This window comes from Sus scrofa, chromosome 9 (genome assembly GCF_054392235.1).
Source record: "Sus scrofa isolate SSC_HxYL_T2T_F1_AM1 chromosome 9, Sscrofa_HxYL_maternal_Yorkshire_Landrace_v2.0, whole genome shotgun sequence".
Classification (NCBI taxonomy): Eukaryota; Metazoa; Chordata; class Mammalia; order Artiodactyla; family Suidae; genus Sus; species Sus scrofa.
In genome coordinates, this window is record NC_139391.1 from 96,918,786 (window position 1) to 96,979,733 (window position 60,948).

General features: G+C 42.0%; 1 protein-coding gene across 6 annotated transcripts; it reads left to right on the forward strand.

Moving 5' to 3' along the window:
- Positions 1-25,776: 25,776 nt before the first annotated feature.
- On the forward strand, positions 25,777-59,567 carry GPNMB (glycoprotein nmb). Of its 6 annotated transcripts, none has more exon segments than NM_001444309.1 (12): positions 25,777-25,933; positions 31,594-31,785; positions 35,446-35,598; positions 37,168-37,311; positions 40,215-40,379; positions 43,468-43,626; positions 44,237-44,548; positions 45,975-46,073; positions 47,235-47,337; positions 49,277-49,491; positions 53,548-53,641; positions 58,496-59,567. In NM_001444309.1, coding segments are annotated over 11 exon segments (1,626 nt in total). In that variant the 5' UTR covers positions 25,777-25,933; positions 31,594-31,742; the 3' UTR covers positions 58,635-59,567.
- Positions 59,568-60,948: the final 1,381 nt, after the last annotated feature.

Consider the following 60,948-nt stretch of genomic DNA (forward strand, 5'->3'; position numbering starts at 1 on the left):
GAGGTTGTGGGTTCAATCCCTGGCATCGCTCAGTGGGTTAAAACTGGCACCGCCATGAGCTGTGGTGTAGGTTGCAGATGCAGCTTAGATCCTGCATTGCTGTGGCTGTGTTGTAGGCTGGCAGCTGTAGCTCCAATTTGACTCCCAGCCTGGGAACCTTCACATGCCGCTAGTGAGGGGCCCTAAAAAGCAAAAAAAAAAAAAAAAAAAAAAAAATCAAAACCAGAGATCCAGAGAGAAAGGATTCCCAACTGCTCTGATGATAATCTGCCTTGCAGACCAGTTTTTATATTTGACCAGAGAGCTGAATCGCATGAAACAAAGAAAAAAAAATGTATTAGAAGAAGGTACCACTTTAGGCAGTTCAGCAGTTAGAGCAGAAATAGACAGAGGTGGCTCTAATAAACAACTCCAGCTTTCTAACTGGCCAATCCTAAGACAGAAATGGGAAAACCTGCCAAAGGGAGAGGAAGATGAAACTCTATAAGGGAGGAGAGATCTATCCCCAAATGATTGAGGCACATCCCGGCCTCACATGCATCCTTATCCAGCTTAGTTCACATGGCCCATCAGTCAACCACTCTTGAGGATGCTAAACTTCAAGTCCTCTGTACCACTTTCCTCCAGGTGCTTGCTTGGTCAATCTGAAACCCTGGGAGACTGTCTCCTGTGACCAGCACACCTGCACGGCAGAATGCTGCTAAGAAAACTGCTCTGTGAAGTCACAGCGTGCTGTCTCAGTGACACTACCCAGAAATCCACATGGTTCTTCCAGGGGACGTGGCACCCGTTCCCACCTAAGGTATTCTTCACTGTTGCCTAATCTGTCTTCTCTCTTTAGAGGAATGACCCCTCCTCATACTTCACAGAGAACTCAAAGCCATCCAAGAGGACATTGGTCATTCTCTTCTGCACTCCAAGTCCAGCCTTTACATGTACTATGTGACACCACTACTCAAACTGTCCTTGCTGAGATCTCACTGCTTATTAGGTTTCTTTTCAGGCTCCCTTTTCATCTGACAACATTCCTGCCACAGTTCCAGACCCTATGTCTTTTCTGAGTCAGTGAACAGAAAAGATTCCCAGAATTCCTAACATGTTCTCACAGCCTCTCTGGCTGTGATCAGGGATATGCACTCTTCCTGGATGAGTTATGGAATACACAGAGGCTCTTCTGATGTCCTGACCAAACTCTAATACAGAGGTCTGCTCCTTTTTAACAGCTGCATAGCATTCCATTGCATGAATGCATCATTGTTTAACCTCTCCTTTGCTGATGGACATTTGGGTTTTTCTAGCAATTTACTAGCACAAAAAATTCCAGGATACACTTTCTTGGACCTTGCCCACGCACATGCACACTCATGCTTACACAGTTCTTCCTTCACTGAACTCATCAAACTCATGACTGCTGATTTTGCTTTTTGTGCTTTTAAGGAACTTGCCATCACACCAGCAGCATGTCACATTGCTTGTTCCTGCGACCACTTTGAGGAAGAGAAGTGAGGAGGGCCCTCAGGAGGCTGCAAGGTCTATATTTTGTCTTCATTGTCTTCAGTTCACCAAATGTGGTACAGATGTCAGGATAGGGGCTCCACGAAGTTTACCCTAAAATTGGAAGAAAAACTTCAAATGGTTATGGATGCCCGACTGGTTTTTTGATATCTCTGGGTCACTTGGGGGTGTGGGGAGATGCACTTTCTCCTAATCTGTTCTGCCCTGTAGCCTCTATTTCCACCATAACAGTTCATAAGAACTGTTAAAAACCTTGAAATTTCTAATTTCCCTTCTTTTGCCATTGACTAAGAGCTGCTATGACTCAAGTTACAGAGAAAGCCACTGCCACAACCCTCCAATCTCCATCCTCAAAAAGGTGACATCCCACCCAGATCAATGCCTGACTCCTTAGCCCTTGACTTGGTCTCTGGCTTTGTGCTAATGGCCTTGCCTGTCCAGCAATGCCCTGATCCTGCCAACCTATCCCCCTAAAGCCATAAATCAGTACTATTGGCTAAATAAATGCAGCATCTCTCAGAAGAATGCCATGTACCATGTATTCTTTCTGCTTCTGATGCCTGATTTTTTAAAAAATAATGTCTTTACAAACCTCTCTGAGCTAGCTTCAGGTTTGTTTTTTGTTTGTTTGTTTGTTTTGTCTTTTTAGGGCCACACTCTCGGCATATGGAGGTTCAACCCAGGCTAGGGGTCGAATCCAAGCTGTGGCTGCCAGCCTACACCACAGTCACAGCCACGCCAGATCCTAGCTGCATCTGCAACCTACACCACAGCTCACAGCAGTGCCAAATCCTTGACCCACTGAGTGAGGCCAGGGATCAAACCCGCAACCTCATGGTTCCTAGTTCGGATTCATTTCCGCTGGGCCACAATGGGAACTCCTGAGCTAGCTTCAGTTTTGAAGTCCTAGAACTCAGCTCTAACACTGTCTGAATCTCCAGCTAATAGTTGATTATACTTCCTGTCCTTCTTTTATGGTGGATAAATAAAGCTTTCAATTTTTTTTGAAATTTTGAAAAATTTCCACTGAAAAAAAAATTTTTTCCCCATGTTTTTCTCTTGTTCCTTCACATCCTCCGTGGTGCCATGGCTAAACACCACCGATCACATTTTCCTGTCCTTATAGCATGAGTCTTCCTCCTCTTCCTTCACCCCCCATGCCCAGTGCAGTGTGAAAACGCAGACTGAAAATATTCTCTCTCCTGCCCCTTTCTGATGGGATCTCTGCCCCTCTTTGTTGACGTTCTCACCTCTGCAGGGAAATTCCCAGCCCACTTTGGATGACAGTCTGCCCTTGGGTCACAACGTTGGCTGATATTTTTATAAACAAGTCTTTTTTTTTTGTACTGGCACTTGGTAAACCGAATGAACAAGTACTACTCATAAACTGTATAGAGAACTTATAACTGCCAGCATATTTTCTAAAGGGAATTACAAACACCACACTTGGCTCTAGTAAACAGATTTGTTTTAAAGACTCAATTTTATCAGAAGCTTCAAAACAGAAACAGGAATGGTATACAAGCTTTTGTCCCTACTTTGTGATTGTTTTGGTTTTCCAAAGCCTAATTGTTTTTCTAGGTCTGCATATATGAGTGACCCTTTATCCTGCAGCACGCTGCCTCTGCAAAGCTCCCTCATTCCCATTGATTTGTGAGATTTAGAAGAGAGGTGCTCAAAAGAAAAGTTATTCAACTTGAAGCAGAATTTCTACTAAGACAATACTGGAAGCAGAAGAAAGCCCAGCTGGCCTAAGTTCATTACCTAATTAAGAAAGTGAATAAATGTGCAAGTGTTTCCTGATTACCTGGGGTTGGGTGTCAATTACATTTATGGTATTTAATGTATCGGTTTATAAAAATGCATGTACCTATGTGTGTTGCTTTTAAAAGAACAGATTCTCTAATCCCACTACAGGCAGCACATTTCTGTGACCCTGTGACATCCAGGATTTTTTTCGTCTCTAGTGTGTTCCAGAGTATGGTACATCTGCCACCGGAGGTCCCTGAGATGACTCTGGAAGGTATGTGAACACGTTTTGAAATTTTTATAGATTCACTCTATTCATTTTAAGACAGATTACTTTTCTATAGCTACAGCTGATTATTTTCCTTTTTTCTCTTTTTTTTTGGGGGGGGGAGGGGAGCAAAGTAGAGAAGAAATAGCTTTATTGCTTTGCCAGGCAAAGGGGGCCACAGCAGGCTAGTGCCCTCAAAACTGTGTCCCCAGTTATTTTTCTACAGATAGAAACATAACTAGCACATCAAACCTCTGAATTAGGTACTATTGCTTAGGATGAGATTAAGTTAGCACTAGTAGATTCAAAGATAAATAGTAAATTAAAAAAAAACAGTGAAAGTACATGGATATGACAATAACCATGAAGGTGCTACAAGAGGGACTGCTCTCTCTCACGCTGCCTAAGACGTCATGATACTTCTTCAGAATTGGATAATATGATACCTGGCCCTCATCCATCCTTCTTCCTGCAGTATTTCAAATAATCCACCACAGGCAAGGAAGGTAACTTAGCGACTAGCTTTCTGGGCTCCCCTTTCCTGCATAGCTGGTGCAGCAAAGCAGAGCCCATCTGCTGGACTACCTGCGCTGTGTTTGGGTAACAGAGAAGATGGTGGGCATTTTTCTGTTCAGTGGCCACTGAGTTCACTGGATTTGTTTTATTTTTGAGAAAGAAGAAGAGGAAGGTAATGATCTCCTTCCCAGGACCCCTGGGCAGCTGACTTGGAGTCACAGGACTTGCTATCCTGGAGGCATTTCAACACCAGGCACAGGCCCTTGGAGAGCAAATCCCATGACTCCACGGAACTGCCCCTACTCCCTATTGTGCCAGAATGCTCCTGCCAATAATACTGCTCAAGTCCATGGGTCCTAAAAAAAAAAAAATCTTATTTTATAGGAATTTTATGGCATGAAGGCACTTGATCTTGTAGAATTTAATATTGTTTAACAATTGTCATTTATTGAGTTAAAACCTTTTTTTTCTAGAAAGGATGTGAGATGGCTTACAAAAATACACACAATAAGTTAAAACTTTAAACAAGTAGATGTGGAAACTGGGACAAAAGTGTGGGCAGGAAAAATAAAATGAAGCCAAGAATGGGGCCTGTCACCAATATGTATGCAGCACAGGCCCTGCACTTGCTAGCAGAGGCAGAACTGCCTCTTGGCTTCCTAACAGTGAGACAGGTGAAGGCAACAATGAGTGATATGGCCCACAGTGACACTGACTTTTTTCCTAAAAAGAGAACACAAACAGCTGCTCAGGACCAGGCTAACCATTCTGTGTGCTGAGATCAGAGTACTCGTGACATTAGATTTAATAGACGTCAATAGAATCCTTAGTAACATCCCTAGGAGGCACCGCAGTGGCTTCACAGGGCTGTTTGATACCTGCTGCTTAAGCAAGGGTGGCTTCCGGCCAAAGCACATATCAGAAATCACTTGGGGAACCAAGACTACGCCCTTTGTGGACCCAACGTAGTTGGTTGGCTTAGCCTCTGGGTGTGTTTTGGGCGGCCTGGCAGGGGTGTCAGCCCTCACCTCCATAGTGGTTACCTCTAAGCCAGCTCTGCCAACTCCTCAGTATCAGCAAGTTCAGAGGAGCCCCGTTGACACATCTTGGGATGTGGCTGTTCCAGGCTTTGCACTTTAAGGGGCTGAGCTGGAGGCAGGATCAGGACTGGCTACACAATCTGTGGGCCAAGTACAAAATGAATATGCAAGGCCCCTGGTTCATCGATTAAGAATTTCACCAGTTCCCATAGTGGTTCAGCAGTAATGAGCCCGACTAGTATCCATGAGGATGCGGGTTTGATCCCTGGCCTTGCTCAGTGTGTCAAGGATCCGATGTTGCCATGAGCTGTGGTGTAGATTGTAGATGCAGCTTGGATCCCACATTGCTGTGGCTGTGGTATAGACCAGCAGCTGCAGCTCTGATTTGACCCCTGGCCTGGAAATTTCCATATGCTGTGGGTGTGGCCCTCAAAAGTGAAAAAAAAAAAAAAAAAAAAAGAATTTCAAGATGGTGACAACAGAGCATTAACACAACCACAGAACCCTTGTAATGGGGGCCCCATAGGGCTGCACAGGTCACACACCCATGGACCCTGGCCCTAAGCAGGATAAATCTCTTTGCGAAAAACTGAAGGATTTGGTGAGGACACAAGCCTGCAGAGAAGGCCACCTGTACCTGCTTATGCTGCCAACCCCAGATGGGAGGTATGGATAATTCCTCCACATTCTACAAAGCATGTGAATCTCAGAACACAAACACAGATACTTGATTTTTCAGAATAAGTTAATTTTTGAGTCTACATGTCACATTACAAGGCTGACAGATAAATAAAGAGACAAACAAATAACCATCACCACCAAAAGCACCCTTAGCCCTTCCTGGAGTTTTTAGATAGAAAGTTTTTTATCTGAGATTTTCAGATGAGTCCCCACAGGAATTTCCTACAAGAAATTTTAGTAGGTAGAGAGGTTCAGTGGCATGTATTCCCGTACAGCCTAACATGCTCTCTTATTTTATTTTATTTTTGTCTTTTTAGGGCCTCACCCACAGCATATGGAAGTTCTCAGGCTAAGGGTCTAATTAGAGCTGAAGCTGCTGACCTATGCCACAGCCACAGCAACACAGGACTGAGCTGCATCTGTGCTCTACACCACAGCTCACGACAATGCTGGATCCTTGACCCACTGTCAAGGCTAGGGATCAAACCCACATCCTCATGGATACTAGTCATTTTCATTACCGCTGAGCCACAACAGAAACTCCTAATAGACTCTTTTAAAGCAAGCTGGAGTAGGAAGATAGGTCTTTGGGTGAAAGGTCAGAGCTGGTGGGGGCACCTGCCCCTGGACCTGGGTCACCACCCAGGCCATGCAGTAGGTCCAGCTCTGCCTCCTTAACTAGATGTTATCCCACCCCAGAGCACTAGACACTTACAAGACACCTACAACAAGATCCACAAAAAGAATCTGATCTATTCATTCACTAAATGCATGTTTATTGAACGCTTACTATGTCTGGAACTGTTTGGGGGCTAGGACTATATTTCTGAACAAAACAAGCCCAAATCCCTGCTTTTTTTTGGAGCTGATGGGAGGATACCATTTTCTTTAACTGAGTAAATTATATTTTCTTAAAATGAGTAAATTATATATGAATATATAGGCAAATGATAAATACTATATAAAAAATAAGCAAGGAAGGGAATAGGTTGCACTGAGGGGTGGGGATATTGCTATTCTAAATAAGATGGTCAAGTAAGATCTCATTGAAAAAGGGAAATTTGGGCAAATTTCCTTGGAGAAATATCTGACTCCTGTGCTGGGACAGGGAAAATACCAGATAAGCCTAGAATACCTTATTATGCCAAAAAAAGTAATAAATTAAATAAATTATTATATGAGTTAATTAATTATAAGGACATTTCAAAAGAATGAAAGAACTACTTCAAAGGGGCTCCCACCAGCCAAATGGAACAATTTGAGCACTAAAATTAATAATTATAGTAGTGGATTTAAATCCATTTAATAAGAATCTATCAGTCTAGAAAAGAAGGACAAAGAAGACTAACACTATCTGATGATTTTTTAAAAAAAATTTTTTGGAGTAGTGTTGACTCACAATGCTGTGTTGGCTTCAGGTGTTCATAGAATACCTATAGATATATATACATACATTTCCATTCTTTTTCAGATCGTTTTCCCATATAGGCCATCACAGAGTATTGGGTAGATTTCCCTGCACTAAACAGTAAGTGCCTTTTACTTATCAAAATTTTATTTAGTAATGTATATATCCAATCCCAACATCCCAATTTATTCCTCTCCCCAGTATTTCCCCTTTGGTAACCATAAGTTTGGCTTTGAAATCTTTGATATGCCTCTGTTTTGTGAATAAATTTCTTTGTATTATTTTTAAAAATTAGATTCCACATATTAGTGACCACATATGATATTTGTCTTTCTTTGTCTGACTTACTTCACTTGGCATGATAATTTCTAGATCCATCCATGTTGCTGCAAAAAGGATTGTTTCATTCTTTTTATGGCTGAGTAATATTTCACTATATACGTGTACCACATCTTCTTTATCCAGTCCTCTGTTGATGCACATTTAGATTGCCTCCATGTCTTGGCTATTGTAAATAGAGCTGCAGTGAGCATTGGGGTGCATTTATCTTTTCAAATTATGGTTTTCTCCAGATAGATGCCCAGGAGTGGGATTGCTGGATTATATGGTAGTTCTATTTTTGATTTTTTAAGGGACCTCCATCCTGTTCTTCATAATAGTTGCATCAATTCATATTCCCACCAACAGTATAGGAGGGTTCCCTTTTCTTTATACCTTCTTCAGCATTTATTGTTTGTAGAAATTTTGATGATGGACATTCTGACTTGTGTGAGGTGATACCTCATTGTAGTTTTGATTTGCATTTCTCTGATAATTAGTGCTGTTGAGCATCTTTTCATGTGCTTTTTGGTTATCTGTCTTCTTCAGAAGGTACCATACTGTTTTGATGAATGTAGTTTTGTAATATAGCCAGGGAGCCTTCAAGGATTCTTCCAGCTCCATTTTCTCTCTCAAAATTGCTTTGGCTATTCAGGGTCTTTCGTGTTTAAATACAAATTTAAAAAAATTTTTGTTCTAGTTCTGTGAAAAATGATGTTGGGTAATTTGATAGGGAGTTCATTGAATCTGTAGATTGCCTTAGGTAGTATAGTCATTTTGACAATATTGATTCTTCTAATCCAATAGCATGGTATATCTTTCCAGCTGTTGGTGTCATCTTTGATTTCCTTCATTGGTGTCTTATAGTTTTCAAAGTACATGTAGTTTGCATCTTTGGGTAGGTTTATTCCTAGGTATTTTATTCTCTTTAATGTAATTCATTTTAGGATGTATTATAAAGCTACAGTAATCAAGACAGTGTGGGGTTGCCAAAGGACAAATAGATCAATGGAACAGAAGAGTCTAGAAATAGATCCACCTATATAGGACAGCTGACTGTTGACAAATATCTGAAGGCAATTCAGTGAAGAAAGGGTAGTCTTTGGACAAATTGTGCTGGAGCAATTGGATAGTCACATGCAAAAGATGAGCTTTGCACCATACCTCACATCATAGATAAAAATTAACTTGGACCATATTTTAAACAGCTGTATTGAGGAGTAATGCATAATATATTGCTTATATTTACAATGTATAGTTTAATAACTTTGACATAGACACACACCCAGGAAGAGTGGGATTGCTGCTATGGGAAGGCAGGCTACATCACCAGTCAACTTCCAGTTGTGGAAAACAGAATCTACTCTAGTAATTTAAGCAGAAAATGACTTTTCAGGGTATAAAATGACTTACAGGATTATTACAAGGGTAGACAATATGGTTCTAGACTGAGTTTCTAGGAACAACTCTCAAAGTCTTATGACCAAGCTTGCTATAGTCAGAGAGCCTCTTCTGCTAAGCTAGGAAGCCACCCTGGCCTCAAAGCTGTACCAGTTGTATTGGGATTCTCACTAGTAAACAGCTGCTTATGTCCTGCCTCTCTTCATAAAATCATTTCGAAATTTAGGTCTTGCATCTAACTGTCAAAACCTAATTGACATCTAGAACTCTAGCTTCAAGAAAGTCTGGGGAATGAAGTTTTTAGCTTTCCAGCCTCTACAATATTGGCAGGTACTTTAGAAGAAGCTTGGGACAGATGTTGAGCAGGCCAATCCACAATACCCATCACAGGAGTTGGTTCAAGGGAGAAAATCAGGAGTTCAGTTTTAAACATGGTAACTTCAAGGTATCTTTTAGATAGACTAGTGGAGATGTATAGTAGGCAGGGTAATAAAATGCAGCATAGTGTAGTGATACAAAGCACAGATTCTAGAACTAGTCTGCTTGAGTTCATATCTACACATCATTTGCTGGCTGTTTGACACTGAGCAACTTACTTAACCTCTCCGTGCCTCAATTGTTATCATCTGTAAAATTGGAATAGTAATAGAATTTGCTCAAGTAAGGTTGTTACGAGGGCTTAAATGAGTTAAGATTTATAAAGTGTTTAAAACAATATATGTCACAAAATAAGTATATGTGCTTGTTATTATAATAATTACTAATATTCTAACTAAGAATTATTGTTTTAATTAATCATACAGCAGCCCCTCATATCCATAGGTTCTGGGAGAGAATTAATTTGTGCTATTTTAAGCCACTGAGTTTGTGTTGTTACACAGTAACAGATAATTAATACAATGGATTAAGTATAAAGTGGTATTAAGGAATTAGTAACTTATAATTGTTACAATTTGGAGTTACAAAAATTCTATTTTAATTTTTTAGCGATGCATAGCTGAAATATTCTGGAAGTGTCTGAAATTCATTTTTAAATAACGGTAAAGAAATATATAAAAATATAAGAAGAAATGATAGGGAGTTTCCATCGTGGCACAGTGGAAACAAATCCGGCTAGGAACCGTGAGGTGGTGGTTGCCTGGCCTCATTCAGTGGGTTAAGGATCCGGTGTTGCCGTGAGCTGTGGTATGGGTCTCAGACAAGGCTCAGATCCTGCCTTGCTGTGCCTGTGGTGTAGGCTGGTGGTTACAGCTCCGATTAGACCCCTAACCTGGGAACCTCCATAGGCAGTGGCTGCAGCCCTAAAAAGACAAAAAAAAAAAAAAAAAAAAAAGAAAGAAAGAAATGGTGGGAAAATGCTAGTAATTATTAGATCCTGGTGATGGATATACAGAGAATTATTGTACTATTCTGCTTTTAGGTACCTCTCAAATTTTTCATAACAAAATGTAAATATCTACACATATAGATGAGTATGTATAGAGCAAGTTACATCCTCTTTCTTCCCCCCTGCCCCTTCTTTGCATTGATGTTTCCTGATTGTCCTTTTTGTTTGTCTCACAAGGTTATCCCCTTTGGGTGGGCTCTATTTCTGGAAAATATACCTATTAAAGCATGTTTTTTCTAATCTTCCCATCTTTCACGTTGGAGTAAGCCTTCAAGCTCCAGCTCTGTGTGTCCTGGAGTCCAGCGTGAGCCACCCCAGGGGGACAGCCCCCTCCTCTCAGCAGGTCTGGTTGAGCCCCTGGGGGCTGATATGTCCTTGAACAATGGCCCTTATTCGCTGCCTTTCAGGGGGCCTGGTGTTCTCTCCTGGTGCCAACCCCAGCTGTCTTTTTCACCATTCTGAGCTCTCCTCCACCACCTCGGCCGAGCCTTAATTCTTCCTCAGAAACCCAATTCCTTAGACAGGAGCCACGTGTTCTGCTCAGGCCCCATCTGACAGCTGTGGCCCCTGGCCTGGCCCCACAGACGTTCAATGTTCCCTTTCACAGACTGTGGGGTGCTCCTGCCAGAAAAGTCCACTTCCTTTACGGGTCTCTCTTTCATGGTGTCACTTTTTCTGGCCTTGAGTGTTATGCCAATTCCTTACACACTTGATGAAAGGATTGGGGGGCAGAAAATGCGAATCAATGGGGTCTTTTTATTTTTGAACATCAGTAAACAGCACAAATCAGTTCAATGAGTTCAGCCTCAGTTATTTCCATGCTTGCTGCACTCGCTACTCAGTATTAAACCCCACTGAAAATGCCTCTTGTTACCTCCGGCTAATGAAGAATGTCACTCTTTTTTCTTGGTTTGAACACCCTCCAAAACATTGGCCTGAAAGATCAGTTTAACACTGGACAGCCCTGAACACAAAAATCTTTAACTTTCCCTTTTTTTTACAGCTCACTGACATTATTCTAATCGTTTTCTTTCCTCTTCATTTTATTCTGCTCACTCACACTCTTTTTATCTGTTTGGTGGTGTAAAATGTAACCATTTGGTTTTTCTTGAGACTAGTGAAGACAAGCCAAGATCCTGTCTACTGATTAAGTTACAAATAATATAAATAGAGATTAAAAGGTCCAGTGAACCTGTTCCTTTGCCATAGTTGTACCTCCATCAGAGTGGCCCCTTCTCACCTGTGTCATTCTCAATATTCAAACCCAGGAAGGACACTTCAGGGTCTGTTTAGTGGCACCAGCAAAGAATATGGCCCTCAATATTTTCTACTTAAAAATAGTTGGTGGTAAATAAATTTACTAAGAAGGAAAACCACAGAACAGATATTCCTGAAAGAAGATTTTAAGGCAGAAAAAAAAAAAAAAACAAAAACCTGTATATTGTCCCCTGTAATGCTGAATGCTTCCCTAAGTTTTAAAGGTTAAATCTTTTTTAGATAAACCCATAATACCATAAGTGGTACAGGTGATATAGCTTCACCAGGTACTGCCAACACTTAGTGAAACTCTTAGCCCCGTAAGAGGATTCAGTGGCAGAGTCTGGACCCAGACTGCAGGGATTCAAGTCTCTGTTCCAGTACTTACTGTGTGATCTTGGGCAAATGACTTCACCTCTCTGTGTCTTAGTCTTCTCATCTGAAAAATCAGAACAATTAGAGTTCCTCTCCCACCTTTCCCCCGTTTGGCAGGTTCTTGTGAGGATGTCAAACATCTAAATTATTGCCCAACATGTGAAAAGCACTCACTGTCATTGCCATTGTGGCCCTTGGGGGTGGGTGGCAGTTAACTTACTCTCTCTGATCTAGCCTCACAACCCTGCCAGCATGGTCTTCCTGCTGCAGTGCTCCCATCCTTTCTCACACTCTCTCACGCTTGACAAAACCTCTGGCATTTTCTCACTCATCCAGAGGTCTGCCACCCCCCCTCAGAGGAAGTTTCCTCGCTGAGGCAGGATGACTCACCAAGCTTTCACTCAGAAGGCAGGAATGAGCAGGAAACCCCAGGTCACAACATGAAACAGATCTGGTTTTTCAAGATCCTCATTAATCTTTTTTTTTTTTTTTAATAACCTAGATGATGAGTTAATTTTATTCCTCTGTTTGGAAGAATTAGTCTCCACATTAATTAGTCCCATTGGTTCCCTCATAAGTCTGTTCCCTTGCTTTATATATTTTTTTATTCTCCTATTCACTTTCCTCCCTCCCGACACCCCCCCTCCCCACCCCCGACAATGCCAGCATTCTGTGCTTGAGGTGACTCTGTTTCAGGCTTTGTGGCAAGGCTTTGTGGTGGTGATGAATGCATGTTTTAAAATTACACATGTACTGCAAGATGTTGCCTCTGCAGCCTTAGGATCTGCGCTGCTATGAGGATTTACTGGCTTTGCTTCTCCCTGGCTTTGCTTCTCCCTGCTGTCTGCACCTCAGGATGCCCATCCTTACAAAGGATGGAAGCACCTCCCATTCCCCAGGTGACAGACACTCGGGTTGCCCCCGGACCATCCTCTACAACAAATGGGGGAAAAGAAGGGTCCTCAGAAGATGATCTTGGGAAATCCTGCTACTCTGGGTATGAAACTAAAACTGGATCCCCACCTACCACTACAAGTGAAGTGAACGCAAAGTCAGTTCAAAACCAGAATCTGAAAACTGAAACAATGAGAATAATAGAAGGAAGTATGGGTCAATATCTCAGTAACCTGGGGAGGAGATAACTTCTTAAACCAGATCTCAAAAGCATGAAAGTCTTTGGCCATTTCTTCCATTCACTTCTGTTTTCCAGTCCTCCCTCACCTCTTGGTCAGTCCTTCTCAAGAGGTTACCTTTGCTTAAGGACAAAAGTGGAAAAAAAACCAAACGTTCAGTTTCCCCCTACCTGTAAATCAAAAAGAGAGTCTTTTTTTTGTAGGTTTTTCCTTTGTCCAGCACAAGGGTCAGTCATCTGTGGCTCATGAGCCGAGTCTAGCCTACCTCACAGTTTGGTACAGCTTGCTAAAAAAGGTTTTTACATCTTTAAATGGTTGAGGAAAAAAACAGAAGATGAATATTTTGTGATACTTGAACAACCTATGAATGTCATGTCCGTGAATAAAGGTCTATTGGAACCCAGCCAAATTCACTCATTTCTCTCATCTACACCTGCTTTCTCAGCACAGCTACAGACAGAGCTGGGTAGTTGTGACAGACCCTGTACAGCTCACAAAGTCTGAAGTATGGACTTTCTGGACCTTAACTGAAAAAAGTCAACCAACTGGATTGCCTGCCCCCTGAAGAGGGGGTCGTAGCCAGTAGACCTTTTATTTCCCTGACGTCCCAGCACAGGGCCTTGCAGGTAACCAGTGCTATTCATAACAATGGGACTACTTTTGGTTTCAAGTAACAGAACGCCCTACTGATAGGGTTTTGGTTTGTTTTTGTTTTCTGTTTTTTTTTTTTTTTTTTTTTTGCTTTTTAGGGCCATACCTGCAGAATAGGGAAGTTCCCAGGCTAGGAGTTAAATCGGAGCTATAGCTACTGGCCTACACCACAGCCACAGCAACGTGGAATCTGAGCCACATCTATGACCTACACCAGAGCTCTTGGCAATGCCAGATTCTTAACCCACTGAGCAAGGCCAGGGATCAAACCTACCTCCTCATGGATACTAGACAAGTTCTTAACCTGCTGAGCCACAATGGGAATTCCCTGATAGGGTTTTTAATTCTAATATAACAAAGAATCCAGAGGTAAGACTGATTCAGTAGCTCAGTGATGTCAGATCAGGGCCCTGGTTCAAGGTCTCTTCCTTTGTCCCATCAGAGTTGCAAGAGAGTGGAGACAGCTCCTCAGAGAGTTTCTTCAAGTGACCATGTTCAAAGGCAGAAAACTGGCAGCAATGCAGGCAAAGAACTTGACCTTATACCCCTCTCTTATAATGGAGGAAAATATTCCCTGAGATGCCCCTACCCCAGCAGACTCCCTGCTTTGGTTTAGCCAGCAGTGGATCACATGCTCACTTAGACCAGGAGCTGGACCCCCTCCTTTGCAAGCTAGATATCGCCACCCAAAACACAAACAGCATCAGGGAACGAGGAATAAGGTGATGGCTTTGGCTAGGCAATGAATAGTGTCTGCCTAATGGTTAACTAATGATGAGGTTGATTTTTAAACTTGGAAAGGTGACCTAGAAATTTGAAATATTTTCTCCGAGTGGAATATGCAATAGCTTGAGTCCAACCTTTTCTAAGACTTATAACTCATTTTAAAAGAGAACAACTTTTTCAAATAGTTTCAGATAGTTTTCAAACCATAGAAGCAGAAAAGTTAGCTGAGTAGCTCTTATAAGTTCTGTTTGGTCTTTTCTAATAAAATTGAATGGTGCGCAGTCAGGACCCTTCTGCGGCTGCACAGAGTCCCATGGTGTGCGAGGCCGTGGACTGCATAGTGCCTCATAGTCTGCCCTCTTAGAGTCAAAACTCCTATATGCATAATGGCTGGTTCATCAGGATCACGGGACTAATCTTTTGCAATGGTTAAGCAAGCAAACAACCAGAACGAAAGTAATGGCTTAAAACCAAAGCACACTGCTGCGTGTAGAAAAAAAAGGCCAGGATGTGAACACGCAGGTTTCAAGGAGATGTGAAGCCAATGCCCAGCATGTGATCTGGGCCCCCCTGAGTTAGAGCTGCCAGCTCCAGGAGCATGCCACGACAGGTGGCCCCTTTGATTCTCCAGACTCACATGTTACATGTTCCATTTATGAAACTCAGCACTCTCAGTTCAGCAGAAGAGAAAATGATGGTACAATCAAACAAGGGCAAGTAATAACAAGAAATGTAATGCAACTTTTAAACCTAGAAATCCTCAAATGCCAGCTCTATAAAGAGAGTGTTAGGATGTGGTAGGTTTTATATACTTTTTAAAAATTTGAATAAAAAATGTGGCTGCTCTGTTTGCTTCATATCACTGTTTTCCGAACTTTTTTTTTCAGTCTGTGACTTTGTGAGATCTGTCCCCACACTCTTGCCCTGCCCTATTCTGACAGTCCCAGCTGCCTTTAAGACCCAGGCATGATGGAGTACCCTGGTGGCCTAGCAGGTAGGACTCAGGGTTCTTACCACTCACCAGGTTCACTCCCGGGTCTGAGAACTGAAATCCCACCTCAAGCCACTGCACTCCACACCTTCCCCCGCAGCAAAAAAAAATACCCAGGCATGAATCTAAATGAGCCAGTCCACATAGTCTTCCCCTAGAAAAATTTGGGAGAAATAGAGGCAGTAGTGAGAAATAAAAAATTTAAACATAGCAAATAAAACTTTATTCCACAAAAGCAACTGCCTTGACCAGTTCAGTGCATAGCTATAACTTAGTAAATATTTCCTAATATCCGAAGAAAGTTAAGTAATTCGTCAAAAGAAAAACAACAACACAACATATTGAAATTTTTAAACATTAAAGCATTGCCTCCTGCCATGAACCATAGTCTATCCAAACTTCTGCCAGAAATTCGAACATAGCTATAGAGGTGGTAACTGCTTCAGTCAAACAAGACACTTTTCTTTTCTTTTCTTTCTTTTTTTTTTTTTTTGTCTTTTTGCTTTTTCTAGGGCTGCTCCCTCAGCATATGGAGTTCCCAGGCTAGGGGTCCAATTGGAGCTGCAGCTGCTGGCCTACACCACAGCCACAGCAACACCAGATCTGAGCCGTGTCTGTGACATACACCACAGCTCACGGCAATGCCGGATCCTTAACCCACTGAGCAAGGCCAGGGATCAAACCCGCAACCTCATGGTTCCTAGTCAGATTTGTTAACCACTCTGCCACAACGGGAACTCCGGCTTTTTATCACCTGTTATTATCAGCACCCCCCTCCACACACACACACACACACACACACACACAGTCAAAAATTGTAATAGAATTTGTATTCTGTGGCAAAAGCATGAAACGAAAGGGGATCCATGCAAGCTGGTGTCAGCTTTCAGTCATAACCATTTTCCCTGGGTCCTTGGGAGAAGCAGGGGTGAGGCCCCTGATGGTGGGCCCTAAACCTCACTCTGCTTGTAGGTCTCACTTCTGGCACTCCATGTGCGCCCAGACACACTCTTCACTGAACTGAATTTCTTTTGCTTTTCCATATTCAGTGTGAGGTATTAAGCAAAACCCCTGTTTCACTTTCAATCATTTTATGTAAAGTATTAAGGAATATATACCATTTAGCTCTAAAGCTACCCAAGTTTTGGAATTTACATGAATGGAATTCCCATTATGGCTCAGTGGGTGAAGAACCCGACTAGTATTCATGAGGATACAGGTTCGATCCCTGGCCTTGCTCAGTGGATTAAGGATCCATTGTTGCCATGAGCTGTGGTGTATGTCCCAGACACAGCTTGGATCCTGCATTACTATGGCTGCGGCATAGGCCAGCAGCTTCAGCTCAAATTCCAACCCCAGCCCAGGAACTTCAATATGGCACAGGTGCAGCTCTTAAAAAACAAAACAAAAAAAGCAAACACAAGAAGAGTCCAGAGCCTACTCTATGCCTTGTCTTGTGCCATGAGTTTGTATATATTTACTTTTAAGTCATAGCCTCTTCAATTTAATGAATAAACAGTGTTCAGAAGGCATTGGAAGACGTGATGCTCTAAAAAGGGAGTAGTATTACTTATGCCGTACTCAAAATGCAGAACCTGAATCTAAGCATGAGGAGGCATCAGACAACTCCAAAATAAGGGGCATTCAGTATAACATTGGCCAACACTCTTCAAAAATATAAATGTCTTAAAAGATAAAGTAGTCTGAGGGAATGTTCCAGATTAAAGGCTAAAGAGACACAATACCTAAATACAGTGCATGATCTTAGACTGGATCCTAAATTGGGGGTACAGGGTCTGGGGACGGTATGCATGCTGTAAGGATGTTATTGGGATAGCTGGAAAATTTTGAAAATAAACTAGGGATTGAATAGCGGTGTTATATTGATGTTAAACTTCTGATTTTGTTAATTTCACTGAACTTATATTAACAGAATACCGTTGATCTTAAGAAATAATCAGCTGAAGAGAGGAGTTCCCTGGTGACCTAGTGGTTAAGGACTTGGCATTGTCACTGCTGTGACTTGGGTTACTGCTATGGCTCAGGTTTAGTCCCTGGCCTAGGAACTTCCACATGCCATGGGAACAGCCAAAAAAAAAAAAAAAATTCAACTGAAGAAAATAAGAATAAAGGAACATAGTATCTGCAATCTATGGTTCATAAAAAACCAATAATATGGGGGGGGAATGGGCTGGGGGTTTGGGATGGAAATCCTATAAAACTGGGTTGTGATGATCATTGTACAACTATAAATGTAATAAAATCCATTGAATTAAAAGCCAAAAATAAACAAATAAATAATGCTAAATAAATACGTAACAAAACTAATAATATGTATGTATGTGTATATATGTATATACATACAAGTATATGTAAACTAGGTAGTGTGCAAATGTGACAAAATGTTAAAATTGGTAAGTCTGGGTAAAGGGTATATGGGAGTTCTCATACTATTCTTGTAACTCTCTTATATGTTTGAAATTTATTTATTTATTTATTTATTTATTTGTCTTTTTGTTTTTTGTAGGGCCGCACCCGTGGCATATGGAGGTTCCCAGGCTGGGGGTCTAATCGGAGCTGTAGCCTCCCCCCTCTCCACAGCCACAGCAACACAGGATCCAAGCCACATCTGCAACCTACACCACAGCTCATGGCAACGCTGGATCCTTAACTCATTGAGTGAGGCCAGGGATCCAACCCGCAACCTCGTGGTTCCTAGTCGGAGTCATTAACCACTGAGCCACAATGGGAACTCCTGAAATTATTTTAAAATAACATGAAAGTTGAAGAAGTGTGTGGGACCATAGCTTACATTTCTAAAATCAGCTACCCTGAGAGATTTCCCTGTTGCTGACACTGAAACATGACCTTGAGCAAGGCGCTGATGACTAAGTTGAGATGAAAAATTTTACAATCGAGTTTTGCAAGAAATTTCCACTTTGAAAAGAATGCTGGAGACAGGCAGTCGGGTGTGGGGAGTGGTCATTAAATCTATTAGCTGTAATGAGGACTCGACCTCTATGTTTCTTCTTTATCTCCACTCCTGGGAATCCTTAAAACTTCCTCCCTATTAGACTTACTTTCCATCAAAATTTGGCTTGACCCTCCGCCCCGGCTGTGGGGTAGGCATGTCACCCTCATGGCTTGCAGACCTCAGCTCCCCTTGAGGCCATGAACCCCCCCAACCCTGACTTTGTCTGACTGGAGCAGCACAAGCTCCAGGCCACTGCTTACCCTCTGGGGATGCTGTTCCTGTCCCTCTGGAGCTAGTCTGTGTGACGCACTGGCCACTGGCATGGGTGGCCAGTGAGCTCTGGCAATGGGCTGGTCTAAGTTGACGTATGCTGTATGCGTAAAGTACATACTGGATTTCAAAGACTTGGCATGAGAAAAATATAAGCTATCTCATGAACAATTTCACACATTGATTGCATGTTGAAATAATGTTTTAGAGTTAAGTTAAATGAAGCATAATATTAAAAGAATTTCAGCTGTTTCTCTCTCTCTCTTTTTTTTTTTATCGTGACTTCCAGGAAATTTAAAGATACACACTTGGCTCACATTATATTTGTGTTTGACTGTGCTACCCAGATGGATCTGAGAAGATCCTTTTTTTCCCCTCCACGTTCACTCTCACATATTTCTACTGTAGCATCTCCACATGCTTCTTCACTTGGCTGCTGCCTCCAGCTGGTCTACAAAGCCTCATAAAGCCTGGGGTCCTTTTATCCTCAGTTTCTAGCATCATGCCTGACACAACTAACAAAAGGCATTGTGGAGTTAATCACTGATGTTCATTTTTTTGTGATCTGGTGAAATTCACATAATATTAACCATTTTAAAATAAACCATTCAGGAGTTCCCATCGTGGCTCAGTGGTAACGAACCTGACTAGCATCTATGAGGATGTGGGTTCGACCTGTGGCCTGACTCAGTGGGTTAAAGATCTGACATTGCCTTGAGCTGTGGTGTAGGTCGCAGATGTGGCTCAGATCCAGCATTGCTGTGGCTGTGGCATAGGCTAGCAGCTGCAGCTCTGATTCAACCCCTAGCCTGGGAACTTCCATATGCTGCAGGTGCAGCCCTAGAAAAAAAGACCCCCCAAAAAAAAAAAAGTGAACAGTCATTGGCATTGAGTACATTCACAATGTTATGCAACCACCACCTCCATCTAGTTTCCAAATTTTTTTACCACATCAAAATAAAACCTCATACTCATTAAGCAGTTACTCCCCATTCTGATCTCCCTGCAGGCACTGGCAGTCACCAATCTGTTTTCTTTCCATGGATTTGCTTATTCTGGGTATTTCATATAAGTAGCATCATATAATATGTGACTTTTTGTGTCTGGTTTCTTTCACTGAGCATGTTTTTGAGGTTCATCTGCATTGTAACATGCATCTATACTGTACTCCTTTTTTTCTTTTCTTTTTTTTTAGCTGTTTCCGAAGCATTCGGAAGTTTCCAGGGCCAGGGATTGAACCCAAGCCACAGTGCTGACAACATCAAATCCTTAACCAATAGACCACCTTTTTAAAAAGTGTCACTTTTTCAAGTCACATTATTTCCTCCCGCCTGAATGCCTTCTCCCCATGCCTCTCTCTGTTTATCCAATGTAGCTCATCACTCAAGAACTGTCGTCATCCTTTCTCGATAAAGATTTCTCTTCATCCTCCACCTTCTTTGAACTCTTTCAGCTCTATGTACATGACTTCATTTACATACCAAACACCAGTGATATGTCGAGTTGGTTTTTAAATAATCCAGCACATTATGGCGAGGGGAGTGGGATGGATGAAATGAGATTTGCCATATATTGATGACCATGGGAGCAAGTGATGGGTACGTGGAGGTTGATTGTTATTCTCTCTATCTATCTTTGTGTATGTTTCAAAGTTTTCAGGGTAAAAAATTTCAAAGAGTGTTTCATACTATTACATGTTCTATGAGTCTAATCCTCTCTATGAGATTTTATGCTCCTTTGAGGTCAAAGATTGTCACTCACGCTTTGGTGGGCAGTGGCCACCAGAGAAAAGCAGACCTCCACTGGTGCTTGCTGAATTAAAATCTAAATGAGGTGTTAACAGATTTCATCAAGGAGGCCCACTGGTGTAGTGGGTTAAATATCCAGCACTGCTGCTGTGGCATAGGTCACAAACTGTGGCTCAGATTTGATCTCTGGCCTGGGAACTTTCATAGGCTGCAGAGGGTGGCCAAAAAAGAAAAAATTTTCATTGAGAAAAAATTGAATTTAGGTGTGAGAATAAAGATCCAAGAGGCTCTTCCAGCTTCAATTTCCTGGATTTTCTTCTACAGTTAAAATCCCTTTTGATTTTTGCTCTGACCTCTTCTTGGGATTATAATTGATCTCCAGTGAATGAACACAAAGCACTTGCTCCAGTGTTCTGAGACATTTCTGGATAATCCGTAATAATCAAAAACCTGGAAGTCAGGTTTCCATTTGGATTTCTATTTCAGCCCCTCCCTTCTTTCTCTCGCCAGAGATCCCATTATTTTCCGTTCCACTAATCTACAAGCACCAAAAGTGGAAAATGAAGAAGCCCATGCATCATTGTTTCCACATCCACATGTGAAACTTTCATGTCTTATTCTCCTTCTACACTAATAATTCAGAGAAAGTACTTTAAAAATAAAATGAGGACTTAAAATAGTATGATAATCCACATTTTTCTACACCTACAGCTTTTTCTAATTTCATATAGGCCAGTGACTCTGTAAGAAGAGCCATGGCAAAATCTGTTTGCTGTCAGCACCCCAAGACATAAACTCCTTTGCCTGGATCTAGTGTCCAATTCCTCCAGGTAGGAAATCAGGTTCAAAATACAACAGCTATTGCTGCTTTATGATTGCTGAGATGACCAGAAAAGGATGCCATACCCAATTCGTTTTTTCCTCTTTCCCTGAAAAGCTAGGGGAAATATTCTGGTGGAAGGGAAGCGTAATTTCAAAACTTAGCAAATCTTGAAACAAGGGGCTTTAATTACTTAGTCATGTGGGGAGCACCCAAATGGGAGAGGCCAAGGAACTGGACACAAAACAGAAGCCTCTGAGTCATTCGTTAATGCTTAAATCTGAAAATCGTGACTCTGATTATAACACATTAAAAAACCCACATTAGGACAAGGCAGTCACATGGGCTTTCTCTGTGAACTGACTCCTTTATCTTTAGTTTATTCTTGCCTTTCTGCTCTGCCAAGTATCGAAGGCTTTGTTTCAACAAGTCTTGTAACCTTTGAGATCTACTTCCCATCACTGCTCTCATAGCACACTGTTTTTATAAGCAGAATTTTTTGCTAAATCATCTGCTGGATAACTGTGATAGGAAAACGGCTCCTGGAAGATTCCTCATCCTAATCCCCAGAACCTGTGAACATGTTCTATGGCCAGAGGGATCAAAGGTCGCAGATGGAATTAAGGTTGCTAATCAACTGATTTTAAGACAAGGAAATGAGACGTTCCCGTTGTGGCTCAGCGGGTTAAGAACCAGACTAGCATCCATGATGAAGCAAGTTTGATACCTGGCCTCAATCAGTAGGTCAAGTATCTGGCATTGCCATGTACTGTGGTGTAGGTCTCAGATGCAGCTGTGGCATAGGTCAGCAGCTGTAGCTCTGATTCGACTCCTAGCCTGGGAACCTCTATATGCCTTAGGTGCAGCCCTAAAAAGAAAAAAAAAAAAAAAAAAAGACAAGGAAATTAATCTGGATTATCCAGGTGAGACCAATGTAATCACCAGGGGCTTATAAGTGAGAGGAAGGAGCGTCAGTGTCGGACGGATTCCGTGTGAGAGAGACTTGAGCCGCTGGGGTTGGTGATGGAAGCAGGCCACAAACCAGGACGCCTCAAGGAGCTGGAAAAGGCAAGGAAACAGATGCTTTACTAGATCTTCCCTGCTCCCACTTTAACATTGGCCCATCGAGACCCATTTCAGACTTTCAACTTCCAGAATGTAAGATAATAGATTTTTTCTAAAATAGCATTTTATTTTACAGTCTTTTGTCTTTTTAGGGCCACATCAGTGGCCTATGGAGGTTCGCAGGCTAGGGGTCTAATTGGAGCTGTTGCTGCCGCCCTACGCCAGAGCCATAGCAACGCCAGATCCAAGCCCCATCTGCGACTTACACCACAGCTCACAGCAACGACGGATCCTTAACCCACTGAGTGAGGCCAGGGATTGACCCTGAAAGTTAATGGTTCCTAGTTGGACTCGTTTTGGCTGCACCATGACAGGAACTCCAAGATAATAGATTGTGTTCTTTTAAGTCTCCAAGTTTCTGCAAGTTCTGTAACAGGGGTGATAGGGAATTAAGCCAAACTCTGTGTACAAGTTGTTTTTATCTGGCTTAAAAATACCAGTTAGAACTAAAAAATTTCCTAAAATTAAAGGTAACACACACACACCCCATTACCCCACAGTCAGCTGTGACACCTGGGTGTGTCTGCCTCCTGCCACTCCCTTGTCCCCTTCTGGGTGGCTGCTGCCATCATCACAGCTCAGGCTACTCCTCAGGGGGGCCTGTGGCTGCATGAAGGGTGTCAGAAACCAGGCTGCTTAGAGGCAATCGAGGACATTCTAAAAAGTTGACTATAATTTTCTCAACATCAATTCCAGCAGGAAAGTCATGTCCGTAATACCAAGAAATTGAGACAGTTCCCTTCTTTCAGTGAACTACTTCAAACACTTCACAGTATGAATTTTTTTTTATTATTTTTTATTTTCTTTTTTGCTTTTTAGGGCCGCACCTGTGGCATATGGAGGTTCCCAGGCTAGGGGTCCACTTGGAGCTGCAGCTGCCAGCCTACACCATAGCCACAGCAATACCAGATCCGAGCCGCATCTGCAACCCACACCCCAGCTCATGGCAACACTGGATCCTCAACCCACTGAGTGAGGCCAGGGATCAAACCTGCAACCTCATGGTTCCTGGTCGGATTTGTTACTGCTGTGTCACAATGGGAACTCCACAGTATGATTTTATTTAAAAAGAAAAAGGAAAAAAGCTTGAGGTTATTATTATTTTTAATGGTTTCACACAGGGTATATGGAGGTTTCCAGATTAGGGGTGGAATTGGAGCAGTAGCTGCCAGCCTATGCCACAGCCACAGGAATGGGGGTCCTTAACCCACTGAAGGAGGTCAGGGATTAAAACCCACATCCTCATGGAGATTAGTCAGGTTCTTAACCCGCCAAACCACAATGGGAAATCCTTGAGGTGATATCTTACCCAAAATAGTCTAGTATCTGAAAGCAAGCTACTTGATATGTTATCAACTGTTGATTATCAAGCCACTGATCACCCAATTTATAAGCCTTTGAAATTAAGAACTTCTGGCATCTTCACCAACATCCAGCTGTTTTGCCTGTTGCCTTGGTTGTCATCATCACCCCCTTTGAATGGGACAGGGTTGGAGAGAAGACATAAAAGATTTGATCACTGTGTCTGTCACCCTAGTTAAGATTTGGTTATAGAAGAGTCTGTCACTTCCAGTTTATTTAGAATCAGAAGGAGCTAATGTGGCCCAAAATAGAAGCCAGAACTAATTGTAAGTAGCACAGGGAAAAGATACTTTTAAAAAATCAACAGCACATTTTCCCTAAACTGAAAAGCTTTTTTTAATTATGAAAGTTACTCATGTTTGTTGTAAAAAGCAAACGGAACTATATAGGTTATTCATATTACATAAAACTAACAATCCCATTATTGACTTATTCGTCTATGTTTGAAAACGCTTTTGTTTTTGTTGTGCATGTGCTTCCTTTCCAGCTTTTTTCCCTTCATATTTGCTTCAAAGGCTGTAAAAGCAGCTCTAAAGAGCTTGCATGGCCTCAGGGTAGGGAGTTTCACAGACTATTTATTTCTACTCCTCATTAGCACAACTGAAACATAAACCATTACCCCAAATTTTATCCAGGGCTTCGTTTTTTGTTTTTTTTGTTTGTTTGTTTGTTTTGTTTTGTTTTGTTTTTGCTTTTTTTGCTTTTTTAGTGCCGCAGCATATGGAGGTTCTCAGGCTAGGGGTCTAATCAGAGCTGTTGCTGCTGGCCTACGCCAAAGCTACAGCAATGCCAGATCTGAGCCATGTCTGCAACCTACACCACTGCTCATTGCAATGCGGGATTCTTAACCCACTGAGTGAGGCCAGGAATTGATCTGCAACCTTAAGGTTCCTAGCGGATTCATTTCTGCTGTGCCACACCGGGAACTCCAACCAGGGCTTCTATATAAGCTGAAAATGGTTATGTGGATGTGACTTAGAGAATGATCATGTGCAGTAAAGTGTTGAGGGTGTCATATTTTCTGCACATTCTGTAACCAGAAGCAATGTGATAAAAACTTATGTTCAAGCTCATTTTTATATTTAATGCCTGCTTTATGTAACATGAAATAAATAGGCTGTATGTTTAATGCAATTGACTCAGTGACAGATCATAAAGAAGTGTTTTGGGAGCAGGCATCAAAAAGGATTCAGGTTGGCGGAGTTCCCATCGTGGCACAGCAGAAACGAATCCAACTAGGAACCATGAGGTTGTGGGTTCAATCCCTGGCCTCACTCAGTGGGTTAAGGATCTGGCATTGCTGTGAGCTGTGGTGTAGGTCACAGACTCGGCTCGGATCCCCCGTTGCTGTAGCTGTGGTGTAAGATGGCAGCTGTAGCTCTGATTGCACCCCTAGGCTGGGAACCTCCATATGCTGAGAGTGCAACCCTAAAAAGCAAAAAAAAAAAAAAAAGGGGGGGGGTGATTCAGGTTGTGCCAAAAGTTACATGGAATTGCCCAGATATCCTAAAATGCACTTTGGAGTAAATTGCTAAACTACCAGAAGCTGTGCAGCTGTTTCAAACACCTTCTGGTACAACATATGTTTTTATCCGTATACATCATCCATAATTTCAAGTGATGTACGAGGTCTCTTCCCATCTTTGTGTCCTCTTGGGGGAAGGAAATGTGCAAGCATTAGCTACAACTAGGAAGAACAGATCATCTAAATTGTAGCAAAAGAAGCATAACTGTGACATCTCAACATGATCTGTGTGAGTGAATCAGTAAAGGAAATATATGCAGCAAGTTGATAAGCAATGAGACTGGTAATTGAAATTTGGGGAAGGATATCAAAACAGGGTCCAGAGGACAGAAAGTCCTTTAAGTAGAAATAGGAAATCACAACACTGAAATGGTGTGCATTTGAAAAGTGAATAGATGCTAAGAGCGAATGAGTCAGAAGCACATGAGTTCTAAGTGGTTGAACTCCAGAGAGCAGATCAAGCAATGCTGTTTAATACCATCACATGATCTGCCCCGAGGCCCAGTATTTCATTAAAACAAGGAACAGGGCACAGCAGAAGCCAGGAGAGCACTGTTCTTAGTGGATGGAGCCAGAAGAGTTACAAGTTAAACCTTGATTTCCCGGGTCTGTGAAGATTCAGCATGGAATGTCTCTACTGTTTTCTGGGATTTCTGCTTCTGGCTGCAATATTGCCACTTGATGCCGCCAAACGTGAGTAACTCAATTTCTGTGTTTAATCCATTCTCTGGCTATTAGCTGAAGTCATGGGTTTGTCTGAAGTAACACTGAGCCAGAAGTTGGACTTGAGGAAGCATTTATGCTCACTTGTTTCTTCTCCTGGGAACCACTGGGGATGTTGAAACTCTGGCAAAATGGTTTCAGTTCCATTCTTTGCTCCAGTCTCTTGGAAGGGAAAGACATGCAATGCAGCCCCTCTCTGGTGGAGCTTTTTCCCATCAAAATTGCCACCCATTCTATTGGAGACTGTGGGGGGAATAGGGCTGTGAAGGACCCAGTCCCTGGCCTGAGAACACAGCAACTCGCTACCCACTAAAATTTGTCTGGTTTCTATCCAACAGGGTAGAGCCCTCAGATAAAAGGTCCCAAAGTCTGGAAACAGGCTTTCTAATAATCCCAATCCAGAAGCTGGTGCCCATCCTGCTGATACGTTTCACAGGCCTGTGGGGGTTTGCTGCTGCTGTAGTGAGATTATGAGAGAAGAGCTGAAGCCCTGGGTCTCTTTTCTAGTTAAGAGACTTTAACAGTGTTCATGCACAGGTCAATAAGATCAGAATCATCGGAGGTGGGGTCGGAGCATCCTTGCCTAAAAAGCCCCTCTTGGTAATTCCCACTGTGGCTCAGTGGAAACGAACCCGACTAGTATCCATGAGGATGTGGGTTAGATCTCTAGCCTCAGAACTCAGTGAATTGATCCAGCATTGCCACAGAGCTGCAGTGTAGTTTGCAGACACGGCTCATATCCCACGTTGCTGTGGCTGTGATGTAGGCCAGCAGCTGTGGCTCTGATTCGACCCCTAGCCTGGGAATCTCCATATGCCTCACCTGTGGCTCTTACAATGTCCTCTTGTGATTGGGATGGAAGCCAGAGTTGCTGAGCCACTGAGAGGCCCACCATGTGTAGTGGCCATGCCAGCTGCTTGGCTTATATCACTCTGTGGTCCCCACAACCACCTTTGTGGAGCAGATGGCCCTCACACACTATTCCACAGGTAAGGAAATGAGAAACCCAGTTCTAGTTTTTCACCTCCTGGGCCCAGCTCTGAGCTAATCCCCAACACACGTGCACACCTCCCTCTCACTGCTCCTACAGGGAGAGAAAAGCCTACCGCAGGTGGCCCTTGCAGAGCGCTGCTGGGTGGAGGAGTGAGAGAAGGAAGGGAGAGAGCCGCTTCTGGACCCCAAGCTTGGGCCGGTTCCCAGGGGCGAGAAAGAGGCCCGGGGTTGAGGGGGCGCTGGGGGCACCTGGAGCCCCGGGTAGTAGGGGGGCCGGGCTGGGGACCTAGGGTGGGTGGAGGGGAGGAGAGTGGCGGGAGGACAGTTCTTCAGCAGGTGCTTAGACCAGAAGCTGGGGCACCTTAGGCCCAGGGAGACTCTCACCCACGGTCTGCGGTGACTATCACAGGACAGGAAGGGGGCCCTCGACCTTGACCAGAGAGCCCACATGCAGACATGCAGGGACTGCGCCGGTGGGACCGGAGAGCTGCTGCCTGGGATTTGGCACATGTAGGGGTAACCGTGCCGCCAGAGGCCTGGCAACAGCCAAAGGAGGCTAGCATTGGCCCCTGTTCCAGATAAGGGGACATGGGCTGCAAGAGAGAGCAGGAAACTCGCTCCTGACAGTCCAGCAGTAAGAGGAAGAAGCTTCTGTGCCAACCACTGCCCTTCCTGCCAGCCCTGGTGCTGGACCGGGAGTGGCCTAGCGCCCCAGAGCTTTCAGTCTTTGTTTGCAAAACTGGCTCATAGCGTTCCTGTGAGATCAGCTAACAAGTGCTAGGAATAGGAGTGGTGCCTGGTAGCAATTGTCTTATCTCAGTGTACCCCCCCCGGACAGATCCCCCACCCAGAGCCCACAGTTGGGGAGATGGAGGGACAGAGAGCTGCAGAGTCAGTGTGGAGCCCCTGCACCTGATTCTAGCCTTCTGTCTACCAGCACCTGCTGGCTCTGCTCAGTGAAGCAGATCAGCCTGAGCTTGGCTGGGAAGTTGAGAACAGAAGCCCAACCTATTAGCAGTGCATCAAAACCTGCTGTGCCCGCTTCACCTTGCCTTAAGACTAAGCATCCTGACCAGAAAAAAAGAGGATGAAGGGATTTCCTTGCCATTTTCCATCATAGCCCTGGTAAAAGGGAGGAAGGAGAAGGTACTGACAAGCAATTCACTAATGGCCCAGCGACTACCTTTCTGGCATCCAAAGGGTAGAGGGAATGGCCACAGTAGTGCTGGGTTGTGATCCCACTTACCTTCACATCTATTCCCCCTGCCCCCGCCAACCTCTTTTTTTCTTTTAAAATCTTACTATTGGGTTTTTGTTGTTGTTGTCATGTGTGTGTTTTAATCTTTTTTAGGGCCGTACCCAGTGCATATGGACGTTCCCAGGTTAGAGATTATATCAGAGCTATAGCTGCTCGCCTACGCCACAGACACAGCAACACAGGATCCTTAACCCACTGAGCAAGGCCAGGGATCAAACCTGCATCCTCATGGATACTAGTCGGGTTCATTACCCCTGAGCCACGAGCAGAACTCTGTGTTGTGTTTTTCAATTCAGCTTTTTATTTTGAGGTCATCGTAGACTTAAACATTCACTTTCAAGGAAGAGTGGAAAGCGATCCCACTGTATTGTACCCTTTACTCAGTTTCTCCCAGTGGTAACATCTTACAAAGCTTCAGTACAATGTTGCAACTAGGATACTGACATAAACAGAGTCCAAATACAGTACAGTCTCATCACCACAAAGATCTGAATCCACTTCCTTTGCCCACTCTACCACACCCCCAGGCCCTGGCAATCTCTAATCCATTCTCCAATTTTATAATTTTGTCACTTCAAGAATGATAGAAATGGAATCATACATATGTAATTTGGGATGATTGGCTATTTTTACTCAACATGATTTATTGAAGAGTTTGTTCCTATTTATCATTGATTAGTATTCCATACTACATGGATCAACCACATTCGACCAATGAAAAATTTCTGCATTGTTCCAGCTTGAACTACTATGGATAAAGCTGCTGTGAAAGTTCAAGTACAGGTTTTTATGTGAACCTAAGTTTCCATTTCTCTGGGACAAACGCCCAAGAGAACAGTTGCTTGGTTGCATAGTAATTGCATTTTGAGATTCACAAGAAACTGCCAAACTGTTTTCCAGAATGACTGTACCATTCCCATCAGCAGTGTATGAGTGATTCATTTTCTCTATGTCCTTACCTACATCTGATGTCATCATTTTTCAATTTAGTCCTTCAGATAGGTGTTTATTTGCCATATGTACATCCTCATTTGTGAAATGTCTGTTCATGTCTTTTACCTGGATTGTTTTTTTAACATTTTGAAAATCCTTTATATTTTGGAGATTCTATTTCTTTTTTTTTTTTTTTTTTTTTTTTTTGTCTTTTGTTGTTGTTGCTGCTGTTGTTGCTATTTCTTGGGCCGCTCCCACGGCATATGGAGGTTCCCAGGCTAGGGGTCTAATCAGAGCTGTAGCCACCGGCCTACGCCAGAGCCACAGCAACGCGGGATCCGAGCCGCGTCTGCGACCTACACCACAGCTCACGGCAACGCCGGATCGTTAACCCACTGAGCAAGGGCAGGGACCGAACCCGCAACCTCATGGTTCCTAGTCGGATTCGTTAACCACTGCGCCACGATGGGAACTCCGGAGATTCTATTTCTTTGTTGGAAATGTGGTTTGCAAATATTTTCTCTTAGTCTGCAAATGGCCTTTTATCTTCTTCACATGGTATTTGAGAGGAAAAAATTTTAATACTCTTCAGGTCCAGTATATCAACTCTTCCTGTTAAAGATTGTTTTTGATGTTAATTTAAGAATTCTTGCCTACTTAGAGCCTTACACTTTCTCCTATGCTTTTTACTTTTTTACAATCTTTGTTGAAAGGCTATCTTTCCTTCATTGGATTATTTTTCCATTTTTATCAAAAATCTGTAGGGCAGGAGTTCCTATCGTGGCGCAGTAGAAACGGATCTGACTAGGAACCGTGAGGTTTCAGGTTTGATCCCTGACCTAGCAGAGTGGGTTAAGGATCCGGCATTGCCGTGAGCTGTGGTATAGGTCACAGATGTGGCCCAGATCCCTCGTTGCTGTGGCTGTGGCCAGCAGCTGTAGCTCTGATTCAACCCCTGGCCTGAGAATTTCCATATGCCATGGGTGCAGCCCTTAAAAGCAAAAAAAAAAAAAAAAAAAAAAAAATTCAGTAGGGCGTATCTGTGTGACTTGATTTCTGGGTTCTCTAGTCTGTGGTATGGACCTATGTGTCTATTCCTTGTCACTTTCCTATTAGGTTTATATTTTTCCTTGACTTGTGACATTTAAAATCAGAGGAGAAGCCTGTGTTTGGATTATGTTTCTGGAAACACTGACTTTCACTGAGGATCTGAGGGAGAGGAAGACTTTAGAATAATAGAAAAAACTGGTCCTGGGAATCAAAAGATACAAATCTTTATTTCCACTTGACTAAAGATGACTGATCATACTACTTTTCTAGACCTGAATTTCTTCATCTGTAATTGAACTAACTAATCTTAGTTCTTTCCATATTGAATATTCTACCATTTTATGACTCAATTCAACTGAATTTCCAGTTATAAACCTTTATAGATAAACATGCCTGTCCTGCCCTCACTTAGTATCTGTTTCCAATAGGAACAGTCTCACAGTATCACAGGGCATCTGAGTTTTGCCTGATTTGAGAGCCCAGAGAAGAAACATGGCCTGAAATCACATAGCCTGTTGAGTAGCTGGTTCAGTGAGTCTCAGCTCAATGTTCTTTCCCAATCATCTGCCTCCACTACAAGAAGGGATTTAAGTCCTGCTCTCTCCTCCTACCAGCAAGGAGGGATACAAGGCAGAGTTTAGTGGCATCCACTCAGTATGGCTTCTGTGAATACTTACTAAATACCACTCCTATGGAAAGCCTCTTCCAAGATTTAAGGGGTTCCTGTCATGGCTCAGTTGTTAATGAACCTGACTCGAATCCATGAGGATGTGGGTCCGATCCCTGGCCTTGCTCAGTGGGTTAAGGATCCAGCATTGCTGTGAGCTGTGGTGTAGGCTGGCAGCCCCAGCTCCGATTCAGCCCCTAGCCTGGGAACCTCCATATGTTGGGAGTGCGGCCCTGGGGAGAAAAAAAAAAAAAAAAAAAAGAGCAAAGAGACTGTGTTTCTGGCTTTGAAACAATGGCCAAGACAATACCCAAGACTATATGACCAGACGAGAGAACAGTTTATGGTAGTATATGATTAAGGACTGGCTGAGGGTTACAGACAATGGAACTTTTGCCTGTGATTAAAATAATACTCAAATAGGTTGAGCAAGACATTTAGTATCTCAGTCTATCCAAAGGTAGACTAGAGCAAGAGCTACACAACGTCATCAAGGACTCTTTCTTTTCATCCTTCCTTTGTGATGCCTTTGGTGGGTTGGCTTGCTTCCTCAGATTTGTGTCCTCATGGTTAAATATGGCTGTCTAGCTCCAGACATTGTACTATTATCCTACCATTTCCAAAATCAATTCTCAGGAGGAAAAACTAGAGTTTTTATTTTACATTTCTTTTAATAGAGGAGGAAAAGCCTTCCCAGAAGCCTTTAGCAGACTTTCTTTCATGTCCCAGGACCTAATCATCTGTTTCCCCAAACTGTAAGGAAAGCTGGAAAAGTGAGCCCCTGGAATTTTGAATCACTATGGTAGAAACACTGCAACAAGAGAAAGAGGAGGAATGCTGGCAAGAAGCTGCCTGCTACAATCTACAAAGAAAGGATAATGTCAACACCAGACTTGTCAGAAAAGACAAAAAGACGTCAATGTGAGATTGGAAAAAAATTTTTAATTTTAACTTTATTGGAGTATAGGTGACTTAATTTCAGCTGTGTAGCAAAGTAAATCTGTGATACATATTTCCATTCCTTTTCAGATTCTTTTTCATATAGATTATTAAACGGTATTGAGTAGAATTCCCTGTGCTATTCAGTAGGTGCTTGTTACCCATCTATTTTATACACAATAGTGTGTATATGTCAAACCCAAGCTCCCAAGTTTTCCCTCCTCCTGCCCTCTTTTCCCCTTTGGTAACCACAATTTTGTTTTTGAAATCCTTGAGTCTGTTTCTGTTTTGTAAGTATCATTTTATTAGAATCCACATATTAGTGATCTCATATGGATTTGTCTTTGACTTATTTCTAGGTCCATCCATGTTGCTGCAAATGGCATTATTTTGTTCTTTTATGGCTGAGTAATATTCCATTGTATATATGTACCACATATTGTTTATCCATTCTTCTGTTGATGAACATTTAGACTGCATCCATGTCTTTAATACTGTAAATAGTGCTTCAGTGAACACTGGGGTGTATATATCTTTTCAAATCATTGTTTTCTACAGATATATATTAGGAGTGGGATTGCTGGATCATATAGTAGTTTTATGTTTAGCTTGTGGGTTTTTTTTATTTTGTTTTTAGGGCTGCACCCACAGCATATGGAAGGTCCCAGGCTAGGGGTTGAATCGGAGCTACAACTGCTGACCTACACAACAGCCACAGCAACTCGGGGTCCGAGCAGCATCTGACCTACACCACAGCTCACGGCAACGCCAGATCCCTGACCCAGACCCACTGATTTTTTAAGGAATCTCTATACTGTTCTCCATAGTAGTTGTACTAAGTTAACATTCCCATTAACAGCATAGGAAGGTTCCCTTTTCTTATACCCTCTTCAGCATTTATTGTTTGTAGACACTTCGATGGCTGTTCTGCCTGGTGTAAGGTGATACCTCATTGCAGTTTTGATTTGCATTTCTCTAATAAGTAGTGCTGTTGAGCATCTTTTTATGTGCTTTTTGGCCACTTGTCTGTGTTCTTGGGAGAAGTCTATTTAGATCTTCTGACCATTTTTTGATCAAGTTGTTTGTTTTTTTGATAAAAAGCTATATTAAATGTTTGTATATTTTTGAGATTAATCCCTTGTCAGTCACTTTGTTTGCAAAGATTATTCCATTCTGTGGGTTGTCTTTTCATTTTTTTATGGTTTCCTTGGTTGTGAAAAAGTTTGTAAGTTTTTTTTGTTTGTTTGTTTTTTTTTTTTTTTTTTTTCTTTTTAGGGCCACACCTGAGGCATATGGAGGTTCCCAGGCTAGGGGTTGAATCAGAGTTGTTTCCACTGGCCTATGCCACAGCCACAGCAATGCCATATCGGAGCCACATCTGTGACCTACACCGTAGCTCATGGCAGTGCCAGATCCTTAACCCACTGAGCAAGGCCAGGGATTAAACCTGTGTCCTCATGGGTACTGGTTAGATTCATTTCTGCTGAACCACTACAGGAACACCGCAAAAGTTTGTAAGCTTAACTAGGTCCCGTTTGTTTATTTTTGTTTTTATTTTCATTACTCTAGGAGGTGGTTCCAAAAAGATGTTGGCTCTGATTTATGTCAAGGAGTCTTTTGCCTATTTTTTCCACTAAGAGTTTTATAGTATCTGGCCTTACATTTAGGTCTTTAATCCATTTTGAATTTATTTTTGCGTATGGTGTTTGAAGATTGGAAAAATGTTGAGAAGAACTAGAATGTTATAAACCCTTGCACAACCACTCAAAACAAAACAAAGAGCTAATAAGCCAATGACGAAGATGAAATGGAATCCAAAAACAATCCCAAAAGGTATAAGAAGAAAAAAGAGGGATAAAGAACAGATAGGATGAGTAGAAAACATCATGTAGATAAATCCCACAATATTGATGATTACATTAAATGTAAATTACCTAAACACTCCAAAAAACAGGTGAAGATTATTAGACTAGATTTTTTTTTTCTTTTAAGGGCCACACCCACGGCATATGGAGGTTCCCAGGACAGGGGTCAAATCAGAGCTGTAGCTACCGGCTTACATCACAGCCACAGCAACACCAGATCTGAGCCACGTCTGTGACCTACACCACAGCTCATGGCAACGCTGGATCCTTAACCCACTGAGCAAGGCCAGGAATCAAACCTGTGTCCTCTTGGATGCTAATCAGATTCGTTTCCACTGAGCCATGATGGGAACCCCTAGGCTAGATTTTTAATTTTATGGCTACACCCTCAGCATATAGAAATCCCCAGGCTAAGGACTGAATTCAAGCCACAGCTGTGACCTGTGCCACAGCTGCAGCAACACCAGATTCTTTCTTTAACCTACTCCACAGAGCTTGGGATTGAATCCACCTCTGCAGCAACCAAAGCCACTGTGGTCAGATTCTTAACCCACTGCACAATGGAAACTCTTACACTAGATTTTTAAAAAACCCAACAGCTTGCTATCTACAAGAAACCCACTTCAGATATAAAAACATATATATGTTGAAAGTAAAAGAATGGGAAAAGATGTACCAGTTAAATACTAAGGACTAATATCAAAGTATTCTTCAGAACAAGGAATATTACCATAGAAAAAGAAAGTCGATTCCTAATGATAAATAATACTTAATAATTCAAAATAAAACTTAAGAATACATAAAGGAAATACTGACAACTGAAAGACAAAATTGGCAAATCCATAATTACAATTAAAAGTGTTGACATTCCTCTTTCAGTAATGGAACTAACAAGCAGACATAAAATCCGTAGGAACAAGAAGTCGCCAAAAACTACCAGCTTGACATAAGTGACATTGAAAAAACATGATCCCCAACAACTATAGACTACCCAAGTGCATAGGGAACATTCACCAAGACAGACCATATGCTGGGCCATAAAAAATTAGGTTGTTCGGAGTTCTCTTCGTGGCTCAGTAGTTAATGAACCCGACTAGTATCCACAAGGACAGGGGTTCAATCCCTGGCCTCACTCAGTGGGTTAAGGACCTGGCATTGCCATGAGCTGTGGTGTAGGTTGCAGACATGGCTCGAATCCCGTGTTGCTATGGCTGTGGTGTAGGCTGGCAGCTACAGCTCTGATTCAACCCCTAGCCTGGGAACCTCCATATGCCATAGGTGTGGCCCTAAAAAGATGAAAAAAAAAAAATCAGATTGTTCAACAGTGGGCCCTACAGTACCAGTATGCATCTTTGTAATCCTGGAGGCATTCCTCAGCCTGGCATTCCTTTAGCCAAATAAACATTTTAGGATGGGAAAAGATGCAAAAATTGGTCTGAAGATCATTGACATGAGTATTTTCCTAATGATACTATATCAAATCCAAATACTTGAGAGGACATGTTTTGAGAAATCAAATGATGGCTAAGAAATACACTCAAAAAATTTCCTCGATTCATGTAAAGTGCATCAAGAGATAGGGTCCGATTATTTGTATGCAAGATATTTCCAGTACACATTTTTTAAAAAGCACTCTCTATCTGATTGACATATTGGAAATATTATGTATGTGCCTTCCAAGCTGATTAAATGAAAAAAGTTGCTCTAGCCATTGTTAGGTCATATTAAATGAGGTATGGAGTAGACAAAAAATATGTTCTTTCAAATGTTGTTACAGGGTTTCAGGATGTGCTGAGCAATGAAAGACCTTCCAGTTATATGAGGGAGCACAACCAATTAAACGGCTGGTCTTCAGATGAGAATGACTGGAATGAAAAACTCTATCCAGTTTGGAAGAGGGGAGACTCAAGGTGGAAAAACTCTTGGAAAGGTAAATCAGAAGATTCCATCCAAACAATTGTAATTTCCTGTCAGTTAGTCTTATAGATTCTGGACTCTGAGATCCACAGTCTCAGAGGGTGATGTCATGTTGCTTTTGTGAGTGGCAGTACTGTAGTGGGAGGCACATGGATTTAGCAGTCTTTTCTTTTTTCTTTTTTTGATGGCAGCATGTGGAAGTTCCTGGGGCCAGAGATCGAACCCTCACCACATTAGTGACCAAAATTGCTGCAGCGGCAACATCAGATTCTTAACTGGCTGTGCCACAAGGGAACTCCCTTTGCAATTTTTTCTTTTTCTGAACAACGCCATTTTCCAAGGAGGTCTCTTAACCCCTCAGCAGTTAATGAACCCAACTAAGATCCATGAGGATGCAGGTTCAATCCCTGGCCTTGCTCAGTGGGTTAAGGATCTGGAGTTGCCCTAAGCTATGATATAGGTGACAGATGAGGCTCAGATCCTGAGTTGATGTGGCTCTGCAGCTTAGGCCAGCAGCTGTAGCGCTGATTCAACCCCTACCCTGAGAACTTCCATATGCTGCAAGTGTGGCCCTAAAAAGCAAAAAAAAAGCTACTTTCCAAACCATACACACAGTTTAATCTTCTTAGACATTTATAAATTGGTAGCTCTTGGAATATTTTGGAGAGCAAGCAGATTTGCCTCAAATTTGTATAACTAATGTGGGAATGTCATCTTTAGAAGTTCTAAGATTCCAGAGCAGTTTTTGACTGTCTCAAAAATGTGGATTGTCAGCGAATTTTTCCGGAGTTCCTGTTGTGGTCCAGCAGGTTCGTATCCATGAGGATACAGGTTTGACCTCTGGCCTCGCTCCATGGGTTAAGGATCCATCATTGCTTAAGTTGCTGCATACACCTTTAATAACCTATCTCCTGGAAGTTCCCTTGTGGCACACCTGGTTAAGGATCTAATGTTGTCACTGCAGTGGCTTGGGTGAGGGCCGTGGCACAAGTTCAGTCCCTGGCCTGGGAAACTTCCATATGTTGCAGGGATAGTCAAAAAAAATAGAAAAAAAAATGCTTATCTCCTCAGTCTAGTTAGACAAATGTTTTATTATTTTAAGTGTTATTTCTGTGGTTAGAGAATTTTTTTAAAAATTTTGTTGCTACACCTGCAACATAGGGAGGTTCCCAGGCTAAGGTTGTCTTGGACCTGCATCTGAGGCCTACGCCACAGTCACAGCAACACTGAATCCAAGCCACATCTGGGACCTATGCCACAGCTGTGGCAATGCTGGATCCTTAACCCACTGAGTGAGAGCAGGGATTAAACCTGTATCTTCACAGAGGCTATGTTGGGTTCTTAACCAGCTGAGCCGCAATGGCAACTGCTAGCGAATTCTTCCACTGGTCTGTCGTAGTTTATTCATCTTTGAGAATGTTCTACTCTGACAGGAAAAGTTAGGAATCCTGCAAATAATTTATTGTAAATTGGCAGAAGGATCCTCATTTCCTTATTGGTAGATTTAGCTTTACTTTTTAAATTTATCAGTAAAAGGGAAAAGAGATGTTCGATCATTTCATTCCCCTTTTCTATGCCCTAGGGGGCCGCGTGCGGGCAGTTCTGACCAGTGATTCACCAGCACTGGTGGGCTCAACCATAACATTCGCCGTGAACCTGGTTTTCCCCAGATGCCAAAAGGAAGATGCCAATGGCAACATAGTCTATGAGAAGAACTGCAGAAATGGTAAGGACTGTTACTCCCCTCACAGGAAGAAACTAGTTCTCTGACCTCCTGGAGACCCATCTCGTAAACCTTAATGCTCACAGGTACTTCTGTAAATGCGAGATGCTGCAATCGCCCCTTGTCACCCCCTCCTCAAGTTGGATGACAGGGAGGGTGAGTATGTCTCCTCGACAACATCAGCCAAACCCCTTCAGCCAACTGGTGGCTCTCTGCTGCTGGGAACGCTCTTCAAATCTACAATGTCAGGCTCAGCTTTTTCATAGTGTCTGGTTGTCCAGAGAATACCTTGTGGATTCTCAAATTTTGGTTTTATTACTTGGAATTCTTCTGGCTACTCAAAGAATATCCAATTAGGTCAGTTTCTGCTCACAAACATTTCTTAAGCTGTGTGGCTAGCACAAACACTAAAATGTGTATATTTTGGTTTTGCTTTGCTTTTTTAAAATTATTTATTTATTTGCCTCTTCTAGGGCCTCTCACGTGGTATATGGAGGTTCTCAGGCTAGGGGTCTAATCAGAGCTGTAGCCGCCGGCCTACACCACAGCCACAGCAATGCCAGATCTGAGCGGCGTCTGCAACCTACACCACAGCTCACGGCAACGCTGGATCCTTAACCCACTGAGCGAGGCCAGGGATCGAACCCGAAACCTCATGGTTCCTAGTCAGATTCGTTAACCACTGAGCCACAGTGGGAACTCCTTGCTTTTCTTTTAAAGCAGATTAAGTTCTTTGTACATGTTAAGGAACACACATGATTACAAATACATCAAAGGAAATTATCTTGTTAGAACTGTTCATTCTTAAAAACTCAGCTAATTATTGAGATTCTTTAGTCAGTAACAAGGCTAATAAGTACAGCTATGATTTTATTCAGAACTTCTATAATTACTTCTGGTAATTAAAAGGTATTGTATTTAGGAGTTCCCGTCGTGGCGCAGTGGTTAACGAATCTGACTAGGAACCATGAGGTTGCGGGTTCGGTCCCTGCCCTTGCTCAGTGGGTATAACGATCCAGCGTTGCCGTGAGCTGTGGTGTAGGTTGCAGACGCAGCTCGGATCCTGCGTTGCTGTGGCTCTGGCGTAGGCTGGCGGCTACAGCTCTGATTCTACCCCTAGCCTGGGAACCTCCATATGCCGCGGGAGCGGCCCAAAGAAATAGCAAAAAAAAAAAAGGTATTGTATTTAATAATCTGTGCAATTTTTCTTTTCTTCTATAAAAGTTGTTTCTTATGAATGTTTTGAATGACACTCTTGCCCTCTGAGCATTATTATGTGATAGTCCTTGTTACTTATGAAAATTTTACAAAGTATCCCCGCTAAAAGAAACTAGGAATCTTTGAAAAAATGACTGATTCCAGGTGTGGGGCAGGAAAAGTACCTGTTGAACAAGGGAGATCTTGTGGCAGAAAACAAAGGAGTAATGGGGACAGGTCATAGGGATGCAGAAGGCAGCTTGAGGGGCTCCTAGTGGCCATGTATGGGAAAATTAAAAAAATAATGGCTGTAGTGGATTGATAAACAAAAAGGCTCTGTATAAATGTCAGCGACTTTAAAAAAAAGAGGGTGAGGGGATTGTTCTAGATGAAAAGATACTGCTCATGAGTCGTTTAAAATGAAAAATGTTGGTGTTCCTCTCGTGGCGCAGCAGTAACAAATCCGACTAGAAACCATGAGGTTATAGGTTCAACCCCTGGCCTCACTCAGTGGGCTAGGGATCTGGCGTTGCCATGAGCTATGGTACAGGTCGAGGATGTGGCTCGGATCCTGTGTTACTGTGGTGTAGGCTGGCAGCTATAGCTCTGATTTGACTCCTAGTCTGAAACCCTCCATATGTCACACGCACGGCCCTCAAAAATTAAATAAATAAATAAATAAAACAAAATGGAAAGTGTTGGAGTTCCCGTTGTGGCTCAGTGGTTTAAGAATCCAACTAGTATACATGGCTTTGCTCAGTGAATTAAGGATCCAGCATTGCCACAAGCTGTGGCATAGGCCGGCAGCTGTAGCTTGATTTCAGCCCCTAGCTTGGCCACTTCCATATGCCGCAGATACAGCCCTAAAAAAACAAAAACAAAAAGAAAGTTTTTCCTATTTGCTTCCAGATAGGTAGCTAGTTAGCTTTTTTCTCTAAATAATTTGAAGAAACAAAATAGCCAAATGGAAGGTGCGACCCTTGCTTAGATTGTGGTTAGGGATGGTGACAATGTGGGTATGTAGGAGAATGCCCTCAGGAGGAGATACAGGCTGTAGGCTTTAGGAGTGGAGAGTCATAACGTCAAATGAGTGGGGGATGGAGTGTATCACAGTAAAAAGATAAAGCATCCCCCAGTTTGGTTTGAATATGGTTGTGACTTGGAGACCCCATATGAAGATAAATAAGTGATATCTCTAAATTTTCCTGAATAATTGCTTTATGTAAAACTTTGAGAGTTCCCCTTGTGGCACAGTGGAAACAAATCTGACTAGTAACCATGAGGTTGAGGGTTCAACCTCTGGCCCTGCTCAGTGGGTTAAGGATGCAGCATTTCCATGAGCTGTGATATAGGTTGCAGACATGGCTTGGATCCCACGTTGCTCTGGCTCTGGCATAGCTACAGCTCCGATTAGAACCCTAGCCTGGAAACCTCCATATGCCACGGGGGCAGCCCTAAAAAAAAAAGCAAAAAAAAAAAAACAAAAAAAAAAACAAAAAACACTCTTTGAAATACAACATGTAGGCAAAAAAAAAAAAAAAAAAGGCACAGATCATAAAGGTACCATTAGATGAATTCTGAATTTTAGGGTTTTAGTTGTTCAACCATATTTAAACCAGTTAAGAAAATTTAGAAAATGTGTTGAATTCAATGTTGCGTGTTGAGCATTCTGAGTCCAGGTGACAATCATGGCTTGTTTCTCTGTTTAGATTCTGGGCCATCCCCCGACCCATATGTTTACAACTGGACAGCATGGACAGAGGACAATGACTGGAGAGATGGCACCAGCCAAGGCCATCACAACGTGTTCCCTGACGGGAAGCCTTTCCCTCACCCCTGGAAACGGAATTTCGTCTACGTATTCCACACACTTGGTTGGACTTTAAAAAAAAGAAACCCTTTACCTACTTCTTTATCTTTTCTTGAACCTTACAATTTTCTCTTTCCTTATTCTATAATTGTGAATTACAACACCGGGAGTTTTAACTGCAGTTACTCTGTGAACTTTCCTTAGCTGGAGTGGATAAAATCTTGGTTAGCCTTGCTAGATCTCTAAGAAGTCAAATAATTACAAAGAGAAAAAAATGAATCTTTCTTTTTTTAAAGCAAAACCACTCAATTTTTTTTCTGTCTAAAACAGTAATGTAAAATATGTTAATATTTATTTATTTGAATGACATATAGGTGGGCATTTGTTGATTTATTTTTTAATTTTTTGATGTTTTTAAAAGAATTTTAAGGGGTTCCCATCATGGATTAGCAATAACGAACCTGACTAGTATCCATGAGGACCCAGGTTTGATCCCTGGCCTCACTCAGTGAGTTAAGGATCCAGCATTGCTGTGGCTGTGCTGTAGGCCAGCAACTGCAGCTCCAGTTCAACCCCTAGCCTGGGAATTTCCATATGCCGTGTGGGTGTGGCCCTAAAAACACACACACACACAAAAAAATTTTTTTAAGTATTAAACTTATACTCTTTGTGGGAAATTTGAAAAATACAGAAAAGCACAAATGAAAAATCAGCCATCATAATTATATCAGATTATCACTGTTAACATGGTGATATTTTCTCTCCTTCTCTCTCTCTCCTTTTTTTTTTTTTTTTTTTTTTTTGACCATGCCAGTGGCAAGTGGATGTTCTTGGACCAGGGGTTGAACCTGAGCCACAGCAGCAACCCAAGATGCTGCAGTGACAACACAAGGTCCTTAACCTGCTGTACCACAAGGGAACTCCTGATGGTGTTTTCCCTATTAGTGTTTCTTTCTTCTTTTTCATAGTATTATTTGATTAAGATCATAATGTATACACATTTTTGCTCAATATCATGAGCATAGACTATATCATGAAAATTCTTTATATAAATTATTTTAATGACTGCATAATATTCTATTGTGTAAAAATAATTACTGTTCTTCTTGGACATAGCCTACTCTCTTTTTTTTTTAATTTTATTTTCCCACTGTACAGCAAGGGGGTCAGGTTATCCTTAGATGTATACATTGCAATTACAGTTTTTCCCCCACCCTTTCTTCTGTTTACTCTCTTTTTTAAAATCACTAACGGTATATACTTTGCTTTATTACTCATGAAGTGATTCTTTTTAGGAGGAGTAAATATTATTAGCAAATAGTATTACAACACTGGGAGTTAAATTCTTAGTTAAAAATCTCACCAGGAGTTCCTGTTGTAGTGCTGTGGAAACTAATCCATCTAGGAATCATGAGGTTGCAGGTTTGATCCCTGGCCTTGATCAGTGGGTTAAGGATCCAGTATTGCAGTGAGCTGTGGTGTAGGTCACAGACGAAGCTCGGATCCTGCATTGCTGTGGCTGTGGCGTAGGCTGGTAGCTGTAGTTCTGATTGGACGCCTAGCCTGGGAACCTCCATATGCCATGCCCTAAAAAAAGACAAAAAGACCAAAAAGGAAAAAAAAAAGACTCACCAGGTGCTACCTGAACCTGAGTGTTCCAAATCCCATTATCAGTCCTGCAGATTCCAAATTTCTAAATATTTTGTCTGTTTTCATGAATTACGGAGAGCTTTTCTTTTCTCAGTTAACTTATTTACAAATTAAAACAACATAACACATCCCAGTTGAACAAAGTATGAAATACATAACAAATGTTATGCCCATCAATTCATTTTTTAATTTATTTTATCAACATATAGTTGATTTACAATTTGTTAATTTTTGCTGTACAGCAAAGTGATATATGTGTTGGGGGTGTATATTTCAACCTTGGAGTTTTTCTAATCTCTATGCAATAATTTGCATCTGCTAGTCCCAAACTCCCAATCCATCCCTCCCCCATCTCCCTCCCCCTTAGCAACTATAGCAACTACAAGTCTGTTCTCTGTTTGTGAGTCTGTTTCATAGATAAGTTCATTTCTGTTATATTTTAGATTCCACATATAAGTGATCTTTCTGTCTGACTCATTTCACTTAGTGTAATAATCTCTAGGTCCATCCATGTTGCTGCAGATGGCATTATTTCATTATTTTTTATGTCTGAGTGGTATTCCATTTTGTGTGTGTGTGTGTACACACACACATGTATGTACACCACATCTTGTTTATCCTTTCCTCTGTCAGTGGACATTTTGGTTGTTTCCATGTCTTAGCTACTGTGAATAGAGCTGCTATGAGCATAGGGTGCATGTATCTTTTTGAATTACAGTTCTGTCTGGATATAAGCCCAGGAGTTGGCTTGCTGGATCATATAGTAATTCTATATTCAGTTTTCTGAGGAACCTACATACTGTTCTCCATAGTGGTTGTACCAGTTTACATTCCCATCAACAGCATGGGAGGGTTCCCTTTTCTCCACACCCTCTCCAGCATTTATTATTTGTAGACTTTTTTTTCCTTTTTAAGGCCGCACCCACAGCATATGGAGTTTCCCAGGCTATGGGTCCAATTGGATCTGTAACCTCAGGCCTACACCACAGCCACAGCAACATGGCATCCGAGCTGTGTCTGCGACCTACACCACAGCTCACAGCAACGCCAGATCCTTAACCCACTAAGCAAGGCCAAGGATTGAACTCAAGTCCTCATGGATGCTGGTAGAGTTTGTTAACTGCTAAGCCACGATGGGAACTCCCCCCAATTTTTAAAATATATTATGTGTGGAAAAATTTCAAGTGCCAGATAACGTCCTTATAAAAATTATTTATTTGTAAACTGAGGGCTAACTGTATTATCCCACTAAATAGCTCTTTTCATTTTAACCAACTATATACAATTTATGTCATTGTGAGTTTGTTTCATTAGGTTTTCCATAAAAATGAGCACCATCTTCCTTTCTGAAGGAGCCAGGACCACATCATCCCCCTCCTTTTTTTTTTTTTTTTTTCCCAGAACACTCTTTAAATGGCAGTTGCTACTCTTTAAGAAACATCAACTTTCTAATAATGAGCATATAATGTAGCCAATAACTAAGAATTTTCATCCTCTCAAAGGTCAGTATTTCCAGAAATTGGGACGGTGTTCAGTGAGTGTTTCTATAAACACAGCCAACGTGACTCTTGGGCCTCAAGTCATGGAAGTGACTGTCTACAGAAGACACGGACGGACGTATGTTCCCATCGCAAAAGTGAAAGATGTCTATGTGGTAACAGGTGAGTGGTATGAACTCCAAGTTAACTGAGAACAAGGCACTTAATCCTGGTGACGTTAGTGGGTTAAGATAGAGCTAGAGCAAAGGATCCCAGGTGAGGATACAGTTCATGTGGACTCCTTTTCGAGATTATGCATTTCTTTCTTTTCTTTTCTTTTCTTTTTTTTTTTTTTTTCATCTTTTTGCCATTTCTTGGGCCACTCCCGTGGCATATGGAGGTTCCCAGGCTAGGGGTCTAATTGGAGCTACAGCTGCCGGCCTTCACCAGAGCCACTGCAACACAGGATCCGAGCCGTGTCTGCAACCTACACCACAGCTCATGGCAACGCCGGATCCTTAACCCACTGAGCAAGGCCAGGGATCGAACCTGCAACCTCAAGGTTCCTAGTCAGATTCGTTAACCACTGAGCCACGATGGGAACTCCAAGATTATATATTTCATAATGTCTTCCATCTATGTTTTCCAGAATATCCTGGGAAAACTCTAGACAGCTTGCATAAAGAAAGGGAAAATGATGCTGCATTATCCCTAATTTTAATGGCTAGTCTAAAAGCATTAATGAATTCATCCACATAAAATCAAGGAATTGTGCCTTCTTTCTTTCTTTTAGACCAGATTCCCATATTTGTGACTATGTCCCAGAAGAACAATCGAAATTCATCTGATGAAATCTTCCTCAAGGACCTCCCCATTATCTTCAATGTCCTGATTCATGATCCCAGCCACTTCCTCAATGAGTCTGCCATTTACTACAAGTGGAATTTTGGGGATAATACTGGTCTGTTTGTTTCTAACAATCCCATTATGAACCATACCTATGTGCTCAATGGAACCTTCAGCTTCAACCTCACTGTGCAAGCTACAGTGCCTGGACTTTGTTCTTCACCTTCACCCAGACCTCCAAAAACCACCCCTTCTTTGTGTAAGTATTTACCAGGTAATTTTTGTTGGTTGAGGTTCCTTAGCAGCTAGAAAACAACTCATGGGTTGTGTTATTAGATCCTTAGTTAAAGAGATTGTGTAAAGACTCTGCCATGATTCCATTTCATACATGTTGATTTCCCTTAGCTACTTTCTTACCATTTTAGAAGTTAGAATATGGAAGAAAGGAGAATGCATTTAAAGTCACTTTCTGGGGGCTCCCATCGTGGCTCAGTGGAAATGAATCTGACTAGCATCCATGAGGATGAGGTTTGATCCCTGGCCTTACTCAGTGGGTTAAGGATCTGGCATTGCCATGGGCTGTGGTGTAGGTCTCAGATGCAGCTAGGCTCTTGTGTGGCTGCGGCTGTGGCTGTGGTGTAGGCCAGCAGCTGGATTTCCCATTCAACCCCTAGCCTGGGAACTTGCATATGCCATGGGTGCAGCCCTAAAAATAAAAATTAAAAAAATTAAGATTTCTAGAATTGAAGCTTAGGAGCTGTGAGACATTCAAAGAGGGAAATAATTGACTTTTTTTCATGTTGTTTGCTTCTTAATCTACTCATACCCACGTTAACATTTGAAATTACATATCTTAAATGTTACAGCACATCTATGTCTAAATAGATGTAGAGAAATACATATTAGGATAAGAAACTGATATTAAGTATTTCCTATGTGGCAGGCATGAAAAGCAAATTTTATGTACCTTATCTGATTTAACTTTCATAGTTCAACCCTAGTAGGTCAGTTAATGATTATTCCTATCTTACAGATAAGCAAATTGAGGCATAGAGAGGTTAAATGATAGGCCCCTGGTCTCAAACAGCTAAAAACAACGAACCTAGACTATAAGCCCAGAATACCTTCCTTTAAATTTAAAACACAATTTTTATCTCTTATGGCCTGCTTTATTTCATTATGATTGTTGTTTTACACATTTTTTTCTTTTTACATCAGCACTTCTGGCACATGGAAGTTCCCAGGCCAGGGGTCAAATCGGAGCTGCAACTGCAGCCTATACCACAGCCACAGTAACGCTGGATCCTTAACCCACTGAATGAGGCCAGGGATCGAACCACATCCTCGAAGAGACAACGTTGTGTCCTTAATCCCCTGGGCCACAGTGGGAACTCCTGTTTTACATACTTTAATAGGGCTTCTACCTTTAATTTGCTATGTGTATTTGAACAAGATATGGGATTGTGTTTAGTCACATAATTTAACGAGTCTATAATGCCTTATCGCACTCACATCCATATGAATTGTTACAAATGTGGTTCAAATTTCATGGCAATTTAATAGTGTAGATTCTTGATGTTGTTCTAAAGAACAAGTAGACAGATGTTTAGATTTTTGGTTATATCATGTATATATCTCTTTTACATCCTCATCAACTAATGTAAAATCTTATTCAAACTCTCCAGTTCTCGCTGGTGGCAAACCCCTGGAGCTGAGGGAGATTCCTGTTGAAAACTGCAAGATTAACAGATATGGCTACTTTATGGCCACCATCACAATTGTAGGTAAGACCATGGGGGAAAGAGGTCTAGAATCCAACTTGGGCCACTGACTCCCTTCCCTGACTCTGGAGAGCAAGGGCACCTACTCTGTCTGAGGTACTGGCACACATGTGCACAAGCCAAGACTCCACTAGTTTCTAGAGTTCCACCTGCTTCCTTAGGCAGCCTGGAGCCTCTGCGAAGCCCACCTACTGATGAACCCGCCAGGGCCTGGACCCCCCCACCCTGTGCAGCCCCAGAACCCGGAATGAATGTGGCCTGAAGGAAGGCCAGTTGCAGGTTCCCACAGCTTCCACCTTTGTGACTTCATGAAATCACACTTCCTGTGTGTAAGAACAGGGGTGGGAGTTCCCATCATGGCTCAGCAGTAATGAACCCAACTAGCATCCATGAGGACGCAGGTTCGATCCCTAGGCTCGCTCAGTGGGTTACAGATCTGGCATTGCCATTAGCTGTGGAGTAGGTCACAGATGTGGCTCGGATCCCGTGTGGCTATAGTATAGTTCCGGTTGGACTCCTAGTCTGGGAATCTCCATATGCCTCGGGTGCAGCCCTAAAAAAAAGAAAAAAAAGACCAAAAAAAAAAAAAAGAGAGAGAGGAAGGGGAACAGACAGTGCCGCCACCCAGGGCTATGCGTGTGGGGCACCGCTCATGGTGCCCAACAGAGGAGATGGGCAGGGCTAAACCTATGCTGGGCACTTTGGAGCTGGGCCAACTTGGCAGGAGAGACCCTGGCTGAGGCCTGATCCTGAGGCTGCCTCCATCCAGGATCCCTTTGTCCTGAAACACCTGCCTGGAGGGAGTACTGCCCTCTGAATGTACCCAGGCTCCAGGAGTAAATATGGAGGTTGGGCTGAAGAACAGTTCCATTTGACTTTGAAAGTGCTGCCTGACATCTCTGCAGAGCTCTGGGGTAGCGTTCTGGATCTGGCACAGCAAGAAGGCTGTGTCCATTTTGTTGAGCTTTCTGACTTGTTAAGAAGCGGTTGGTTTGGGAGTTCCCTAATGGCCTAGTGCATAAGGACTCAGCATTGTCACTGCTGTGGCTTGGGTTTGATCCCTGGCCTGGGGTCTTGTGCATGCTTTGGGTGTGGCCAAAAAAGAGAGAGAGATGGTTTGGTTTCCATTGTATTTTGATGTGTTTTGGGGGCTTTGTTTTTTAGCGGGAATTCTACAAGTTAACATCCTCCAAGTAACAGATGTGCTGACACCAGGGCCACAGCCTGATGACTCCCTGGTGGATTTTGTCCTGACCTGCCAGGGGAGGTGAGTACATAGTCTCAGAGGCAGGGGCCAAGTGAGGCCTTCACATCTCACTCTCTCTCCTTTAAGCTGACCTGGATTCTAGCTCCTTAGTAAGCTGGGGCAAGGGAGGACCCTCCGCAGTGCTCTCAAGCATGCACCTGTTTTGCTAGAGTTGAACAATGCTCATTTTCTTTAACTGTTAAATAATAATGACTGAGTTATGTTCTTAACACTTTACATCTGTTTGCATGTCAAATCCTCACACAATTGTCTGAGTCTCCGCACTTGACAGATCAGAGAAGGTAAACAGTGATTATAGAACTTACCTCCCTAGACAGCAGATACCTGGCAGAGCCAAGTTCACAGACTGAGGTCTGGCTCAGACCCTATTAAGTTTCCTGAGGCTCCTCTAGAGTAAGGGGAGCAAGTGTGGAAAGGCTTCTAATTAATTGCAATGCCTAGTAGTCCTGTCTCTCTTTACATACTTAAAAAGCTCTTTCTAATGCATTATATAATTTGACTTGCTATGGTTTGGCTATAACTATATATAATAGATTAAATGTAAATTAATAAATACATAAATACTATAGCAATTAATCTATTAAATATGTTATTGCCTGATTTACATATAACATGTAAATCATGTAATTAAAATGTATGCATATGTGATGTGTAAATAAATCGAGAGAACGAGACAGTATAAAAATAAGGCCATATTTGACCAAAAGCAATAGCTAAGAAGTTCCTTAGTGTGGGGAGAGAGTGGGCTGAGGGTGACAAAATGAAGAAAATCCTGGGAGTTCCCTTCATGGCTCAGTGGTTAACAAACCTGACTAGGATCCATGAGGTTGCGGGTTCAATCCCTAGCCTCGCTCAGTGGGTCAAGGATCTGGCGTTGCCATGTGCTATGGTGTAGATCACAGACACGGCCTGAATCCCGAGTTGCGATGGCTGTGGCATAGGCCAGCTGCTGTAGCTCCAATTCAACCCCTAGCCTGGGAACTTCCATAGGCCATAGGTGTGGCCCTAAAAAGCAAAAAAAGAAAAAAGAAAATCCTGACCCCCTGAAGGGGTGAAGCTGCTGCAAAAGGCCGGGGACCGGGTGAAAAGAAATCATGTCCTCCTCTTATTTCTGAGCCCATGCCCTGGCCCAGTCTCTCCATTGAGAAAGTCTACTCAGGAGTGAAACACTGGCTGAGATGGTAACACATGGCCAGGCAGATCAGTGGTCACACGGACAGCTGTCAATCATCTTTTGTTGATGTTCCAGCTCCACCTCTGACGCTGTTGTGATCTCCCCTCCTGCTGAGTTAGGAGCATATTAGTTTCCTCAGAAGGTTGTTGAGAGGGACAGACAAGACCGTGTCACCTAAAACTCAGGGCCTGGCCCACAGTGGCTGCTGCACAAACAGCTCTGGTTGCTGCTCTTGTCATTGTTATCTGTTTACAGGAGCCCACGCAGAGCTGACTGGCATTTAATGCTATCTTTGCCTAACAGCTAAGCCATCTGCATCTTTGGGTATCTGGGGAGCCAGAAAGTAGAGGAAGTTGCCAACAGCCCCCTGCCTTGAGGGACATAATTTCTTCCTCCTCCAGCACCTGGCCTCATCTTTCTGGGGATTCCGAGGAAGCCATAGCTCACACCCAGCCTCGGTTTTGTTTTTTGGTTTTTGTTTTGTTTTTGCCAGTGGCACCTGGAAGTTCCCAGGCCAGGGATCGAACCTGCCCCACAGCAGCAACCTGAACTTCTGTAGTGACAGCACTGGATCTTTAACCTTCTGCAACACTAGGAAACTCCCCACCCAGGCTTGTTTAAGAGTAAATTATGTGTGACAATTTCACATCATATAGTTTGGGTAAGAACAAGGTGGGATTCAATTTTATGGAAACATAATGATTTTTCCTTTTAAACTGACATTACATTCCCCTCTCTCCCTCTTGGTGACACTTATGCCCTCAGCATCCCCACGGAGATCTGTACCATAATCTCTGACCCCACCTGCCAGGTCACCCAGGACACAGTCTGCAACACTGTGGATGAAGACCTGGGTGACACTTGCTTGCTGACGGTGAGGAGAGCCTTCAGCAGTCCTGGGACCTACTGCATGAACCTCACTCTGGGGGATGATGCAAGTCTGGCCCTCACGAGCACCCTTGTCTCTATCCCCGGCAGAGGTAAGTTTTGTTTTATGGTTGTGTGCCTATTTCATATCACAGATTAAGTGTGTGTCTAATACTAAAGCTATTCAAGGCTTCACTCTCAATATTTAGTTTCATTTCAGTGTAAAATTCATTGAACTCTTGTTAACGTGGATTTGAGAACTGGCATTAAAATCGAATAGCAGATCTACTTAGGGATCAGAGAGAGAGAGACCCAATGAAATAATGGCCAAAGAAAAGCCTTCTGATGAAAAAAAAAAAAAAAAGCAGCTGTGATCATGGACCAGTAATAATGGGATATGATCTCTGCATGCTTGAATAGATTTGTATTTCAACAGGAAAGTGTAAAGCCCAACATCAAAAAATAATAATGTTCTCCAATTAAACTATAACAGAGGGGAAGCTGGTGTTATATTGTCGTTAGAATCCACCTGGGCAGGAGTTCCCACCATGGCTCAGCAGGTTATGAATCAGACTAGTATCCATGAGGATACAGGTTTGATCCCTGGCCTCATTCAGTGGGTTAAGGATCCAGGATTGCCATGAGCTATGGTGTAGGTTGCAGACACAGCTCGGATTCCATGTTGCTGTGGCTGTGGTGTAGAGTGGCAGCTGCAGCTCCATTTCGACCCCTAGCCTGGGAACTTCATATGCCTCAAGTGCAGCCAAAAAGGATCCACCTGGGCAAAGGTGAGAAGCCAAGAAGAGAAATGAGAAACCAGGTGGACTCCTGGTTCCCTCTAACTTGCCAGGTGCCCTCTCTTTGCGCCCTCTTTTTTTTTTTTTTTTTTTTTTTTGTCTTTTTGCTATTTCTTGGGCCGCTCCCGCGGCATATGGAGGTTCCCAGGCTAGGGGTCAAATCAGAGCTGTAGCCACCAGCCTATGCCAGAGCCACAGCAACGCGGGATCCAAGCCACATCTGCAACCTACACCACAGCTCACGGCAACGCCGGATCCTTAACCCACTGAGCAAGGGCAGGGACCAAACCCACAACCTCATTGTTCCTAGTCAGATTCGTTAACCACTGCACCACGACGGGAACTCCCAGGTGCCCTCTCTTTACCTTCCCAAATTCTACCAAGCATTACACCAAGACAGAACCAAAGGAATTTACCTACACCTTAAATATTCACCAGAAAAACTACTTGTTGCCCCCTTAAGTACTCAGAGAGGTAAAATGTTAACACAGTGGATGAAGTAATTTCACTGAGAAATTTCCATTTATGTGTGGCTTCTAATTTTCTCCATCCCATAACGATTATACCTGGTGACCCTAACTGAATTTCACTTACAACTATGTTAAAAGATATTGCGTTATCACCTAGAAGAAATGCTACATGGTGAGACGGAAAGGACAGATTAAATTGTGCACACACTAACGGCACGTGTTTTGCTCCTCAATTTGAGTATTGTCAGGTACAGTCTGATGACTTACAAATAGCTTTCTCATAAAGGAAAATGTACTTAAACATGTATTTACTGACTGACTCTATCACAGGCAGCTTTAACCTCTTTGAAAGAAAAGCATAAGTAATCACACATATAATTATTTGCATGAAGGTTTACTGTTGGTGAGATCCAAGGTGTACATTTCAAAACAAACAAACGAAAGATGCAAAAGTACCGTGCTTCTTCCCAGGCGGGGTGCAGGTCTGGGGAGGAGACTTGGGGAGCTGGGCAGAGAGAGGATCCAAGTGAGTGTGGACCTTCAGTTTTATCACCTCTAGGAGCTTCTGAGGTTATTCTTCTTGTGCTGCTGCAGTTGTTGTTTAGAGTGGCCTTTTAGAGTCATAACCTATTCTTTGGATCTTTCTCAGTTGGGGCAAACCACTGTTCTCTTATCTGGATGAGATGTTTGGATATTGGCTTTCCTTTAATCCTTCTTGTAGCGAGTAATAACTTTAAGGATGACCTAACCCATTTTCTTTCTTTCTTTCTTTTTTTTTTTTTTTTTTTTTTTTTTTTTTTTGTCTTTTTGTTGTTGTTGCTATTTCTTGGGCCGCTCCCGCAGCATATGGAGGTTCCCAGGCCAGGGGCTGAATCGGAGCTGTAGCCACTGGCCTACGCCAGAGCCACAGCAACGCGGGATCCGAGCCGCGTCTGCAACCTACACCACAGCTCACGGCAACGCCGGATCGTTAACCCACTGAGCAAGGGCAGGGACCAAACCCGCAACCTCATGGTTCCTAGTCGGATTCGTTAACCACTGCGCCACGACGGGAACTCCTTTTTTTTTTTTTTTTTTTTTGACAAAGGAGAAAAAGGTAGCTTTATTGCTTTGCCAGGCAAATGGGGCCACAGCAGGCGAATGCTCAAAGACTGTGCCCCCTGAGCCATTGTCAAAATTCGGATAAAGAAAGCTCATCCAGAGGGCTTTTAATCCAGCAAGAATTGTAATTTGGTGACTTGGGTTTCAAAGTCAGGATTTCAAAAACCAATCATTGTTCAAAGACAAACACCTAGACATTTAGCTGAAAGGACTGTTAGTTATTGATTCAGTGAACATTCATTAAGTACCTGTGATGCTTTCCACAAATACTTGTCCAGTGTCCACTGCATCCCCAGCACAGTCCCAGGCACCAGGCAAACAGCAGAGAGGGTCCTGGCTTTTGTGAGCAGAGAGACAATAAACAAGAAGAGATTGTGAAGACAGTGAGACAAGGTCAGGGCATGGAGAGTGCCAAGCGTGGGAGAGAGGGGACAGAGGTTGGCTCTATAGACTGGAAGGTCAAGAAAGTCCTGACAACCCAGTGGCACCCTGTGAACTGAGACCTGCATTTCACAGATGAGCAGCCCACCTAGATCACTACCACTGGGTAGGATTCAAGTTTTATTTTGTGAGTAAGGGAACCACTGGCAGGGTTGAAGCATGATCTGATTGATGCCTTTAGGAGATCATCCAGACTGCTGAGTGAGGCAAGGATTATTGGAAGGTAACAGTGGAAGCAGGTGGACAGGGAAGAGGTCGTCTCAGGAGAGGGATGATGGCCAGAACTTTGACAGTGACAGAGGAGAGGGGGGAAAATAAACAAACTCTTATTACACTTCAGTGGCAGAGACAAGACTAGTTCATTTCCTGGGTTCTAAGAGTGCAGAGAAGACATACTACCTGCTCTGTGGTCCTCATAATGCAGTAGGAGAGAAATGGTTGCAAATAAGTAATTGCAGGAGTTCCCTTGTGACTCAGTGGGTTAAGGTTCTGGTGTTTTCACTACTGTGGCTTGGGTTACTGCTGTGGTACAGATTTGATTCCTGGTGGAGCAGGGGGAAAAAAGTAATTGTAATACAATGTGATAGAGGGAGATGAAGAGAGACAAGGAGAGAAGTGACAGAGGAAGGCAAGACCCAGTGCCTGCATGCATGTCTAGAAGGTGTCCCAAAGGGCAGACACTTGAGATGAGGTGGGGGAAGGACATTCTCAGCAGAAGGCATGGAGATTTGAAAGAGCATGGAGAAGTTTCCATTGTGGCACAGCGGAAATGAATCTGACTAATATTGATGAGACACAGGTTCAATCCCTGGCCTCCATCAGTGAATTCAGGATCCAATGTTTCTGCGGTGTAGGTCACAGACGCAACTGAGATCTGGTGTTGCTGTGGCTATGGTGTAGACTGGCAGCTGTAGCTCTTATTTGACCCCTAGCCTGGGAACTGTGCCGTGGGTGCAGCCCTAAAAAGCAAAAAAAAAAGCATGGAAATGATGGGGTTTTGCGCCCAGCTGGCAGGTAGGTAGGTAGTGGGAGACGAGGCCAGAGGAGTGAGCAGGAGGATCATGAAGGCTTCCACCACATGGGTGCAGCTGGGTCAGCTAAGTCACTAGCAGGTATCTCCAGGACATGACATCTCTCTCTTGAAGCCTTATCACAGTGTTCCAGACATGCTAACTCATTCTCTAAATGGACGGTAAGCAGCCCCAAAGACTATGTATTATGTAATGGAAAAGATTACTGCAAGTCCAGAGCCAGCCATATATATTCTGTTAGCTCCCTTCCTTGTTTATTCAATTGCATTCCAAGCAGCACGTCCTCTCAGTGCAAGTTGTCGCTAACATGGCCTTGTTTCTGTTTTAAGACCCAGCCTTCCTTTTAAGAATGACAAATGGGATCCTGGTCTTCGTTGGCTTCTTGACCATATTTGTCACTGTGATTGCCATTTTGGTGTCCAAGTAAGTTGCTCATTCTTACACTTTATTTTTTTAATTTTTAAATTATAGTTGATTTACAACATTGCGCCAATTTCCGCTATTCAGCAAAGTGACTCAATGATATGTATACACACACACACACACACACATACGTTCTTTTCCATCATGATCTATCCCAGGAGATTGGATATAACTCCATATGCTATACAGTAGGACCTTGTTGTTTCTCCACTCCAAATGTTATAGTTTGCATCTACTAACCCCAACTCCCAGTCCCTCCTGCTCCCTTTGCCCTTCCCCTTGGCAACTGTAAGTTTGTTCTCTATGTCTGCGAGTCTGTTTCTGTTTTGTAGATGGGTTCATTTGTGCCACACTTAAGATTCTATATATAAGTGATATCATGGGATATTTAGCTTTATCTTTCTGACTTACTGAACTTAGTTTGAGAATTTCTAGTTTGCATCCATCTTGCTACAAATGGCATTATTTTGTTCTTTTTTATAGCTGGATAGTATCCCATTGTATATATACATCACATCTTAAACCATTCATCTGTCAGTGGACTTTTAGGTTGTTTCCATGTTTAGGCTATGTGAGTAGTGATGCAGTGAACAAAGGAATGTCTGTACCTTTTTGAATTGTAGTTTTATCCAGATATGTGCCCAGAAGTGGAATTTCTGGATCAAATAGGAGTTCTATATTTAGTTTTCTGAAGAACTTTCATGCTGTTTTCCATAGTGGCTGTACCAATTTACATTCCTACCAATGTAGGAGGGTTCTGTTTTTGCCACACCCTCTCCAGCATTTGTTATTTGTAGACTTATTGTGTAGATGGCCATTCTGACTGGTATGAGGTGGTACCTCATTACAGTGTTGATTTTCATTTCTCTAATAATTAGTGATATTGAGCATCTTTTCATGTGTCTATGACCATCTATCTGTCTTATATGGAGAAATGTCTATTTAGGTCTTCTGCCCATTTTTTGATTGGGTTGTTTTTTTGTGGTTGAGTTGTATGAGTTTGCATATTTTGTAGATTAAGCCATTGTCAGTTACATTTGGAAATAATTTCTCCCATTCTGTAGGTTTATTCTCATTTGTTAATTTTTGTTTTTATCTCCATTGCTTTGGGAGGCTGATCTAATAAAACATTTGTACATTTATGTCAGAGAATGTTTTGCTTATGTTCTCTTCTAAGAGTTTTACAGAGTTATATCTTATGTTAGTCTTTAAGGCATTTTGAGTTTATTTTTGTGGGTAGTGTGAGAATGTTTTAATTACATTGATTTACATACAGCTGTCCAACTTTTGCAGCACCACTTGCTGAAGAGACTGTCTTCTCCCCGTTTTATATTCTTGCCTTCCTTTGTCACCAATTAATGGACTGTAAGTGTGTGGGTTTATTTCTGGGTCCTCTATTCTGTTTCACTGATCCATATGTCTGTTTTTGTACTGATACCACACTGTTTTGATTACTATAGCTTTGTAATATTGTCTAAAGTCTGGGAGAGTTAGGCCTCCTATTGTTTTTTGTCCTCTAGGGTTCTTTTTTCTTTTTTCTTTTTTTTTGTCTTTTTGCCACTTCTTGGGCTGCTCTCGTGGCATATGGCGATTCCCAGGCTAGGGGTCGAATCAGATGTGTAGCCGCCAGCCTACGCCAGAGCCACAGCAACTTGGGATCTGAGCCTTGTCTGCAACCTACACCACAGCTCACGGCAACTCTGGATCGTTAACCCACTGAGCAAGGCCAGGGATTGAACCCACAACCTCATGGGTCCTCGTCAGATAGGGTTCTTATATATATGGAAATTTTATATAAATGTTTGGATTATTTGTTGTGGTTCTGTGAAAAATGTTACATTGGTAATTTGATGGGGAGCTCATTAACTCTGTAGATTACTTTGGGTAGTATGGCAGTTCTAACAATATTAGTTCTTCCAATCTAGGAGCGTGGGATATCTTTCCATTTCCTTGAGTCCTCTTTATTTCCTTTATTAATGTTTTATAATTCTCAGTTATGTCTTTCACCTCCTTGATCGGACTTATTCCTAGATTTTTGTTGTTGTTGTTGTGATTTTTTTTTTTTTCATTTTTGGCTGCCCCTTGGCATATGAAGTTCCCAGGCCAGGGATCAGATCTGAGCTGCTGTCATAACCTAAGCTGCAGCTGCTGCAATGCCAGATCCTTAACCCACTGTGCTGGGCTGGGGATTGAACCTGCATCCCAGCATTCCCAAGACACCACTAATCTCATTGCACCACAACAGGAACTCCTAGTTTGATTTTTATTTTTTATTTATTTATTGCTTTTTTAGGGCCGCACCTATGTCACATGGAAGTTCCCAGGCTAGGAATCAAATTGGAACTACAGCTGCCGGCCCACACAATAGCCACAGCAACATGGGATCTGAGCCACATCTATGACCTATACCATAGCTCACAGCAATGCCAGATCCCCAACCCACCAAAGTGAGGCCAGGGACTGAACCCACATTCTCATGGATACTAGTCAGATTTATTTCTACTGTGCAATGGGAACTCCTTATATTTTATTTATTTATTTTTTCCTGGTTTGATTTTTAAAGGTATTTTTTTTACATTCCTTTCCTGATATTTCATTGATAGCATATTATGTGACCAATTTTTGAATGTTAATCTTGTGTCCTACTACTTGTTGAATTCCTTTATCAGATCTAGTAGTTTGTGTGGTGAACTTGTGGTTTTCTATATATGATATCATGTCATCCGCATATAATAATTTTAATTCTTTCCTTCTGATTTGGATACCTTTATTTCTTTTTCTTGTATGAATGCTGTGACTAGGACTTCCAATACTATGTTTAATAGAAGTGGTGAGAGTGGGCATCCTTGTCTTGTTGCAGAATTTAGTGGAACGGGTTTCAGCCTCTCTCTGTTGAGTATTATATTGGCTATGGGTTTGTCAATAGTAGCTTTTATTATGTTGAGATAATACACCCACCCTCTATACACACTTTGGTAAGATTTTTTTTTTTTTATCATGAATGGGTATTAAATTTTGTCAAATACTTTTTTTGTAGCATTTTTAATTTCTTTTTTTTTTTTTTTTTTTTTTTGTCTTTTTGCCTTTTCTAGGGCCACTTCCCTTGGCATATGGAGGTTCCCAGGCTAGGGGTCAAATTGGAGCTGTAGCCGCTGGCCTATGCCAGAGCCACAGCAACATGGAATCCGAGCCACGTCTGCAACCTACACCACAGCTCACGGCAACACCAGATCCTTAACCCACTCACTGAGCAAGGCCAGGGATGGAACCCACAACCTCATGGTTCCTAGTCGGATTCGTTAACCACTGCGCCACGACAGGAACTCCTGCAGCATTTTTTTACTTTTGTTAATGTAGTATGTTACGTTGATTTGCGTATGTTGAACCATCCTTGTGAACTTGTGATGAATTCCACTTGGTCACGGTGTGTGATCTTTTGTATGTGTTTTTGAATTTGGTTTGCTAGAATGTTTTAAAGAATTTTTGCATCTATATTTATTGAAGATATCAGTCTTTAATTTTCTTTCTTTCTTTCTTTCTTTCTTTCTTTCTTTCTTTCTTCCTTCCTTCCTTCCTTCCTTCCTTCCTTCCTTCCTTTCTTTCTTTCTTTCTTTCTTTCTTTCTTTCTTTCTTTCTTTCTTTCTTTCAGGGCTGCATGTTTGGCATATGGAAGTTCCCAGGCTAGGGGTCAAATCAGAGCTGAAGCTGCTGGCCTATACCACAGCCACAACAATGCAGAATCATAGCCACGTGTATGACCTACACCACAGCTTATGGAACCACTGAGAGAGGCCAGGGATTGAACTTGCATCCTCATGGATACTAGTCTGGTTGATTAACATTGAGCCACAATGGAAACTCCCTATAATTTTCTTTTTTGGTAGTATCTTTGTCTGGTTTTGATATTAGGATGATAGTAGCTTCATACAATATCTTTGAAAGTGTTCCCTCATCTTCAATATTTTGGGAGAGTTTGAGAAGGAAGCTATAAGTTCTTTAAATACTTGGTAGAATTCACCTGTGAAGACATCTTGTCCTGGATTTTTTTTCATAGCACTTTTTTTTTAAATTACAGGTTCTATTTCATTTCTAGTGATCAGTCTCTTCAAATTATCTATTTCTTCTTGCTGCAGTTTTGGTGGACTGTATGTTTTCAGAAAGTTGTCCATTTCTTCTAGGTTGTCAAATTTGTCAGCATATAATTATTCATAGTGTCCTCCTCTGGTTTTTGTATTTGTGCAGTGACAGTTGCAAATTCTCCTTTTTCATTTCTTATTTTGTTTATTTGGGTACTCTCTCTTTTCTTCTTGGTAAGCCTGACCAGAGGTTTGTCAATTTTGTTTACTCTTTCAAAGAACTGGTTCTAACACTTTAAATCAAATGAGTATATTGTCAAAAATAGATAGCATATTCCTACACAAAAGGACCATTTTCCTTTCTTTGACATTAAACATTTTGTGTGTGGGAGGAAAGTCTTCCGTTGAATGATGAATACCAAATAGCCTATTAATTTTACTGTGTTTTTTAATCCTAAAAAATGTTGCAAAGTATCAATAACTTTACCAAATTGTATCAGTTTGATGTTTAACATACAATCTCTAGCAAGCAAGCACATTTCTTGAATGTAGAAGAGAAAATATATTTTCATAAGACATCAGTCTTTCTATTTTCTAAAGTTTTATCAAAGATTTACAATGTTGTGATAATTTCTGCTGTACAATACATCAGTGTCTTAAAGGCCATGACTTAAATGGAATTAAACATTTTGCATTGGGCATGTAAAAGATTATAGAAAGCAATCTTTTCCAGCTGGAAATCTTTTTTTTTTTAATCTGTCCAACACATTGCTTTCAGAAAATACAGGAAATACAAAGCGATAGAAAGCAACACTGGGATCGTGGTCAAAGACAAAGGCCTGAATGTTTTCCTCAGTCGTGCAAAGACCATGTTCTTCCCTGGAAATCAGGAGAAAGATCCACTGCTCAAGAACTAACCGGGAATTCTTTAAATCCTCAACCTTATTTCTGGCCAAGGGGTCACTCTTCAGTGCCGTTTACATGAACTGTGCTAGAGTGGATGACAGCTAACTTTTTAAAAAAGGTTACTGTAAACTATATATCATGGTTTAGGGTGGTCCAAAATTTTTTATAGGTTAAATGACATTTTAGAGACCTGGAGAGGAATTACATTATGTGCAGCCTCGGCCATGTTATGTAACTGACAAAAAACCTCTTAGCAGTGCTTTCTTTCATGATGATTTATATTTCACTTATAATGTCTTAGATGATTAGTAGGAATAGATTCCCTGAATCCAGAATAGCAGGAGAAGGTACTATTCATCAGAGGCTGAACTAGGTTACCTGGAAGGAGAGGCTGGACATTTTCTAGCTTTCCATATAACCATATACATAAAACCAATGTATTTCTGTTCTGAAAATCATGTTTCAAGTTACCTGAATCCTATTTCAATGAATGTGTACACGTTCCCAACAGAACAATAACAGGTAACCTGTGCATCATGGATATACTAAAACAAACAAGAACAAAACTAATGTAAGTGTGAATATTTTTGTGACCACCTGCCCAGCCATGCTGTGTAAAGGAATGGTACTCATTCATTCATTTTTCCCATGGACATCTATGTAAACTTTCTATATATCAGGCACATTGCTAGATACATGGCCCTGCCCTCAGAGTGTTGACATTCTTGTGTATATATCTGAATTTCTGCACACTCTGGCACACATATTTGAAAAAATATATTATCCTTTTCCAAATAAGGAGGCCCCTGGTTTTCCTACTGCTTTCCTCATTCAAATGATATAGAAACTTAGTAAGGATTTTGCTTTGATTTGTAACTACAACTACCATATGTCAATCATGATTTTTTTTTCCTTCCTGGAAAATAAAGTATGAAAATACTCAATATCTTGGCATTGAAATTATTTTTCCAATTTGTGGTTCACCTTTCAATTTCATTTATAGTTTTAACACCTAAAAAGTTGTTTATCATTGCCCCATGGAGCACTGATAATTTCATAAGTATTCTTTTTTTTTTTTTTGTCTTTTGTCTTTTTGTTGTTGTTGTTGTTGCTATTTCTTGGGCCGCTCCCGCAGCATATGGAGGTTCCCAGGCTAGGGGTTGAATCGGAGCTGTAGCCACCGGCTTACACCAGAGCCACAGCAATGCGGGATCCGAGCCTCGCCTGCAACCTACACCACAGCTCACGGCAACGCCGGATCGTTAACCCACTGAGCAAGGGCAGGGACCGAACCCGCAACCTCATGGTTCCTAGTCGGATTCGTTAACCACTGCGCCATGACGGGAACTCCCCTCATAAGTATTCTATATTTTGAAGTAGAAGTACACAGTATATGAAATTTTGATAAATTATGTGTACAAATGTATAATATCAGACCAGTCTAAAAAAGAGATTTTTCTATAAGTGATTGTCCTTAACTCTTTGAACAGTCAATATTATACTAAAAATAAAGGCAAGGAGTTCCCAGTGTGGCTCACCAGCTTAAGAATCCAACAGTGTCCATGAGGATGCATGTTTGATCCCTGGCCTCACTCAGTGGGTTAAGGATCTGGCATTGCTGCAAGTTGGGGCATAGTTTGCAGATGTGGCTCAGATCCAGTATTGGCATGGCTGTGGCGTAGCCCTGCAGCTGCAGCACCAATTCAACCCCTAACCTGGAAACTTCCATATGCCACAGGTGTGGTCATAAAAATAAAATAATAAAAAAAAATTTAAAGGTGAGAGGATAGTTTTAGGTCATAGAGCAGCAATTTTTTTTCTGTAAAGGGCCAGATAGGAAGTATTTTAGGCTTCATGGACCATATAGTCTCTTTTACAATTACTCAACTCTGCTATTTTAGTGCAAAACCCATCATATACATAAGTGAAAGAGCAAGGCTATTATCCAGCACAAGCGTATATACAAAAGCAGGTGGTGGGCCAGATGTGGCCCAGAGGCCATAGTTTGTGGACCCATGTTCTAGGCTAAAGGAGACTAAAGAGACGACAGCAACCAAAAACAATTTTGGAATATAGATTGCATTCTAATATTTTTAAAAAAACAGCTATGAAAGATATTCTTAGGGCAACTGAGGGAAATTTGAACACACACTGGATACCAAATGACAGTATAAAATTGTTAATTTTCTTAAGGAGTTGATAAAGACCAACAATTAGTCTAGTTTCTTCACTTCACAGGTGGCCTAGAGGCAAAAAACAACAACAATAACAAAAAAGGGGGGGGGCTATTTGTTCTGGAATCAGCTCCAAGAGTACAAAATTTGC

Coding starts and splice junctions, on each gene's coding strand:
- GPNMB (XM_021101920.2), top strand. CDS start 25,864: ATGGAATGTCTCTACTGTTTTCTGGGATTTCTGCTTCTGGCTGCAATA. Junction 37,312..40,214: donor TGAGAAGAACTGCAGAAATG/GTAAGGACTGTT, acceptor TTCTCTGTTTAG/ATTCTGGGCCATCCCCCGAC. Junction 43,627..44,236: donor AGATGTCTATGTGGTAACAG/GTGAGTGGTATG, acceptor TCTTTCTTTTAG/ACCAGATTCCCATATTTGTG.